This window comes from Sminthopsis crassicaudata, chromosome 2 (assembly GCF_048593235.1).
Source record: "Sminthopsis crassicaudata isolate SCR6 chromosome 2, ASM4859323v1, whole genome shotgun sequence".
NCBI classification, from domain to species: domain Eukaryota; kingdom Metazoa; phylum Chordata; class Mammalia; order Dasyuromorphia; family Dasyuridae; genus Sminthopsis; species Sminthopsis crassicaudata.
Genome location: NC_133618.1, coordinates 398,827,345 through 398,899,433, shown reverse-complemented (window position 1 = coordinate 398,899,433; position 72,089 = coordinate 398,827,345). Strand labels below are relative to the sequence as shown.

Genomic DNA, 72,089 nt, shown 5'->3' with positions numbered 1-72,089 from the left:
CTAGGTTCCCATAATTCCCAATTTTTCTCCCTAAAGAGAATAATATTTTAAATCTTCCCTTGTACTGATCAATTACTATATTTCACACTTGATCATCTTTACAATATTGTTCTTACTAATATGTACATTGTTCTCCTAGTTATGTTCACTTTATTTTACATCAATCCATGTTTTCCCAGATTTTTCTGAAATCATCCCCTTCATAATTTCTTATAGCACACTATATATATAGATATATATCCCATGTAGAGATTCCAATTTTTTATCACTACAAAAAAGAACTGTTATAAATATTTTTGTATATACAGATCCTTTTCCTTTTCCTTTGATCTCCATGGGCATAAACCTAGGGATAATGCTGGGATCAAAGAGTATTCAAAGTTTTATAAACCTTTGGACATAGTTTCAAATTTCTCTCTAGAAACTCTAGAATTAGTTCACAATTCCACCAACAATGCAGATGTGTTTTCCCAAATCTCTGGCATTTGCCATTTTCCTTTTCTGTTATCTTAGCCAATCAGTCTCAGAATTGTTTTAATTTGTGTATCTCTAATTATTAATAATTTGAAGGATTTTTATATGGTTGTTTATACTTTACTTTTCTTCTTTGAGAATTAACTATTTATATTCTTTGATTTTTTAAAAATTTTTTGGGCTATGGTAATTTTTCTTATATATTTTAATCAATTTTTATATATTTATTGGATAAAACTTTTTCAGAGAAACTTGTTGCAGAGATTTTTTTCCCCAAGTTAACTGTTTTCCTCCTCATTTTAACTACATTTTGTTTGTGAAAAAACTTTTTTTTAATTTTACAAATAAAGTTGTCTATTTTATCTCCTGTGAATCTATCTTCTTTTGACCAATAAAAAGTATCTCCTCTGCTATTTTAAATTTTGTTTATGATATCATCTTTTATGTCTAAGTCTCATATCCATTTGAAACATCACAATATATGGTATAATATGTTCATGTAAAAACCTAATTTCTGCCAGACTACTTTGCAATTTTCCTAGAAGTGAGTGAATAGTGAATCTTTACTATTTATTTACTATATTTACTAATAACTGGAAATCTGGGAGGAGGGAAAGGTATTAGCAAAATTTATGTTATTCATTTGTTCCTAGCTCTTCTGTACCTAATTTATGCCATTGGTCAATTTTTCTATTTTTAAATTAGTACTAAAGAGTTGCAACATTATTGCTTTGTAGTGTAGTTTGAGGTATGGTACTGCCAAGATCCCTTCCTTCAATATATATTTTTTTTTCATTATTACCTTTGAGAGTCTTGATCTTTTATTCTTCCAGATTAATTAATTTTTTTTACCTTTATAAAGTAACTTTTCTGAGAGTTTATTTGAATAAGTAAAATAATTTTAACTATGCCATTTTAACATATTGATCCAGTTCAAACATGAATAATGAATACTAATTAGTTTTCTAAATTAATTATTTTTCTAAAGAATGTTTTGTAGTTGTATTCCTATAATTCCAATGTATGTCTTGGTAGGTAAACACCCAAATATTTCATATGGGAAAAAAGAAGAAAAAAAATCAGCACAACTAATCAATCTATTATGAAAGTCCAAAAATATGTGTAATATGTAAACATGTGGACTTCCTACCTCCACAAAGGGATAGGTTGGAAATGTCCTCTCATATCAATCTTGCAAGTACGGCTTGAATAATTTATCATTGTAATTTATTATTATTACTTTTGTTGTGTGGCTGTTCTTTCCATTTACCTTGTAGTTATTGTGTAAATGTTTTCTTGGCACTGTTTACTTCACTCTGCATCATATAAATCTTTCCATACTTCTCTGTATTCATTACATACATCCTTTTCTCACAGCACAATAATATCCCAATACATTCATACATCATAATTTGTTTAGTTATTTCCCAAATGATAGACATCTACTCTGTTCCAAGTTCTTTGTTTTTACACACACACAAAAACATATCATTCTATTTTGGTGTATATAGGGACTTTTCTTTTTATTAGGGCCTTCTAGGGATATAATCCCAGTAACAGAATCTCTAGTTCAAAGGGTAGAGACATTTTAGTCACTTTATTTGCATAATTCCAAATTCCTTTCTAAAATGGCTGAACATTTTATAGCTTTACCAACAATATTTCTGTCATTTCATAAACCTCCCAACATGGATTATTGCCATTTTTTGTCTTTTCCAATTTTCTGTATGAAGTGGATCCTCAAGATTTTAAAAATTTACATTTCTCTTATTAGTAGCAATTTGGAGCATTCTTTCATGTGGTTGTGAATACTTTGCAATTCTTCCATTGAGAACTATTTGTTCATGTCCTTTAATCACTTGACTACAGAGAATAGCTATCAGAGACAGACAGATATTGTTTGTTTTTTATTCTAAACTTTTATCAGAGAAGTTTGAAACAAGAAAAAATTTTCCCATCTGACTGCTTTCCATCTTATCCTAGACATATTAATATTGTCTGTGCAGAAGCTCTTCATGTGTATATGAAATATACCTATATACATACACACACACACACACACACACACACACACGCAAGATTAGTTTTATCTTTTGCAGTTGACTTTACCTCTTATTTGGTTAGGAATTCATTTCCTACCTATGGCTGTGAAAGGTATAATGATTCTGCCTCTCTTCTAAATTTTTTATAGTATGATCTTCAATATAAAGATTGCATATGCACTTAGATGGACTATGGATAATGGTATAACATACTGGTCTAAACCTAATTCCTGTCAGTTTGCTTTTCAGTTTTCCCAGCAGTTTTTTAATCAAATAAGGATTTTTTTCCTAGGGATTTTGTTTCCCATTTTATCAGATACTGATTGCATCATTTCTGTCTTTCTTGTATAGTTTATTCCATTTAGTTTTTAATAACTGATACTTTATAATATACTATGAGGTTTGTCATTCTCTCACTTCATCCCTCCTTCTTTTCATCATTTCTCTTGATATTCTAGATCTTATGTTTTTTTTTTTCAGATGAATTCTATTATTTTTGTCAAGTTCCAAAAGCTATTCTTTTGGTAATTTTACTTGCATAACACTGAAAGTGTAAATTAATTTTGGTCATATTGTCATTTTTATTATATTGGAACAGCCTATAAAACTGCATACCTTTGCCCCAGCAATGCTATTACTGGAAATCAAAAAGGGGGAGAAAAGGACACACAGGTGCAAAAATGTTTGTGGTGACAAAGAATTGGAAAATGAGTAGATGCCCCTCAATTTTGAGACTGAATAAATTATGATGTATGAAAGTAAAGGTATATTATTATTCTATAAAAAAGATGAACAAGCTGATTTTTAAAAGGCCTGAAAAGATTTACATGAACTGATGCTGAGAGAAACAAGCAGAACCAGGAATGCATTGTACACAGTAAGATTATGTGATGATCAACTATGAAAGACTTGGTTCTTCTCAGTGGTTCAGTGATCCAAAGCAATCCCAATAGATGTTGGACAGAAAATGCCATCTGCATCCAGAAAAAGAACTATGGAGATTGAATATAAATCAACACATGCTATGTTCACTTCTTTTTTCTGTTTTTTTTTTCCCTCTCCCATAGTTTTTCCCTTTTATTCTGATTTTTCTCTCCCAATATGATTCACAAAGAAATGTATATTTAAAAGGTTAATATGTCTAACTAGAAAAAATAAAACAATTTTTAAAAACAAATAATCAATTTAAAAAATATATTGGCACAGCTTATTTATGAACACTAAATATTCATCTAGCTACTTAAGTTATTTCCTTAAAGAGAACTTTGTATTTGAAAGCATGTAAATTTTTTGTGTGCTTTGACAAATCAATATTTTATGTATTTTGTAATTATTTGGAATGGGATTGCCCTACCTATTATTGCTTCTTGCCTTTTGTGATAATTAAATAGAAATATTATTGATTTTTGAGGTTTTATTTTGTAGCCTGTAACTTTGCTGAAGCTATTCATCATCTCAATTTATTTGTCAATTTCCTATTCTCTTGACTAATATTATTAAAAAAAAAAAAAAAAACCTTATTGATGTTTCATTTTAAATGACAGATTTCTCCTTATCTCCTTCTCTCTCAGCTCTTCTCAGAAAGCAAAACCTTTAAAAAGAAGTTTTTAAAAGAATAAAATTCAGCAAAACCAATCAATATATGTTTTTTAAAACTTATATGCAGCCTATATCTTTTAAAATGTGCCTTGGAAAGATTTTATTAAATATTTGGCACCAATATTCATTAGAAATATTGACTTAAAGTCTTTCTGTGCTTTATTTCTCCCTGGTTTAGTATCAAGAAAATATTTGTGTCATAAAATTAGTTCAGTAGCATCTCTTTTTTTTTTTTTTTTTTTTTTTTTTATACTTTTGCAAATAGTGTATGAGAATCGGGATTAATTGTCATAATATTCAATGGATTTCATTTGTAACTCCATCCAAGCCTGGATTTTTTCCTTTGATAATTTACAAATTTAATTTGTTTGATAGTTCAACTTTGAGTTACATAAATTATGAATTCTTTTTTTTTTTCTTTTTTTTTTTTGCTGAGGCAATTGAGGTTAAGTGACTTGCCCAGGCTCACTCAGCTAGAAAGTGCTAAGTATCTGAGGCCACATTTGAACTCAGGTCCTCCTATAAATTATGAATTCTTGCACTATTGTAGGTATATTAAATTTTTGTAAATAATGGTGCCATTTCAGTTATTTATTTTTTAACATATAACTGGTCAAATAGTTTCTGTTTTTTTGGTTATTCTGTTATTCTCTTCCATTTGCATTGAGTACTTTTCTATTTTTATACTGGTAATTTAGATTTCCTCTTTCCTTTTTGAATGAAATTAATTTTTATATTTTATTAGTTTCTAAACAACTTCAAATTTTATTTATCAATTCAATGGTAAATTTGTCTTTAATTTTGTTAATCTCATCCTAGATTTTCAGAATTTCTATTTTCATGTTTAGTTGGGGGGGTTGTCACTTTAGTTTTGTTTTTAAATTATATACTCAATTCATTGATCTCTTTTTTTTCTCTTTTGTGGTTGAAGGTATTTTTAAAATCAGTTTATGTTTTAGGATTGTTTTGCTTGTATTTCAGAAGATTTGATATCTTCTCATTGCTGTTATTTTCTTACATGAAATTCTTCATTGTTTCTGATTTGTTCTTTGATCCATCAAGCCCATGGTCAACTTTTATTAACGTGTCATGCACCTTTATAAATATTCCTTTTATATATACACTCCTTCATATTCCTATTCATTTTAACCAGAGATCTATCATATCTTCCCTAAACTTCTCTTTAAGTTCTTAATCTCTCTCTTCTTTAATTTTTTATTATATTTATCTATCCTAAATATTCATAGGGACTATTTGTGTCCCTATGTGACATGTGACAGAAAGTTCCAGTCTTATACTGGTCTGATAGCCACTGTCAGACACACTAACTTGACTCTAACATAATCCTTTGGTCCTCTCCAATAACAGAACAATCAACCAATTAATTCTGAAAGTGTACCTGGAGGTCTCTAACTGTTATGGGTTGCTACATATTTCTCCCAGTAATTCAATTAATTTTTCCATCAAATACATAGATGAGGATAACTGCTAAATATTGATATTATTTCATTGTCTATAATGCCTTTAAGCATAAAGTAATTCTCCATTTATCCCTTTAACTATGTCTACTTATATCATTGCCTTGTCTCAGATAATACCTGTTTTTTCTAGTTCACCTAAAGCATAATAATTTTTGCTACAGCTCTTCATGTTTAACTGTGAATGTATTTCAAGTATCCTTATGGAAAATGACATTTTAAAATTTTCTTTTTAATCAATTCTACCGTTCTCTGCTGTTTTGTGAATGAAAAACATTTATTTCACCTTATTACGACATCTCTCCCCACTATCTTCTCCTTCACTCTGATCTCAATGCCAAGGCCAACCCTTCTGTTTGCACTATTGATGGCACTTCTATTTTCTCCAGAAAATGAAGTTTTTTGTTCTTGCATTCATTCGCTCCTTGACTGCTCTTCCTCTTAAATTCCTTCCTACTTTTCCTCTTCCCTTCCTGTTTCCTTAACGTATTACTACAATGTCAAACAGAGACCTGTTAAAGACCTTAGCTTACAAAAGCCAATTTCTCCCACTGCATCCAGGGCTATCTCCAGTCCTACTGACTATATCTGACCACTGGACCCAGAAGCTCTGGAGGGGAAACTGAGGCAGGTGACCTTGCCCAGCCCTCCCTCCCTCAAATCCAACTCTCTTGCATGTCATGCATCACTTTCTTGATGTCTCATTTCTCTTCCAGAATGAAGGACAAATAACAAAAACATTACTATACTAAACATTTTGCATTAAACTCTCCTTTATATATTCCACATAAGAGAGAGGCTCGTGGTACTCTTCTCCCCACCCCTTTCTCCATTAATGTATTTTTTTAAAATTTCCTACTTTTCTCTCCCATATCCTTTCCTCAACTGCCAAAGTATCTTCCTAAAACAAGTGCTCCCTTCTCAGTATGTGCCAGGAGCTTAAAATTTTCTGGTTGGCTTTTAAAGCCCTTCCTTCTATATCCTTCCTACCTCCTGAGTTTTTTAAAACTTTACTATCCTCCATATACTCTGCAATCCACTGACAATAGCCTTCCTTCTTCTGTTCCTCTTAAACAAAACTTTATTTTCTGATTCTGTGCCTTTTCATTGGCTGTGCACTGGCCTGGGATGCTCTTCCTCAGCACCTCTGTCTGCCTCCTGACTTTCCTGTCTTCCTACAAGTCTCCACCCAAATTCTGCTTTCTTTAAGAGATCTTTCCTGATCATTCTCAATGTGTATATATATATATATATATATGTATTTATATATATATATATATACATATATATATATATCTTGTATGCACACTGCATATATACTGTATACTATGCTGTCTTCCTCCACTACAATATGATTTCCTTGAAAGCAAAGACCATTTTTTCCTTTCTTTGCATTGCCGGCACTTAGCATAGTACCGTGGCACTAAGCACTTATATTTGCAGACTAATTAATATTCCATTATATTCATGTACCACTTTATTTGGTCATTTTCCAGCTGATGAACTTGTCCTTTGTTTTTTTGCTCTTACAAAAAATGCTACTATAAATATTTCAGGGAATATAAGCCATTTTTTTTTCTTTTGATCTTTTGTCTTTGATCCCCATGGGCCAAATATCTAGCAGTGGGGTGGAATTTTAAACACTCTCTCTCCAAAGAAATCCAACTAGGTCAAAGAAGTCTACTGAATCTTTCTCACTAGGCTTGCTTGGTTGAGTGCACAGAGCATCTGATGTTCTACAATCACATTTAAAACTTAAGAAAAAAAAAAAAAAAACACCCTGTAGCACAGGACTCTGCCTCTGAAGAAGACATCAAAGAACATGCCATAGAATAACCTGGTTGTCCTTTTTGGCATCGGCCTGCAAGTTGAAGGATGCCCCCACATATCCTCATTTTTCTTCATCTTTTTTTCTTTAATGGGTTTGTTACTCAGGAAAAGTCCCTATAGCTCAGGATTCAAAAGATCAACTATCCACATTCAGGAAGGAAAAGGCCTGGTTAGACAACAGCTAGTGTGAAAAAGTCCTGGGACTATTAGTGATTATAAGCACAATATGAGTCAACAATATAGGTATATGACAAAAAAGCTGATACAGAGAAAGTTATAGTATCCAGAACATAGGGGAGATAGGCCCATTGAGTACATCCCAGGTGGAGTGTTGTGTTCAATTTTGGAGTCCACGTTTTAGGAGATGCTGGTGAACTGGAATATGGGATGAGGGGGACTCAGGAACCTGTATTCTTCTCAAAAGTTAAAAGGAATTCTGGATATTTAGATTGAAAAGAAGACTTAGTTTGCATCTCTGATTATGTCTGCCTTCTCCAAAGACCTTTCCAGTGGAATTATATTTTTGTTCTGCTTGGCCTTGGAAAACAGAACTAGTATCAATAATAGAAAGACAGAAAGAACTATATCTGAGCTTAATAGAAGTTTCTTGTTATCAACTGGTTGCCTGTCAATGGAATGGCTGCTTGGTGAAGATCCCCATCACTGCAACATTTCAAGAAGAATGCTGGATGATCCCCTTTTTGTATTATTCATGATAGGGACTGGACTGAATAACCAATAGTCTATAAATCTATAATTCATTAGGTAATAATGATTGAGGAAGTTGTGGTATGTGAATGGACAAGAACATTATTATGCTGTAAGAAATGAGAAATATGATGAATACCAAGAAGCAACTGAAGACATAGGTGCTGATCTATAATGAAGTAAGCAGGGGAAGAAAAACCATATACAACTATGAGGACATATATTGAAAGAATAACGAAATAATTTAAACTGAATGCCATGAAATTACAAAGACCAAGCTCAGTACCAAATAAACAACATGAGGAAGAAGCTCTCTCCTTTCTTTGCAGAGAAGTAGGGAACATGACGCGCGGTTATAAAATGGTACAGAAGATGTAGGACAGTTTGCAAGTATTAGTTCCTGCTAACTTAGTTTTTGAGTTCCCTCTACAAAGTTATTCACTTTCACTGGGAAATCCCTAACAGTGAGAAATCATATTCTCAAACATCACTTGGAAAAAAGAAAAACAAACAACCCAGAGAAATGAATACAAACAATCCCATTTTATTAGCAGTTAGTTCAAGATTGTACATTAGTGATGAAGGTTCTTTTCCAATGAAACCAAAAGGCTGGTATAAGAGCACTAGGAAACAGGAGAGATGGGTTGAGCTTTACCTTGCCCCCCACCCCATCCCTCATAAGATGGGAAGAGATCCTTCTTTCTCTTTCCCTTAACACTGCTCCTCCCTTCCCCCCACATCCCAACTATGGGTTTCCTCTCCCCAGGAAGAGACATGAATTCTATTCAAAGATTGGCAAAAGGGGAGAGGGGGTCTTTAAGATAATAAAAACAAAGAGCTGTATAAACCTTTCTTTGCTTTGTTTGCACTTTCCGTATAACCTTTTTGGTTCCCCCACTTTCCACATACCCCCTTCCCTTCGCACCCCGACTCTTGTAGAGTATATATATATGTGTGTGTGTGTGTCAATGAATCAGAGCCAGAGAGAGAAGGGAGGTGGGGTAGGGAAACTTTCAAGTGAAAAAACATAGCTCATTTCACCCAGACTCTTTAGAGTCATTTGTCTAGAGTTTCCACTGCCTGTTTTTCTTACCCAGAGGGACAGGACATACAGAAATCATGGGTCAGACTCCTCCTTCTTACACACATGAGCAGACCAGACCTTATTCCAGCCAGTATGAACCCAAAGGTGAAAGGACAAAACAACTATTTCCCAGGCTCTCCCTGAGTGCAAGGCAACACAAGTGGGTAGAATTCAAGCTCAACAGGAAATCCCCTAGTTCTTGGACCAAAGGCAAAAAGATTCATTGAGGATGTTTCCTTCTCCCACTTCCATGCCTTCCCCTTCTTCTCCACCTGAAATTTTACCCATCATGAATGCCCTAAGATCCCAAATTCCACCTCTGTGGAGTTTTTCTAAACTGCCCTTGGCCTGGATCACTTTCCCCTCCTCAGTTTAGTTTTACTATGTGGATCATTAATATGACACTTTAAGCAGAAACTGTCATTTTTTAAGTGGTTGTTTTGGTTTTTTAATTTGCTTCCTCTATTAGGCTATGACTTTATTATGGAAGGATGAGGTTTTATGCTTTTTTCCCAAGCTACACCAAGTACATGATTATTCACAGACCAGATGCTTCACAAATGCCCTCCCACTGAGGGGACGGGTGCCCAGACAGATAATATTGGCTAACCCATGTGGTGGCAACAAGACCCTCCATCTTAGAAAGGCAGCCAAAGCTTGGAGTCCAGATTTCTGGCAGTTTGGGAAGAGCTGATTAATATTGCCTCTTGACTTTGCCAACCTAACTCCTAATGTAGAAAGTTATTGATGAAGAAAGAGCCTCCTTCCAAGCTGTCCACTTCCACTTATACAATGGCAGAGGGATAAAAACTATACTCCCTTGACAAGATTGGAGGCTTCTTCAAGATGAATTAAAGCTCTCAAGGTAGGGATGGTTCTCATCTCTGCATCACTTTTTCCCCACGTCAAAATATCTTTCTGCCCGCCCCACCCCAACTCCAATTCTACAATTGTGCGGTTTGACTTTTTTAATCAAGGTTTTACATTTAATTCTACTATAATCTCTCATTATTCTAACCAATTGAGATCTTTTCCATGTTGGTCTTCTGCAATGAAGTATCTCAATTATGGTCAGGGAAGCTTTGATTATTAGTCTTCTCAAGTCCAGGTAATGGTACCAGTCACTAAGAGTTGATATCTCCTTGCCAGGCTGAGTCCTTTCCTTAGGATGCCTTACTTGGGAAGGGGGCTGAGGAAGGGAAGAAGTATCAGGAAATCTATGAAAAGAATATTGGAAATCTCTTTCTCAAGGATTTCTATGAGGATGCTGCTTTATCCCTGTAGGCCTTTTCCACCAGCAGAGGAACTGTTAAGACTGTAATCACAATGACATCACTCCATTAGGTTCAGGTTTCCAGACCTAGAATGGCAGCTCCTAAAGGGATGGAATTCTCCAGCTCTGTTAAAAGGAAGCAGCAGCAATAACCACAGACAGGATCTTTGCCAACCTGTCTTCCTTAGGACTGCCCGGGGTTTTAAGCTCCTGTCTCCCCATCCCAAAAGGGCTTAGTTTAACTACTGCACATTTTGACCTGGCTCCAGCCTGTCCCAACTAAGCCAGCATAACAGGTCTTATATCATAGCCTCCCACCCAAATGTGACGGAATTGCCTTCAACTTCCAGAGCTACAATAGCACTCCCAACAAATTCTCCTCCTCTCCTAGGTCCACACTGCCTGGTGCATTCAGACTCAAATGGAAATTACAATTGTGGGGGTTCTGCTGCCATCTCAAAACCCAGAGCAGCTGGGTTTGGGTAAATCCCACTAGCATGGAATCTAAAAGAAATAGCTCCAACTATTCACAGCCAGTTCTATTTCTGGGTACTTTCTTCCTTTACTTTTGTCCAAACACTTGAGTTCCCCGCCCCACTTCCAGCAGCTCTCTACAATTAGAGAATATCTTCTTGAGTAGCTAGGCTTAGAAATGTACTTTCTGTCTCATCTCCATCTTTGGGACTTTTAACAAAACCAGAACATATTAGAACTGTGGCAGGAGGCTCAGAAACCCAAGACTGGGAAGGGCTTCAGAGGAGAGGCGCAAGACAGAATCCCAAGTCTGGGGTGGCAAAAGCTGATATACAGGGAGTCTGGCCTGAAAGTCTGGCTTTGTAAATATGAAGGGGGAGGAGAGGGAACGGAAAAAGTTAACGTGGAGGGCAGGTGATGATGTCAGACGGAGCTCTCTTACAGCTTTTGCCACAATGAGAAGGAATGAAGCTAGCCCTGGCAGAGGCAGGGCGGGGGTAATGGGACCCTACATCTGAGTCACTTCACAGTTTACAAGGGGTTAGGATCGATGGGCGATACCTGACTCCTGAATCAGTAAATAGCTTAGAGATGCTGCTATCCAAAGTGAGCCTGCAAGAGACCACCACATGGGCTTGCTTCCTGACTCAGAGCAATAGATAACACTGGGACGGGACAATCAGTTTTATCTATAAACTTGCCCCCAAAAACCCAGGGCAACTGGACAAGAAGAAGGCAGTCAGCTCTCTTCCTGTGTGCCAATGGCCCGCCAAAGATTTCCAGCTAGAAGAGATACCAATATGTCCGTTATTGGCAAGACAGGCAATTATCTTTACTAGACCCAAGATTTCTCTATCACCCATTAGTTTTTATAGCATTCTGCCCACTAAGTCAGCAATTGTGGATCCTCGATAAATCCCACTCTAGCACCAAGTTAAGGAAAAGATGGGGTGAGTAGGTCTTTTTTAGAGAATCCCATTAGAAAAAAGGTCAAGAATATTAAGGGAATCAACTAAAAAAATATCAAAATATTTCAAAAAAGTGGGAAAGAAGGGGGCCTAATAGTACCAGATCTCAAACTATACTACAAAGCTGTAATCATTCAAACAATTTGGTATTGGGTGAGAATCCCATTCTATCTTGGACTTTAGAATGGGGTTGGCTCTCAACTCTGGCTCCACAGATCTTCAAGCCAGGATCAGTCCTTGCAACCCAGTTCTACCTTACCCTAATCACCGTATCCTTTTTTCTTTGGCCAACAACTGAGCTGCAAGGACCTGTCACACGGTCAGGTTTCCAGAAAGGAGAAAACTTCACTCTGCAGATGATGCACTTCCAGACTGACTTGGGGGCTTCTGTTTCCTGGCATCTAACATTGTGCCGTGAGGGGAAGGGCAAAGGGAAGGCTCACCAGGAGCCCTTCATTAGTGTTTTCCCAAACATCCAATATACTCCTACTCCAACCTGTCTCCTCCTCTGATCAGAGTGACTGGGATCCAGGCACAGAAGCGATTCTGTGTCAGGGTCCCACGAATTCTGACTAAGACTCACCCAAAAGTGCAGGGAAGGGGTCAGCTGCAGCCACCCACAGACAGGGTCCTACAGTGGTCCAAACTCAACACAGGGAACACCAGGAAAAACCACTAAGGAAACACCGAGGCCCCCAGAAGTTGCATTACTCTTTCATGAAGAACTCTCACCTCGTCTCATTTCCCTCATTCTTTTCCAGTCAGCCCAGAGCCAAATCATAATAAACATCAGTTCTGAGTTTACTTACTGACTGCTACTGTGCATGGGCAGGCTCAAAGTGAGAGCATAATGACCTTGTTAGAATGACTTCTTTCAAGTGTGGTTTTCCAGCCCTCATAGCTTAACTGAACAAGATACCTGGCTGAGGCAATTCTGCCACTTTTGCCCAGTGCTACACTCCCACCCTTTCCTGGCCCTGCCTCTCTTACTTGGCAAGGTAACACACCCTATGTCTTTAACAGAAAACTAGACAGCACTATCCTGCCTTATCTTGGCCCTCTGGAACTGTATGCTTGCACTAGTATACTGCCATTTCTCTCTCTTTTTTTTAACGTCATTTTTAAAAAATCACTTATCCACTTAGAACTTATTGTGGTATGTGATGCTGGCTGCCAGTCTCTATTTTTGCCAAACTTTTCCAGTTTCCCCAGAAGTTTTGTAAAAAGAATTCTGCCTCAAGTATTTCATATTTTTAAGTTTTTTTTCCCCTTCAACTCATTTTTGTTGCTGTCTCTCTTTGAAGAACTGGATTGTACAAAGGACCACTTTCATCATTCTGTCTGCTCACTCTGTATGTTTCCCAGAGGAAGTACATGTGCATTGTTTTTTGCTTCCTGGCTCCTCTCCATCCTCGACAGAGACCTGGATTTAAGTTATGACTCATTGGTTTTCTTTCTTCATATGCTACCATAAATCCCCAGACACGAGACTTCTCAAACTACCCTTCTCCGGGCAGAACTTGATCCTACTCGCAGGCTTCCTACTGTTATTTGCGCCTTCCAGGTGACCATGAATTTGACCTCCTGTTGTAATGGGAGGGCCCTCAGACTCACCTAGGAGTCTGATCCAGGAAAGGTATACGGAGGGAGGGACAGTACCAACTGTATCAATAAGCCAAGTGACTAGGGCCCCCACACCAAAAACATGGGCTGTGGTGGGTCCCAGAAGTATGGTGCCCGTGCTGGGAGCCTCAGGTCTCCTCAGGCTTACAGCACTTTCCCATTTCCCCACAGGCTCCACTTCTTCACAGCTGGGCCCAGATGATAAGGGATGCTGCACTAGAAACATAAGCCACGATAAGCCGAGGAGCCTGTGGCTGCCCTCAGATGCCGTTAGACAGGTTACCCAGTGGCACCTCCCCCTTCCCCATCCACCTATCCTTTCACATTGGTCCCTTGGTGGCTCTTCCAATCTTCTAGATGACCAATAAATGGGTTCCTGCCAGGGCTGTGTGACCTCTAACACCGACATACCCAAAAGAATAGGGAAGAACTAACGGGCTGACAAGAACACGGGGGATTCCAGATCTCCTGATAATCATCCTCACTCAAACCCTTCTGTGTTTTGTTTTTCTGTGGCTAAGATCTCAGGCAACTTAGCACACACACAAGGCCTCCCCAGGTGTGACAGGGATCCAAGTCAGGAACGCCAGATCCCTGAAAACCCACAGTCCTGGTGCAGAAGCCTGGCTCCTCTGTTCCTCTTCCTAATATATATATATAGCTGTGCCCTGGCGGGATGACAGCCTAGTGTGACAACGCCAGCCTGGAGGGTCTGTGCCTCCCTGATTTTATCTGCTGCCTGCAGGAGATAAAAATCAGGCAGCCTCAGGTGAGACAGAGAAAGCGCCACCCTCCCTTAGCGACCAGACGCCCCGCCACCGTCCTGATGGGAGCAGCGGGCCGGACTCAAACAAACCCGACGAAAGAAAGGGGGAGAGAGACAGACAGAAAAAGGGAGGGAGGGAGACAAGAGACAGGCGGGAAGGAGGGAGAGACAGAGAGATACAGACGGAGATAGTTTATATAAAATAACACAGTGTAGCCCCAGTAATCGGGGTACAAACTCTGGCACCAAGAAACAAAAAACCAAAATATTAAAATACTTCAGCTTTTAGTATTGAGAGGTTTTAAAAGGTTCTCCGGGAAGCCTCGGCCTGCTCACAGCAGGAACAGAGGCAGAGGTACCGGCTGCAGGCACCACCTTCACTGCCCATAGCCTTTGCTTGGGGCTGGAGGGAGATTTTATGTACACTGGAATGGGTTCTGGTAGCTGGACCCTGGGGTCGCCTCAGTCTTTTACCACAGAAAACACCACGTAATCATATCTGAGGAGGGGAAAGAGGTGGGGGAGAGGTTAGGGTAAGTATTCTGGGACAACTCCAGGACCTGGTCCTGCGAGTCAGGATGTTAGGATGGGGGTTAAAAAAATCCCCTGGAAAGATCCCCCGGGGACTGAGTAGATACTGCAGGTACCGAAGACATGTTAAGGACAGAGAAGGGAAGGTATTGATCAGATGGGCTCCAGGACTCTCTGGAGGCCATCAGACTGAAGTCCAGCCTGGTAACCAGCTCCGAGTACCAGACCCGCGTCTCTGAAGGGCCTTTTCCGAAATGGACAGGGGTGTATCCTGGACCCCCGTCCTCTCTAGCAAAAGGCCCTTCCTGCCCCACTCTACCCCCCTCACTGTCCAGCGATTAATACTGAGGGAGTGCCCTGCCTGGGGGAAGGGGAGTGCCCGGGGCACAGCCAGGAGTAGTACAGAGCCCCTCTCACGAGGCAGGGGCTTCTCTCTAAGTGGAAGCGACCTTACACCTAGGGAAGCTTCGAGCAGGTCTCAGGAAGTGCTGGGGGCCACATGCCTGGTTGGAGGCCCGGGCTGCGGGAGGCTCTGGAGCTCTCTTCGGCTGCACCGGGCGCTTCTTCTTCCCGATTCCAGGTCAGGCCTTGGTGGGGTACTGCTCAGAAGTGCTTGGCAGTTCTGGGCTATGTTCCACACCCCGGGTGGCTCAGTGTGAGGCTGGGGGCTCCCTGGCCATCATGAATGCTCACTCTGGTCATGAGGATGGCAGCAGCTACCTAGTGTTCTGGAGGTCCTCCCGCAGCCAAGTGGGCAAGGTCTGGCCCATCTTATAAAGCAGCTTAGAAAGTTCGATGTTATGGTCCCGGTAATAGTCTCTTAAGAAGGCTCGTGACTGTAACAAGAAAGGGAAACCAAAGGTCAGTGGTCTGCTCCGAACTCAGCCCATTCCCTCCAGTATAACATGACCCAGTCTCAACCTTAAAAACGCATTATTTCGTTCAAAGGGTAACTGTTTTCCTGCGGGACAGCTAGGGAGTACAGTGGAGAGAGCAGGAGTTCTCAAACTGTTTCCACTCATGACCCCTTTTTGCCTGAGAAATTTTCAGACAACCCTGAGTATGTAGGTATATAAAACGGGTGTACAAATCAAATATTTACTGATAATGAATCATAATTTCACAACCCCCACATTCGGTTATATTGCAACCCACCGTGGAAGAAGCTTGAGATAAAGCGCCATGTCTGAAGTCAGGAAGATCTGAGTGATGTGGCTGACGGCACCCTAGGCATATTACTTAACTAACATAAACTCCTATTTGCCCAAGTTCTCATCTATAAAATGGTGCTACCCAGGAGAAGCAAACAGCGGACCACTCCAGGATCTTTGCCAAGTGAACCCCATGAACAGTGCACAAGGTCACAGAGAGTCAGACACAACTAAACAACAACAATCCCTAACTAGATTCTTTTGGACCACTGGGCCTGTGACTTCATTGCTATACTATGTAACTCCTAATAAGGAAACTCTCAAAGCTGATGAGTATCTGTCCTACAATTTATAGTCTGAGAGACTAGCTGGAGCCACTGAGAGCTTAAGTGATTTGCACTCCATCACAAAGTGAAATCGGTGTAAAAGGCAGCACCTGAAGCCAGGTGTTTTTTACTCCAAGATCAGCTCTCTATTCATTGTCTATCTCAAATAAATTTTGTGATGAAGAAAGTCATCTGAACCCAAAGAGAGGACTGTGGGGACTGAGAGTGGATCACATTTTTTTTATTGTGGTTTGTTTGCATTTTATTTTTTTATTTTTTTCCTTTTTTTTCTGATTTTTCTGGAGCACCATGATAATTGGGAAAATCTATATAGAAGAATAGGACATGTTTAACATATTGGATCACTTGCCATCTAGGGGAGGAGATGGGAGGAAGGGAAGGAAAAAATTTTTGGAATCAAAAAATTCTGCAAAGGTGAATGTTGAAAATTATCTATGCATATGTTTTGAAAATAAGCTTTAATTTAAAAAAATTTTTTTAAAGAACTTATAGTCGGGGCAGCTAGGTGGCGCAGTGGATAGAGCACCAGCCTTGAATTCAGGAGGACCAGAGTTCAAGTCTGGTCTCAGACACTTAACCGTCCTAGCTGAGTGACCCTGGGCAAGTCACTTAACCCCAGCCTCAGGGGGGGGAAAAAGAAAAAAAAGAACTTATAATCTAGTAGAATGACTATGAAAAAAATAAGATAATATCAAATGATGACAATGATAAAGATGATAGGTGGTGCTTCAGGGTCTACAAAATACTTTACATACATTTTCTGAACTCTGGCCATGTTGCTCCCCATCCTCTTCTGCCCTGGAAACCTGTGCTAGACATGAGTTTATACTTTATCTAGTCTTACACCAGGTCTCCATCACCAACTAGTTCCAGAAACCATGTCTAATTTCATGCCCCCTTATTTTTACTTCTGCCCTCTTTTTATGTATTTTCTTTCCCTATTAAAATGCAAGTTCTTGCTTATTTTTATCTGTATCCCCAAAACTTAATGCAGTGCCTGGCCCATAGTAAGCACTTAATATGTGTTTATTACAAGATAATATTGTTGGACAGGTGCAGGATAAAGTCTTCTATGTGAAATCCAAGTAGAAGACAATGGTCTTCTACTTGAAGTAATGAGTAATGACTCATGGTGAGGAGAGGGAAGAGTTGATGAGATAGGAAGCAAGAAATTGGATTTCAGCAGATGAGTAAGAATGCTAAAGGCAAAGGGGGAAAGGGAGGACATCTGAGGCATGAAGAACAGCATAACAGAAAGCCCAGAGATAGGAGAGCACAGGGTATGTTGGGGGTATAAACTGGTATAGTCTTTTTTTTTCCCCCTGAGGCTGGGGTAAGTGACTTGCCCAGGGTCACACAGCTAGGAAGTGTTAAGTGTCTGAGATCAGATTTGAACTCGGGTCCTCCTGACTTCAAGGCTGGTGCTCTATCCACTGCGCCACCTAGCTGCCCCTATAATCTTTCTTTCTGTACTAGTATTTCTGGAAAAATATGACCTCCAAGAAATTCCAATAAAATTCAAGAAACTTTTTGTTTCAGAAAACTTGAGGTACTTCCCTAAAAGTCCCTATGATCCGAATTAACCTAGCTATACCCTCCCACCCTTCACATCAGGCAATTTGGGACAAGAAGCAGCTCCAGCTACTCACATCCAAATCCATTTCTGGGTACTTCCTGCCTTTGCTTTTGCCCAAGCACTTGGTTTTCCCTCCTTCAAGCAGTTGACACCAGAATCCTTTCTTTGCATCATACCTGTATAGAGAAGAGAATAAATTAACGCCACTCAACATGTCTCCCCAATGGAATAGACATTTTCTTATACAGAATACAGTTCAAACCCAGTCGCTTAGAGATCGGCAAAGTACTTAAAACTATAGAGACAGGATCAGTGTGTGATGTTACAGGATAAGTACTGGACTTGGAAATAAAAACGCCAGGGGTCAAGTTCTGGGTCTGAGATGTACTAGTTATGAATCTTAGGCAAAGTATTCCCCTTCTCTGGGTTTTGGTTTCCACATGTATCAACTGGGAATAGTTTACTACTAACCCGTAGGGTTGTAAGGAAATCCTCTATTAACTTTGAAAGGCTCCAGAAATGTGAGGAGCTATTATCATCGCCTTAGGAGAGAAGATAATAGTATACCTGGAAGACTTAGGAATTATAACATATGGGTCAAAGCTGCAGAGAAAGAATGAGCAACAAATGTGCACCAAAACAATGATTACTAAAAGGGGAAAACAGGAACATTTAAACCAAAAATGGAAGAAAAACTGACAAGTTTTAGGTTGACCATATCCCAGCTACAAAGGTGGATTTTTCTTTTTTAAAAACTGATGGGATACTTGCAGAGATGGGGTGACTATGGATGTAGAACACTGCATGTACCACCAGACTTTATCAATTGGTTAGTTTTATTAAACTGCTTTTCCCACCCTCACCCCTATCTCTTTTTAATTTTTTTTTAAGATAGCACTCTGCATTGGGAAAAAGGAAATAATATTGAGAAATAAAAGTGATATAAAAACAAATGGTACTTTTTCTCAAAAGAAGCTGAAGAGACCTTGGATCAAAGAACATCAGAGCTGAAAGAACCTTAGGAATCACATCCCTTTGCCCTCTCATTTTACACATGCAGAATCCAAAGCCCAGAGAGAAGTAACTAACAGTCCCAAAGCGAATCAGTGGTACAACTAAAATCCAAATTCTCTCGCTCCGACTACTGGGATTTCTCCAAGGTGCTTTACTACATTCAACAATTCACATAAAGAAGAGAGATGACCCCTAGAAAATATAAAACCAGATGTGATGCGAGTCTCCTATTCACAGGTTCCCGCAGAAGAGCTTCCCTTGTATATGGTATGAGATGTTGGTTTATACCTAGTTTCTGCCAGACCGATTTCAATTTATCTTAGCAATTTTTGCCAAATAGTGAGCTTTTACTCTGTTAGCCAGGATCTTTGGGTTTATCCATCACTAGGGCATTATGTTTACTTGTTTCTGAATGTTGATGTTCCTGCCATGGAAACAGCTATACATCATGGCACACAAGGGACACTGCCTATCCTGAAAAGGCCAGTGGGATCCAGTTACTCCGGCTCCAGAGCTTGGGGATGTGCTTCTGACATCAAAGCACAGCATACGGGGAAGACAGGTCAGAAAGGTCCTTGGGCTTTGGGGTTAGGACAACACTCACACCAGAGTTTTATGGTAATCAATAATGTTGGTCACCCCAAGGAACTTCTGCACAGTGTCCATCACTTTGGCTGGTTCGGTCCGGAGCAGTTTGCCATCCAACACCAGGATCTGAAAGAGTAGTAAGGGGAATCTTACATGGCCCGTCTCATCCCCGCTCCCTCCCTACCCCATAATCTGCCAGTGTGACCAATTGTGGCAGTGAAAAGGGTACTGGATGCAAATCCTGAAAATGAGACAGGGCCAACTAACTTTCCCCCAATGGACTCTTCTTCAAGCAGGCCATTCTGGCTAATGTAGAAATATGCTTTGCATGATTTCATATGAATAATGGGTATTACATTTCCTGCCTTCTCAATTAGTTGGAGGAGAGGGCAGAAAGGGGGAAAGAATTTGGAACTAAAAATAATATTTTTTAAATTAAAAAACCAAAATAAAATGAAACAACTAGGGCCTTTCCCAACTTCACAGAAGAAGGAGACCAAGATAAGAGAGGATCTCCATGGAATCATGTAATTGGAGTTTTAGCTGAGGGAACTGAAAATAAATATTTGGTGTAAGAAAAGGCTTATGAGGAACATAAAAGCTATTTTTAAAAATTTGGAGGGCTGGGCAGCCAGTTGGCACAGTGGATAGAGCACCAGGCCTGAAGTCAGGAGGACCAGAGTTCAAATCTAGTCTCAGACACTTAACAATTTCTAGCTGTGTGACCCTGGGCAAGTCACTTAACCCCAAATATCTGGGGGAGGGCTATCATGTAAAAAAGGGGCTAAGCTATATTTTGCTTATTTCCAAAGGGGCAAGACTCGACAACTCGGAAAGAAATTACAAAAATTCTATTAAAGGTCATTGGCCCATATCAAATGAGGCACAGTGGATAAAGCACAAAGCCTGGAGTCAGGAAGACCTGAAATACTAGCTTTGTGACCCTGGACAAGTCATTTAAGCTCTTTGTTTCAGTTTCTTTGTCTGTAAACAGAAACAATAATAACACCTATCTCCCAGGGTTGTTAAGAAGAAAATGACTTTGTAAAGTGTCCTGTAAACTTTAAAAAGCACTAGCTATTATTTAGATCTGAAAGAGCCTTTGGAAGCCATCAAGTCCAACCCCCTCATTTTACAGATGGAGAAACTTAAGGTTTATTGACTGGCTATTAAATATCTGAAGCAAGATCTCATCCCAAGTATTCCTGATTCCAAGGCTAGTACATTTTCTCCTAGGCCTGGGGATTACAGATAAGGTACAAATTGGATTAGATTTCCTTTTCAACTCTGAAGCAAAATGATTCTCTAATTCTAGGCTAATGAGAAGGTCAAGATGGCTGTGTGTCCTGCAGGAAGTTTTAGGAAGGCAGACACAGGTGAATTCATACCTTTGCTTGTTCAGGATAAGAAACATTTTTCAGCCAGGAGTCCAGTCCCTTAGAGAGGAACAACCAACGTCACACAATGAGCTGGCAGCTTCTTGTATTTATATGTACAGCTATGAGACATTTGATGGAAGCTGATACCCTAACAGGGTACTAGAGGCACCCCGATTGCTGACTAACAACCTTCTTTGAGGGAAATACACTCATATAAATGAAAATGTTGGCACAAATACATTATGGGAACGTGATACAGGGGTTGGGGAAACCAAAAGGAAGAAAATCAGGGTAATAAGTGAAGGGGACAAGCATTTATTAAGTACCTACTATGTGTAGGATGCAGAACATAGTACTAGGTACCATGCTAAGAAGTTTACAACTGTTATGTTATTTGATCCTCACAGCAATCTTAGCAGGTAGGTGTTTTTATGATCCCTGTTTTATAGTAAAATCTTCAATTAAGGTCACACAGCTAGGGAGTAGGCTGGATTTGAATTCTGATATTCCTGACTTCAGATCCAGCCCACTATACTATGCTAACCAGCTTTCTTTATTGGAGAAATAAGCATTTCAAAAAGAGGCAAAAGCTCAGTAGAGCTGGCCATACTGGCAAAATAGTGAAGTTTACTTTTCCTTCCCCCTCTCCTGTGATTTATTCTGTGCTTCCCAGTATCTCCTGTAGATCCCATTCTATAAAGCTCTTGTCCCTAATAATCTCAGCTGATGACTAAGGGCAACTTCTTAGCAAGTAATTCCTCCTGGATGTATACTGCAGAGCAACTGGCTCATTGTGGGCACTGGGATACTGGGCTATCAATCAAGAAACAATTATTAAGTGCCTATTATGGCACTGAGACATAAAAGACAGCACCTGCCGTCAAGAAGCTTACAATCTAACAGGGGAAACAACATGCAAATATACATAAAATAAGGTATACACAGGAATGATAAAACAAAAATTAAAAGAGGAAAGGCTTCCTCTTAAAGGTGAGATTTTAGTTGGGAATTAAAGGTAGCCATTGTATTGCATCTGTGTGGAGGGGGTCCCATACTAGACCTGGATTTTAGGTAAATCACTTTAGTGGCTGAATGAAGAACGCCTGGAGAGAGGAAAGAGTGGAGGCAGAAAGGCCATCAGCGCTTTACTGCAGGAATAAGGGGTGTCACTAAAGGGCCGGCAGTGTCAGAAGGGGACAGATTCAAAAGAAGTTGCAAAAGTAGAATCGGCAGGTCTTGGCCACAGGACGGGAGGGGGGTGCAGTCCAGAACAACTTTGTGAGTTTGGAGGATGGTATTGCCTTTCCTCTACAGGCATAGGGAGGGGGAAGGTTTAGGAGGAAAGACAATGGATCCTATGTTGGATACATTAAATTTCAAATGCCTATTGGGAAAGTCAAAGGAAAAAATAATAATGCTCAAATACCTACAAAATCAGCCCCTCTTCCCTGTGATCTGGGGCTCCCCTTTTAATAAGAAATCAAAAAGCCTTCAAGATAAGAACCTCCATTGGTGGAGACACAGTGACCCATAAAGGGGAAGCATTGTCAATTGTGTCCTGATATCTCTATCTGAATCACTTCTCCTATGTAGGACCAGCCCTGAGTCCCCCACCTGGGGACCTGGGGGAGGGAGGTGGGTACCTGGTTGGCGTGGTAAGCGCTAAGCCAGTGCTCGATGTGGGTGGCGTACCAGCCAGGAACAAGGCAGCGGTTCTGAAGCGCCCGCAGCTTCGGGGAGGCATTAGACCCTGCCGTGATCACTTCATGGAAGGTGTACTTCAGGGCGACCGGGTCATCGTGGGCTCGCTGATGCTGTTGGGGAGCAAGAGCTTGGTGAGCAACGCCCCTCCTCCCCCCCCAGAACCTCAGCACCCCCACCAGCTGCGCCCCAAACGAGGCGAGCGCTTCTTCCTTCTGGGGAGCGGAAGCACAGAAGGTGAAGAGGAGGCAGGAAGTTCTCCTTCCCACTCCAAACCCAGGCAAGCAGCAGCCATGGGAAGTACCACCGGCCCCATCCACAGCTCACCCCTAGGGAAGCTCCGTCAGGCCCACCAGCCAAAGAGCTGGCACCCGGCGCTCGCTCACCTGATACCAAGAGTAGGCTCTGTCCGCCGGGTCGATGAGAATGGTGAGGACTTTGGCCTTGGGCAACAAGGCCGCTGCCCGCTGGGGAGCCACCTCAGAGTCGAAGTAGTTGGCGCTTTTCTCAAAGTAGAAGTCCGAGGTGGTGTTGGAGGGGATGGGGAAGAACTCCATGTACCTGTCCAGGGCCCAGAGAGAGAGTAAGCAGGACCAGAAGGGCTGCGTCCCAACGGCAGCACCGTGAGGGCAGCATGGTGAGGGCACCGGTGGCCACGGGGCTTTCCTGAGAGCGGGCTGGGCCATGTTCTCCCACGCCGGGGGCTTGGTGGCCTTCCCTGCCCCCACTTCCCAGCCATTCCTTTCTGGGGAAGGTTGGAGTAGGGGGATTTTAAGAATTTTATATGTTCAAGCTATCTCACCACTGATCTGCAGAATGGGGTTAAGAAGTCAGGGGGACATTACCAACCCTTCTGGTCCATTAGCAACTGGGAGGCAGATAATGATAAAGAACTTAAGAAATCTCCCTCAAGGGTGGGGGGAAGGAGGGGAAAAGCTGGAACAGAAGGTTTTGCAAGGGTCAGTGTTGAAAAATTACCCATGCATATGTTTTGTGAATAAAAAGCTTTAATAAAATTTAAAAAACAAAGAAATGTCCCTCAATAAGGCCTGGCTGGAGCCACACAAAAGACCCGAGGTCATCTCTCAGTTGTAACACTGACTGATAACTGACTTCTCTTGTCACGCAGGTTTCCCTTCCTCTCCTTGCCCCACAGATACTAACCAAATAAAACACTTGGAAGACGTCAGAAATAAGCACTTGGGGAAAGAATGTTTGCTTAATTAGGACACTGGCTCGAGAAGGAGTTTCAAGCATCATGGCTCCTTTAGCTGTTATGGTTCCAGCTCCTAGGTCCGGACACTGCCACCTTGGCCTTTGGGGGACAGGGCTCCCAGTCTCTGCGCAGTTTGCCTGAACTCTGTCCCCTCTTCTTCTACAACAGGAACTCCATCAGAGTGTAAACAGCTTCCAGATGCTTCCTGACCCCAACGCAGCACTTCCGATCCCACATCCCAAGCTAGCCAACGAGGATGGAAAGCCCCACTCACCAGTCTATGCCTTTGTGGTAGTTCTGGCCATTGAAAAACTGAATCTCCTCAAAGGTCTCTGGGCTTGGGTAGTTACTGCTCAGGTCTGGGTGCATTCCCAGGAACAGATACAGGGCTGTAGTGCCTGCAGGAGAGGAGAGGAGCGGGATCCTGGGACCTCAGAAACAGCCTACCAAAGGGAGAGGACTAGGGGGTACAGGACCAAGGTTCTTGTTCCCTCTCTGCCATTAACGAGCTGTATGGTATGGACCAAATCACATCTCTCTAGATCTCAGTTTCCTCATACTTGCAAATAGTAGTCTAGAATATGGGTCTTTTGGGGGTTTTTGTATCATGGACCCCTTTGGGAACCTGGTGAAGATTATGAATGCCTTCTCAAAATAATGCTTTTAATGCCTAAATTTTTTTTAAAAATTGGATAATTATATTGTAAAACAATTAGTTTCCTTTGTAATCCTTCATATTTTATTTTAGGATATGTAGGATTATATAGTATTGCAAAGGAAACCAATTATTTTGCAATATTATCCAAGAAAAAATTTTAAAGCAAAAAACAAGATCACAAACTCCAGGGTAAATACACCACAACTAAATAAATGCTGTCTAGTTTCATACTATATGTCTATATACTTGTTCTCATGGCTACATGGAGGTCTGAATCATGCTGAAAGGAAAGCTCCCGAGCTTGAGAAGAAACAGCACACTGAGAACACCTCCAGGGTATTAGCCTGAGAAGGCACCAAATATCCCCAAAAGTTCTGTCCCAGAGCAGAGTTCCTTCCTTTCACCACCAAGAAACAGGGGTTAGGAGACGTCCCAGTAATTATCTAGTCTCAAAAAGCTTCAGTGGTTCCAGCTGTCTCCCAAGTAAAACTCAATTATCTTCCCTTGGTATTCAAGTGTCTCAGGAATCTGGCACATTATATTTTCCATTCTGGCTTCAAATGACTCACCTCCCCCAACTCTACAGCCCAGAGAAAATGTCCCCCGAACAAGCCAATTGATTTCCTGCTTCAGGGGTTAGGCTCACACATAGCCTCAGACTGGAGGGATTTCCTTTTCCCACCTAAGGCTAGAAGGACTAGGAATTTAAAAACCCACCAATGGCCAGGCTGCATCAATAATTGACACGGGACATTTTCTTTTTTTAATCCATAAAGAAAATAAGAAATAGGATGATAAAAATTTTCATTTCAAAATAAAAATGCTTGTCTCAATTAACACGCCTGGTTGGCTGGTTCTTCTAGTTAAAGCTCAATTCAAATACCACTTTCTCCAGAATGCCTTTCCTGGACTTTCTGCTTGGTAAAAATCTTTCTTGGGTCTCCCACAGCTCTTGGCCTGTTCTTGTCTGAGGCACCTGCCATGTAATATTGCAGTTATATTTATCTAAGTTTCTTTTTCTTCTCTACGATGGCAATCTCCACAAGGACAGGCATCCAGCTTGGTGCTCTGCTCACAGTAGCTTGAAGTGCACCAGGTTGGGCAGTACATGGAGATTTATTCCTCAAACTGAGATTTGGATAATTCCTACATCCTACTATGGTCGTCCCAAGGAGATGGGGAGCATCAGGGCAACCAGCACAGCCAGGTGTCAGGGGCACAGAGGGAAGCATACCTGTTTTTTGGGGTCCAATGATTAAGAGTTTGGGGAACCGGTCACACGTTTTTTCCTTTGACCAGATGTCTTTGTGCCGCTTGTCTTCACAAGGATCCTTAAAAGCAAGGAGACAAATAACATGGAGTGGGACAAAACTCAGTCTTTTGTTCTGCCTGCCCTACCCTATGGTTCCTATAGACCACAGCTTCTTAAACTTTTTCCACTCAAGACTCCTTTTCGTCTGAGAAATTTTTATGTAACTCTGGGTATATAAACTAGATATACAAATCAAATATTTACTGATAACAAATCATAATTTCATTATCCCCCACCTTCAGGGGGGTCAAAACCCAGTTTAAAAACCTTTGCTCTACATCAAGGGTTTTTAAACCTTTTTGCGTATCATGGAGTTTGATGAAGTTCATAAAATACATTAGTATGTTTTCTTTTTAAAATTTTTTTCAATAGTATTTTATTTTTCTAAGTATATGTAAGGATAGTTTTCAACATTGATTTGTAAAATTTTGTATTCCAAATTTTTCTCCCTTCCTCCCTTGCTTTGGCCCTCCCCAAGACAGCAAGCCATCTGAAATAGTTAAGTAATGGAAACCAATTATATTGAGAGTTTTATATTACATAAAACACTCAAAATAATAAATAGATTAAATCTATATATTCTAATGAAGTCTATGGGTCCCTTTTCAGAATGTTTTTTAAAAGGATGTATGAGGGGCAGTATGAGGTGGAGCAGTGGAGAGAGCACCAGCCCTGAAGTCAGACACTTAACACTTCCTAGCTGTGTGACCCTGGGCAAGTCACTTAACCCCAACTGCCTCAGGAGAAAAAATGATGGATGATATATTAATGTTTTATATATATTTACCTATATATGTTATATGTAACTTTCAATTTAATTGGTTTCCACTATCTTTTATTTTATGCCTTTAAAAACATTAATATATCATACATCATTTTTATACACATGTTTTTTAAGTTCACAGATCCCAGTTTAAGAACCCCTATGCTAAACCTTGAGCAGTTAATTTGTTTCACTCCTCTCATACTCTGGTTGTCAATGACTTTTTCTCCTCCCTTTGCCCCCAATACCCAATTGTGAGTACCAGGAAACTGAAAACTATCTGGCTCACCTTGGTATCTTGTATAAAACCCAGCACACTGATCTTTAAAACTACTCATTCAGTGAATGTACATTCTGGCTTTGGCAATGGTAAATGAGCCTAAGACTTCCAGCACCATCTGGGGATAGTGGGGAGGAAGGGATGGATGCCCCTTGTCCTCCCTGTAACTCTCCCACTAGTAGTCCCTGCTCTGGGACCCTAAGCTTCACTTCCCACCTGCCACAGAGGGTCCTTCTCCTCAGAAAAGATCTGAAAGTATCGTTGAGCCAGCTGGACTGGTGGCAGCGTTTGCAGCTTCAGGTTGGTCCAAGAGTGAAGGAAGCGCACCAAGTGTTTGAAGGTGTACAATCCCAGGCGATCATTGCCATAGTTGGACAAGTGGGTCATGAAAATGCTGATCTAGGAAGGGGAAAGAAAGGGACGTTTCTCAGCAAGAGGGGCAGGAACCAGCAGGAACTCCCCCACAGAGCAGAGGGTACTAAAGACAAACAACCGACGAGCTGGGTGACATTGAGGGAGTCATCTCCCCATTAATTCTAAAATCAGGATGCCGGATTAGATTAGCATTTCCCAACTAAGAATGGCACAGAACATTCTTGGAGCCAGGCCTAGAGGCTCACCCCCTAATCCTTGCTTCTCAGAAGGCTAAGGCTGATATTCTCTTGGGCTGGGGAGTTCTGAAGCACTAAGTGAGGCATTCTCAATCAATCCAGCACTGGTGCAAGAGGAGGGCTTCCAGGCTGACTGAGGGCAAATCAGGCCAGATTGGAAAAGAAGCAGGTTTAAGTTCCTGTGCCAATCAGAGTGTGATGGTGTCTGGCATTTCCAGCCTGGGCAACATATGGAGGTCCAATTTTTTCTAATTAAAAATAACCACTTTGGGGCTTCAAATATATTTATGTAATTCTTAATGTGCTGACCAGGAAAGGGCTGGTAAAAGGAAATATTTCTAGTACAAAAGAAGGGAGAAGTCAACCAAATGTGGGACAAAATAAAGCAACAATTTTTTAACACTAAATTTTACTACATATTATTTTGGTATTAAATAAGTTCATATTTAATATTTTACATGGAGAAATAGTAAAAATAACACCAATGATCTCAAAATCCATTCCAGCTCTGACATTCTAGGTTCTAACGGCATGAAAGATTTTTAAATTCTATACTCTTAAGATTCCCTCTATAGGGAATACATAGGAAGTCTATAACTAAAGAACATGGTTCTTAGAGATGTTGGCATTGAGCTCTAACTTTTACTGGTCCGTCAGAGTGTACTCATTAAACAATTACCATGTACCAGAAAAGGCAAAGCTAATCCCACGAGTAAGACTGCTGGACAGGGACTATAGAATTATTTCTTAAAGCAAAAAATATTATGAATGGACAGACAAATACATATGTATATACTATACATATACACAGTTACATATATATATTTACATATACACATATACATATACATGTCCTAATCAGTACCTATGTACTTACATGCATATATATATATAAATATATGTAATGTGTATGAATACACACACATACATACACTACCATGAGAGAAGAGTCCAAAACAGTAAATTTCAATCAAATGTTAAAATGAGTAAATAGCTGGACAAATTAAATGGAAAAAAAAAAAATCAGTGTGAAATGTGTATCTGTGTGTGTGAGCACTCTTGCACGTTAGATACATTTTATATATATATAGTATATTATAGGCACAATATACAATATATATTGTATAGTAATACAAGTTATAGTATTTTATAAGGCAAGGCAAGGTAGTGACTCTCCACCCTTTTCTAATTCACAGCACCGTACTCATCCCACTCTGGACCCCCGGGGCCCACTCTGGGCCCACAGACAGAACTGAGGCTCCCATCAGGAAGGAGGAGGCTGACACTCACGGGATTGAGCAGCACAGTGAGGAAGAGCTCTCCCCCATTGATGATTTTGTCCAGTTCGCTGGAGCCTCCGGGATACTCATTGTAGAATATGGTGTGGGTGAAGAGGCCACAGGTCTGTCGGGGGAGGACCTAAGTGAGGAAAGGAGAGGAGAAAAGGAACTGACATCTTGTTAGCAGGGACAGGTCTTGAGACACAGTTCAACTAGATGCCCTCCATTCCAGACTGGCCCAGGGAGTGTTCTCCATAGCGGAGGGTAACCCTATGGAGACAACCCCTTTCCTAGGAGAATGGGTGGGGTGGGTCTCCTATTGAATTGGGCAGGAACTATGAAATTATTCTTGAAAGCAAGAAAAAAAAAATTGCATTGTTTTATAAACAGACAAATATGCACATACACACACTATCCCTACAAACTGGCAGTGCCCAGGAACAAGGGGGCAGAAGCAGGTGCCACAGCACAATCCTCTCCAGGAAAGGCCCCAAGAAGTCTGGATAACCCTGTCTATGCCCCACTAAAGAGGTTCATTATCACTGACGGTCTAGACCTGAGTTCTAGGACACTGGTGAAGAACAGATGCTGCCGGCTCTAGATTATCACCTATGAAAGTCCCGTTCTTTCCCTGGGAGCATCTGATCCTTCTAGCAGCGGAAGGAAGTCACCTACCATGATGCCGTTGTGGATGAAGCCACGGCGGTAACGGGCAGGCTTCAGGTGGGGGTACTCCTCGGTGCTGGTCACCTGGATGTCCCACACCTGCTTCCAGGCCTCGTACAGCTGCATGTGGACTGGGTACACGCCAGAGTGATGGGGAGCCACGGCGTAGCCCATGTCGGTGGGGATCCCATGCTCCTAAAGACAGAAACAGTTCGAGGCAGGGTGGTGAGCACACGTCCCCTCCCCGAGACTGAGGCTCTTACCAAGCACAATGAAGGTGACAGGTTTCTCCCCCAGAGTGAGAAGACAGAATATAGCCATAAGCTCACACTACTAGAGCTAAAAGAAACACCAAAAGCCGTCTAGTCCATTCTTTTTTATTTTACAGATGAGGAAACTGAGGAACAGGGAAGGTAAGAGCCCTGTCCCAGGTCACACAAGTAGTAAACATCTGAAGCAGAATTTGAACCCAAGACCTCTGGCTCTAGAATCACAGGTCCTTCTGATGTACCTCTCCTAAAGAATGTTTCTGAATGCCTTCTGAAGTTTTTTCCAAGTCTTAGAAAACCAGTTTAGTGTAAAACCCAAAGCAAACACAACTTCCTTCAAATCCCACCTCTGATTTCACATCTGGATTGAGGTCAGCTCCTAATCTCAAGAGCCTCATACAGGTCTCCCCTCATACCAGGCCTCAAGTCCCCTTCCACATCTGCTCCTTCAATTACCTCCTCCCAAAAGGTTCCAATCAAACCCCAGATCAAATTTCTCACTGTGAGCTTCCAAATTCCTCGACTGGCTATATTCAAATGGCCACCTCGTCCTAGTTCAGGGAATCCCATCCAAAAATCTATCCTTGATATTCTATTTTCCAATCCATGGGTACCCTCCCTTACCCACCTAACTGATTATGATGCCATTTAAAATATCTTATGCATCTCATCATTGATGGCTGGCAAAGTACCAAACCTCTGTCTTATTTTTATATTTACATTTTTACACACACACAGAGAGTTTAGCAGAGACCAATGCTGAGGACCTCTGTCCCAGGCTCCCACTGGAGATCTTCTGCCATCCTTATTCTCTCCGGCCCAAAGTCCGAGTGCTCTAGGTCTGGCTCTGAGCTAGAGTTTCTAGGGAACCCCATTCCTGGAGTTCTAAGCCACCATTGTTTTTTCCTCCTTGTCTAACACTAATCTCAAACAGCTTCCAAAGGAGACTGAAAAGGTTTCTGGCTGCAGCATTCGGCAATAGTGAAACCCAGGGGATTACTTTAAATTGGTCATCTAAAACTGGAAGCAGGGTGAGAACAGAAGAGTCTGTTTCAATGGGTGGCTAATGAGGCAGAAGAGCAAAGGGCCTAAGCAGGGGAGGGGGAAGGACGGCACAATTACCAATCCTCTGCCACCTCAGCCCAGGCTCCCTTGGGCCTGACACAGTCAGCCTCAAGGCTCTCAGTCCAACTGGTCCCCGGCGGGGAGAGGTGTGTGACTCTGGACATGACTCACGTCCTGCCACTTAAGTGTCTGGTAGGTGTGGGACAGATAGACATGAAAAATTAAAATGCCTCTCCCCAGGCTATTCTTTCTTCTCTGATTATACATAACTCACTGGTGGGCAAAAAGCATAATGAAACTCTTTTGGACATTCTGCATCTAAGCAGTTATAATTGTATACTTAATTTGTATGAATAGTCTATTAAATCTAAGACAAACCTATTTTCTCTTTCTCCCTCGTAGGAAAATAAGTTTACCTCTTTTTCAAGCCCCACCTCCCCCACATTCCTCTCTCCTTTAGACCTCATCCAGCTATCCATGCCTTTTAATATCTGGTCGTATGCTCTCTTGAACTCATCTCTCACCATTAAATCTTCCCTCTTCGGCTAAACTATAAAGAAAGTCGGTCCCCAGCAAGGCTGGGTTTGTGCCCCGAGGTGGGGTCCGGAGGAGCAGGGTGAGGGCCCGGGAGCTGGAGGAGGGGGGAATCGGGACGCCCCCCAGCCCAGAGAAGGGGGCTTACTCACGACAGCGAACTTCTTGTTGAGGGCCATCTGCTCAGCCAGCACAGACTGGTTGTGGAAGAGGTGGGGCTGCATGTGACTCCACATGTGTGGGAACCACCAGAACTCCTTCACATAGGACAAGAGCAGGTCGTCGCCATCATCCTCAGCATCTGTACCTGGTGAGGTCATGTCATGTCATGTCCCAGCCGGACTGGCCTTGGGGGAAGAGGGTTAGCTAACAAGAGCCCAGCAAAGTCAGCCTCAAGGTCAAGCTCAGACCATGGGAACACAGAAAGGGACAGAGTTGCAGAACCCCACAAATAAGGGAAAAGGCTAAGTAAGATCTGGCACGCTATGGTTATTATCAGTGAATGAAGATATAATTTTAAAAGATAAATTTGTTATTTAAAGCAGAATTAAAGCTTCAGAGCTGAAGGGGATCTCAAAGGCTCAAATATAGACAGATATAGGTGAAAATCCTGGGCAAGTAAATCCCTTAACCTCACTTTGCCTCAGTTTTCTCATCTATAAAATGGGGATGGTAACAGTGCCTACTTCCCAGGGTTGTTGTGAGCCTTAAATAAGAATCCAGGTCCTCTGACTCCAAAGTAAATTGTACCTACTATGTACCTTTCCATTGTACCTACTATGTCACTGCTAATAGAGGTGGGATTAGAAGGGCTTATGGAACAGAATCTATTTCTAATAACCCATGCTAATTCAAAGGCTAGGAAAGAGCCAAGACAATGCCAAACCAAAGAAAACTCCCACATCATCCCTATTTGAACTGAGAATGTGATCTAAGATTTCTTCTCTCCCCTTCTCCTCCAACACCTTCCTCAAGAGGTTCTAGCTACTCTTGAAACTGCAAATAGGATTGTCTGCTTTCCCTGTCCCTCCCGCACATGCTCACACATATAAATATCCCAACTGAGAGCAGGGGACCAGAAAAAGCTCCTGACACCTGCTGGAAAAGCAGAGACCCCCTGTGGCTGCCATGCCCAGGAGGGCTGCTGCCAAGGTAACAGCACCACCACATACAGACCCAGCTGAGGCACAAAAACATCCCCCCTGGTCCTGCCCAGAGACACGCAGAGTGAGAACCACCAACCCCTGCTTCCTGAGATTAAAAATAAGTGCAGCGCAACACCTTTCCCCACCACCTGGCGATGGCAGACACATCCTGGAGCAAGATACGGGAAGTACATTCGCTTTAAGGACCAAAAGAACGAGCCTCTTCCCAAGGGAGCCATTGTAAAGTCAACTGAGTACTGAGTGGGGTGGGGGAAGCGCTGCAAGCCAACCGTGAGACATGACAAACAAACAAAAAGGCTCACATCACCTCAGGAGGCATTAAAAGAACCATTAGTGTATATTTTACAAGACAAGGAAGACAATCGATCGATTGTTACACTGCTCTTTGCTTTTGATCAAACCACAACTGGAATGTTGGATTCTGAAGCAGGCATCCTATGCTAACACTGACAGCCTGAAATGTATCCAGGATGGGGACCCGCGTGGAGAGAGTGCTGGAAAATACATCAAAAAAGGATGGAATGGGCTTGTTTGGCATGGGGGGAACATGGTCACTATTGCCAAATGTTCAAACAGTTCTCTTAGAGGGCTTATATTTAATCCGAATTACCCACAGAGGACAGAACTAGGAATAATTAGAGAGCAGCAGGTCAACAGAATCACAGAATTTCAAGCTAGAAGGGACCTCAGCAACTAGCATCCTTACCTAGGAAAAATCCCCACCAGACCAGACCAGCATCTACTTGAAAACCTCCAAAGACAGAAAATCCCTTCCCTCATGAAGTAGCCCAGTCTGCTTTTGGACAGCTCTAATTGTTAAAAAGTGTTCTCCTGTCTTCAAGCTCCTATTTGGCTGCTCCTGGTTCCAGCCTCTGGGATCAAAGGGAACAATTCTAATTCCTTTCTTCTATGTGACATGAGGGAACTCTTTAATATCTGAAGACATCCTTCAAGTCCTCTCCACTCTTCCCCATTCTGGGTGTCCTTCTCTACACATTCTCTAATTCAACATATGAGAAGACTTTTCTAACCATTAGAAGCCATCCCACATTGGTACCATCATACTGCCTTGTGAGAAAGTTGAGTGGTCTGCCCATCTTGCAAGGATTCTAGCATAAGCTAGATGACCCTAAAAACGATAAGGAAGATATTCCTAAAAAAATGAATATTAAAAATTGCTTTTACATGTAATTAAGAAAAAATATTATTCAAAAAAAATAAAGAGAATATTCTGATACTGAAAAGACTGGATTAAAATGACGAAGGGTCCCTCTCCATCCTATTAGTCTATGACTCTAAGATTCTTTTTTGTTATGATAGTCTATCTCTCTCCCTCCTATGTGTCTCTCTCTCTCCCTTCAGGTACCCCAATCTCAGACCTCTTCTTTCTCTCCCTCATCCCCAAGTAAATCAGTCACTTCCTCATGACTCAGGAGGATGCTCATGGCTCTTAAAAATGATGACTCCACCAACAATTTTCTTCTGAAAGGAGTGATTCCTGTCATCTCAAGATCACCTTTCTCCCTGGCCCTTTCTGTAATCTGCTGCCACTAAATTATTCCTAGCATGCATCATCATCATGTCCTGAAATATGCCCCTACTCCCAAGTTCCCCAGTAAAGTGCATCCAATCACCTCTCAGTAGTCTATTCTATGCATTTATCACAACTTTCTACCCCAAAAGTCAGCAAAATAGGCATTGATGAGGTCAAATACATGCCCCAGGAACACTTCTAGATATGTGTCACAGCCCAAGTGTCAATGATTATGTCATTATCTGTATTTCTTGCCCTCTTTCAGCCAAATAATCCACAATCAGCCAAAAAAAATTCCTACTCAAATACCTGTTTTGGAGTTCTATAATTTAATCAAAAGAAGAAACTTTCTACTAATACAGAGCAGCAACTGTTTTACATTTTATATTCAAGAGTTGACAGGAGGACTAAGAAGTCAAGTGACTTCTGGTTTCAAAACCAGTACTTATGTGAAGCCAGACTTGAATCCAGACCTGTCTGACTTCAAGACCTGCCTCTTTTTCTTTTTCTTTTTTTAATTTCATTATTTTAAAAACATTTTTTGAGTAAGATTTTATTTTTTTTCCCAATCACATGTAAAAACAATTTTTGGCATTCATTTTAAATTTTGAATTCAAAATTCTCTCCCTCTCTTTCCTCTCCCTATTTGATATGTTATACATGTAGAATCATTTTGCCCTCTTTTTCTATTATATTTTTTGTTTGGTTCTAGATCTGGAATTTTATTCATATAAGAAATCTCCCATGAAAAAACACTCTATCAAAATAGATTAGCACTGTTTCTGTACCTGGGGGTTACCTGGGATACTGAGTTTAATGATATCCCAAGTCACATTGTATGTGTCGGGACAGGGCTTGACTGACTTCACTGAAGTTTTCCTGACTTCCTCTAGTCATTTACTAAGTGTCACTGACTCAATTCCTTCTCCTTAGATGCTTTCCACCTAACAGGTCAGTCTTGGGGAAAGAAAGGAAGGTTTATCCCCACTTTCAAATCTGTCTTTGGTAGGGAGTTGGGGAGGAACAATAAGTATGGAATGTTGTATATCAGGGTTTCTTGGCCACTTGGTTAGTTTTACAGAACTTTTTTCTCCTTTATTATTCTGTGCTCATATTGCTATTTATAATAATAGTATTACTCTTTATTATAGAGGAAGGATAGAGTGGGAAATCTAAGTATTATAAAAAGATACAACACAAATCTGTTATTTGTTTTTTTTCTAAGGGAGATTTAAAGTGACCTAAGAAGCAGTTCTTCCTAACATGCACACACGCCCACTGGAAAGCAGTTAACAAGACCAATGCTTCCTCAATTTAAGCAAACACAGTAATTACAATCCAAAGACATCCAAAAAGGAGACAACAATGTAGAGAGAGCCAAGCCACAAAAGTGTACCTTTCTGCTGCCCACATGGCTTGATGTGCAAAAGCCTGAATAAACAGATCTTTGGAAAGGAAAATCAGGTACCGTTTGCTCTCTCAAAAAACCATGAGGAAGCCAACAGGGTTCCTAACAGAACTCTTGCACAGCAGAAGCACAAAGAGTCTCTCTATGTAGAATCCCAGAATAGGAGCTTACAATGCTAGAGCTAAAAGGGACCTCAAAAGTCAGTGAGTCTCCCACCTTCATTTTAGAGATGGGGAAACTGAATCTAGGGGGTGGAAGTGAGTTACACAAGACCACAGAATGAGTTAGGACTAGGCTCAAGTGGGGTCCTGGTCAAGTATTGCTGCTTCTCCAGCTCAGATTTCCCTCCTGAAGAGAATCTGCTCAATTTTTACCTCAATTCCAGACCCATTCCAAAAGGCTGTGTCATCCACACTGGGTCCTGCTCAGCAGCAACAGGGGCGTTTGGAAGTCCACAACTTCCACGACTCACAGAATGCAGATTCTCAGGGTGGGCACGAGCTCAGCTCAAGAAGACAACAGAAGGCTCTGAGCTGAGCATATCTCAGAAGAGTACAAGAGATACCTCCCCCCATCCCTCCTGAGCTTTTGTTTGGGGGAGTCAGAGATGCTGCCAAAATCAGGGGATGACAGCTGCCTCCTCAGCATCCTGGACATCTCCCCTAGCATGCTGAGTCAAAATTAGTCTCGGATGTGAAGTGCTGGACAGGTCTGAACCACTAGCACACCTGTTTCCAACCACTCGGGATGGAAGCCGAAGGCATAGGTGAGAGAGGTTCTCACAGGCCAGGTCATAGTTCTAGCACACTTACTTACCTGTGTGGAAGAATTTCCCTGAGTACCCCAGGTTGAAGGTGAAGTTTGGGATGTGTGCGCGCAGTTTATTCTGAGTGTCAAAAAGGGCCTAGAAAACAGAGAAGAAGGAAAGGATGAAAGAGCTAATCCTGCCCCCTCACCCAGCTGCTCACAGGGCTTACTCCCACCCCCTCCTGCTTCCAGGCACTGTCTTCCTTCTGTTCTTTCCATAGCCCAGACGGATCACTCCAACCGAAACTCTATTACTCCTTCCATTTTTCAACGGTGGGGAAAATGAGGGCCTCAAAAGGGAATGGACAATGCACAGAAAGTCTGTGACAGGAGGGTGAAAACCAATTCTCCTCACCCAGCCCATACTGAATGATATCTGGAGGAGGAACCAAAAACCTCCATTCTTCACAAGAGAGAACAGGTTTCAGGTACAGCAGGAAGGATAGCTGGGTGTACTTCCTAGCAATGTGATGGAGATATTGTGACATTTCACTGAGTCACAGAATTTAAAGATCCCTTTGAGATTCTCCAGTACAAATCCAACTCCTCCCTCCCTGCCTGTTTTGGATCAGAGTAAGCCTGAGGCTCCCTGAGAAGAAGTTATTTTTCTTAGGTCACAGAACCAGCACTAGAACCGGAGTCCTGACTCCAAACCCAATATTTTTTCCAATACATAATGCATCTAGAGGGTCCTTCTGGCCCTTCAGTACACAAACAGTGGCTTAGTGCGGGCCCCTCAGTAACAAATGTCCCGGGGGCCCTCTCTCACAGGTTAATGTGCTGGCTCCTCCTCTCATCCCTACCTTCACGTCCTCCACCTTCATCCGGGTGCCCTCCTTGCCCACAAAAATGTCATCGATGTCCACCAGGATGTAGCGGTCCAGGGGCAAGGAAAGTCGCTTGCCAGTGAGGAAAGCGACGGCGTCCACAAAGACCAGCTTGTGCAGCCAGAAATTGAGGTTGTTGCCAAAGAGCACCCGCTGGATGCCGTCATGCAGTCCCAGGTCCTGCACCACCGTGGTGTGCAAGGCGGCCCCCACGCTCAGGTGGGGGATGGACTCGGCCGACTTGGTCTTGGCCAGCAGCACCGGCTCGTAGGTGGAGTGGTTGGACTGGAAGACAGTCCAGTCGTCCCCAGGCAGGAGGCCCTTCTCCACCTCGCTGGGCCGGGTCACATACAGCAGCGGGGACTTGGGGTTGATGCTGCAATCCTTCAGGCCCAGGTTCGAATGGAGGAAGAGAGGGAAACCTTTGAGCTGAGCGCTCAGCAGACTGTTCTCATTGGCCTATTGGGAAGGAAGGAATAGTAAGGGATGTGAGATTATGGTGACTGGCTTATGTGCCTCAAGTAGAACCAGAAGTCTGGCAGCCCCCCGGCAAGATGGACACCAGCCCCTTCTGTACTCTGTCCATCCCCATTTTATAAAGGAGTAAACTGAGACTGTGAGACAGTGAGAAACTGACTTGTCTGTCCTTGAAGAATAAGGAAACTGCAGAGTCAGGCTGGGGTCTCCTAACACTTAACTCAGAACTTTTCTGATGTTTACAGCCCTCATAATAAAAGAGCTGTGAAAGATGAGCAGGAACGTGGGCAGGAGGAATACTGAGATATGATGTCCATTATTAAGATCGAGCTAGTCTAGGTTTAGAAAAAGTTGCACAGCTAAGCATGTTTTTAAATATGTTTTGAACAATTGCCCCTGAGAAATCATAGCATGGGACACACAAGCCAAGTACTGATGATATTCCAGTGGAGAACTCTCCTGGCCACAGACAAACCTGAGTTTCGGCTTTCCCTATCCCAGGAACTCCCAGCATTTGCATTTTATTGAATAGGTCATTTCCGGGTTATTAGTTTTGCTATCTCTTTCCTGGTAAGGTCTCAACCCCAGTCCCATTTTCAGAGGGCAGTCTCTGATTAAACTGATTGCAGAGGATAGTTCAGAGTCCAGGAAGGACAAAAGTCAGACAACGTAGTAGAGAGTTGAACTTCACTACATTTTACTGCTCTAAATTATTAGCTCGTGAATATCTCTGACCAGTGATCATTCAGCTTCTGCACAAACATTTCCACTGATAGAGTTACTTATCTCTCCTTCCAACTCTCTCCACCCCAAAATAAACCCCTAAGACTGTCTTGATGGTCAAAGTGTGTTACATGTTTCCTTCTCTCTGTTATATTCTTTATCTACGACCATTTTGTCCCTCCTATGGTAACTGCTACTCCCCACTCCCCTAGGATTCCCACATTTCTTTTCTGCATTACCTTACAGCCAGATAACCCTATTGCTCACTGGTGTTTCCTTGGACAGACTGGGCATCCCAAAACAATTAAGTTTTTTTTGTTTGTTTCTGTTTCTTCCACCCCAGAATGCTCTCTGTCCTCATTTCTACCCTAGCTTCACTTAGATTCCTAACTAAAATCCACCTTTTCCTGATTTCCCCTTAATTCTAGTGCCTTCCCTCTGTTGATTTTCTCCCATTTGTCCAATACAGAGCTTGGATGTACACAGTTGTTTGCCTCTTGTCTCCCTTATCAGACCAGACTCTTTGGAAACACCGACTTTGTATGCTCTGTGCTCAGCGCCTGGCACATAGTAGGTGCTTAATAATGTTTACTTATGACTACATCAAGACTTCTGAGATACTTCTCTCTCCCATGCTGACCCACTAACAGAATCACTAGAACTTGAGTTCAAGGAAGAGCAATGAACTTTCTTTTCATACAATAATAACAATTATAAACATTTCTATAGTATTTTCATGCATGTAAAATGTATATCTTAACACATTTGCTAACCCAGACAAGGTACTTTGTTTTCAACAGCTGCTACTAGTCTAGTAAAAATGTTTCTTTCCCTAATGCCTGGCCCCTTGTTGGTCCTCAACAAAACTCATGTTCAAAAGAAAAGAGCAATGGATCTAGAATGACAGGAACAAGATTCCCCTGTGTGACCATAAGCAGGTCACTAGACCTTACTGAGCCTCAGTTTGTTCATTAGTAAAATGAGTGGGTCAAGCACTTACTAAAGAGCTAAACAAACAAACCAACAAAAGCCTTTCCCCCCCCTCCCCCCAGAGCTTTAAAGTGCTCAGGCTGACTTTCTATAAGGTTTGTATTAATCCTAAAACTTGCTGATTCAATCATTTGCTGAACCTGGAAAAAGCCATTAGAGGCATCCAGCAATAAATCCTATGATCCTAAGTAGGGCTTAGGCTCCAGAGGTTGGGTCACTGTGGCTTCCTACTTAATGCCCCATCATTTGTGTCCAAAGATAGCACTCTGACTCCACCCTCGATGGATGGATGCTTTGAACTGTATCTCTAGCAGAGGGCACTCCTTATCTCTAGTAATTTATGGCAGGTATTTGTTAGACAGCTGCTTAAGGTAAAAGCCTCTCCTCCATCTCCACCCCTTCCCTAAGTGTCCAGGACTGAGATAAAGGGCAAAAACAGAAAAATGCTAATTGGCTCAGCAGCCACCACACTGGTCCCAGGCACTCCCCGCCTTGCACCCAGTGTCCTTGCTGCGTCCCTAGCCAGCCCAAGCCTTTCCCCTGGCCCTCACAGGGCCCTTACCTTGAAGAAGCCGATGATCCCGACGCCGTACTCCACGCAATACTTATCCAGCAGCTCCCGGTTCCAGGCGTCCAGGTTGACGTACTTGAGGATGTTCTCATAGATGATGAGTGCAAAGCGGCCCCTGTCTTTGTCCGTGAGCGTGGGCATGTCCCCCTTCCCAGGGGCGATCTCTGTCCGGTACTTGAATCGGCTGGACTCCAGAATGGCCACAATCTCCTGGCCCAGCTGGGAGTACAGGCTCTCCACAAACACCAGCACAAGGGGATCAGTTCGTGATGAGGAGGATACCTTCAGGGTCTTGAGGGGGAGCAGGCGTGATGGAGTGATCTGGGGCTCCTCGTTACAGTCAGGCCCAGTGACCTCACCTGAGGGCTCCAGGTTCCTCTTCCAGCCATACAGGTAATAGGCAGAGACAAAAACGCTGAGCACACAGAAGGCAAACAGCAGGAGCAGCACGGCCTGAGGGGACGCCTGCCTGCAAAGCCTCCTTCGGCGCAGGGGGATGGTCATCCTGGCTTCTCAGTGTTGCTTGGCAACCACTTCCCCCACCCCACCCCCCGCCCCCCCAACTCTTTTCACAGGAAGAAAAAGGATTCAATCCAAAGCAATAAATTAAAAATAATTAATAACAGAAGCTGTTTGTGCACAGGGATGAGTAGGGACTGAGAATGTCTTTTCTTCCCACCAGGGAGGGTGGTCCATGGACTGGGCTGTTCTCCTTCCTCCTCGCCCTGTTTATGTCACCATGGCAAATCTGCTCCTAGTCCGGGGGCAGAGCAGAATTGGCCCAGGGGCGTCAGGGCCTCCCAGGGAAGCTGGGGTAGGGGTCCAGGGACACCCTGATGCAGGGAAGGGCTTTCATGCTGTCCAGGTGGGCCTGATGGGGCTCTGGAGGCCAGCTCTGGAAGGGGAAAAAGTAATCAAGTTAGTTGGAACCCAGGCAGCCGAGGAGCAGGTAGGCATGGGTCAGAGAGGAAGAAAAAGGGTCACAGTTCACATGGCATTTTATAGTTTCCAAAGAAAAGCACAAGGAAGCAATATATATGCTATTACACCCATCTTACATGAGTCAAAGGAAAAAGTGAGTTGCCCACGATCATACAGATGGCTGGAGGAAAAAGTATGACTGGAAACCAGATATTCTCATTCTAGGTCCAGTGAACAAGGAATATTCTCTGGAGGAATTGTTGACATCTAATACAGTTCTGAGACTCTATCCTAGAATACATGCCTGCATCAAGATCAAAAGGTTGCATTTTGGCAAAGGGAACATGTCCACTTTGTAAGGTACAAGGGAGGGGAAAGATGGAAAGTCGGTTTTAGAATTAGGAAGCTTTGTTGTTGTTTAGTCTCTTCTGACTCTTCATGATCCCTTTTGGTGTTTTCTTCGCAAAGATACTGGAATAGTTTTCCATTTCCTTCTCCAGTGCATTTCGGACAGGTGAGGAAACTGAGGCAACAGGGTCACACATTAAGTGTCTGAGGAACTTAGGAAGACTCATCTTTCTAACCTCAGGTCTGGCACTCTATCCATGGTGCCTCATAACTGCCCATCCTGCAGGCAAAGAATAACACTACCTTCCCTTTCTTCTCTACACGTCTCATGCTCAGGGTTTCCCTATTGAAGAAGCAGAGCCCCCAATGTCTTTCAACTTAATGAATGAGTGAAAGTGCCCTCACTATTTAGCTGGGTAAATCCAGCCCAATCATATAGCAACCCTACTGAGAAGTTGTTCACTAAAGCTGCCTGCCTCTCCTTATTCCAACCCTAAACATCTCAATCCATCAGTCCCTAAAAGCACAGTTTAGCTATGTCACTGAGACCTTCCCTAATTAAAGAAAGTATAGGAAAATTAAAGACTCAAGGGCCTGGGATTGACATCCAGACCTATTCAGAAGACAAGTCTTTTGTAGAGTAATACTAATATCTCACCCTACAGCTCAATCTTCATTAAGGCCCTGCCCTCCCCAGATTCTGCATAGGGATAGACGGCATTTTTGTGTCTTTAGTTTTGTTTTAATTGGGAAGACTAAATCTAATTTCTAAATGGGCATAAAATCACTTTGGAATAACTTTGGGCTCCACCAGAGACCAACTTTCCTTAAAGGACTGAATCTTTCTGGGGCTTCATCAACAAGCATACTTCCAAACTTAAAGAGACTATAAAAAGAATGTTATACTACATTATATGATATGAGCTATCAGAAGGAACTCCCATTCCCCTCCAGGTAATTTCCAACTCAGGGAAAGGGAGTGGGATTCATGATATTCAAAGCAGGGAAAGACTAAATGGTTGAATTTCAAATAGAGAAGGAAATTGCCGTCCAGAAAGGTCACACAGCTTAAGTAAAAGAGACAAAATTCAGAAGGTAGGCTATCTGAAACTCCTACATCACATTGCCTCCCTTATGCTAGGCTATTGTTTTTGTTGTTTGTCCTTTGTTCTAGAAGAGGACCAAGACATCAGAAAGGTGATGTCTTCATGTGCAAGTGAACTGGATTTAATCAAGGGTGAGGTATTCAAAGTCACCAGCCTCACTTTCTCCTCCAGAGCCATCTGGGTCCAGATGACTGGAGTAGCGCTGGATGAAATGGGAGACCTGGGTTTTTTTAAGCTAAGATCTTTAACAGGATTGTTTGACTGAGGCAACACCCTTTCAGTGATTAAAGTTAAGAAAGAATTGATATGGTATATGAAGGTTATGGAATATTATTGCTCTGTAAGAAATGACCAGCAGGAGGAATACAGAGAGGCTTGGAGAGACTTGCATGAACTGATGCTGAGTGAAATGAATAGAACCAGAAGATCGCTGAACACTTCAATGCTGTATGAAGAGGTATTCTGATGGAAGTGGAAATCTTCAACATAAAGAAGATCCAACTCACTTCCAGCTGATCAATGATGGACAGAAATAACTACACCCAGAGAAGGAACACTGGGAAGTGAATGTAGTGTTAGCACTACTGTCTATCTACCCAGGTTACTTATACCTTCGGGAACCCAATTCTTAACGTGCAACAAGAAAATTGGATTTACACACATATATTGTATTTAGGTTATACTGTAACACATGTAAAATGCATGGGATTGCCTGTCATCTAGGACTCCAAGCTTCTTATCAACCTTCTCTACAAATGGAGTCAGAGGGACCGTCTGCCACGACACTGGGCAGATACAAAATGGAACATAATTGCAACTCATATTTCTATAATGTTTTAAGTATTATGAAGCACATTTTCCCCACAGTAATCTATCAACAAATATTAAGTGCTTACTGAGAATAGGTGGATTGCACCTGAGAGTCCTGGATTGGTAAAGTCTAAATTTAAATCCTGCCTCGGAAAATGCCTGCACACACGCAGAGATAGAGAGAAAAAGAGAGAGACAGAGACAGAGAAAGACAGAGAGAGAGAAAGTGTACTTTGGTGAGAATTAAATAAGATAACAAAGTTAACTTTGTATACCTTAAAGTACTATGAACATGTAAGTGTTATTACTATGGGCCAAGTAAGGTGCAATTATTACTATGTGTCAAGCCTGAGGAAAATCAAAGATACAACTGAAACAACTTATATTCAAACGAAATCAGCCTAAGGGTGATTTATCCTTAATGAATGGGAGGGAGGGGTTGGAAGGGAGAGTTTAAATGACTTTTACTTGGCCCATATTGTGATGTCAGAGCTCAGGGTTTAAACCCAAGCATCTCTAAACCCCGGTCTCACCTCTTCCTATTTCCTCTGAGCTGGAGGTGAAGAGGGAATGAGAAGGCTAAAGCATTTACTCTTGCTATATGTACTGGGAGGCTACTTTCCAAGCTTCCATAACTCAAGAGGTAGTAATTTTTCTGAATGGACGTGGTCAAACCTTACATTCCCAATAAGTAACTGACCACAAGCTTTGTATACAGTCTGACAGCCAGCCAAGGTCACCTGCCATCAGGGCTAATTAGACCTCTTCCTCAACAGCACCAGACCCGCTACTGAAGCTCTCTGGGTCAACTCCTGAGACATGTTCCTTTCCCTCCTGGAAATTTAATCCCAAGAACCCTGGTTATCCATCCCAGTCACTGAAAGAAGATCTAGAAGTCTCTACAAGAGCTGAGGGGGGAAGGGCTATAGAAAAGGAAGTATAGCCCTCTATACCAGTGCCTAGTTTTCAGTAGGTGCTTAATAAATGCCTATTGATTGACTGATTAATTAGCACTAGAGATGGGGCTAGACACCAGGTCTCAAGATTTCCAATTCATATCTTTCCACTAACACTAAATAACCCCACAACCCTTCCTCAGCAAAGAAGATTAATGTCATCCACCTTCTCAGAATAAAATTAATTGATTACTTTTCCTGTCTAATCCTGTCAGTTCTTTCCAGGTTAATTGCATGTGGGAGGGAGAGGCAGGGCTGCCAATGATAGAAATGCCAAGTTTTCCCTTACTCATCAGGAGGGAGAATAAGGGAAAAGCATTTTAGCAAAGCCAAGCCTGGAATGGGGATAGAGGATAGGGGAACATGCTTGTTTTGTAAACAAAACCTTGACCACCCAGGAAGGTAGGATTCTTTCCAGCCCCAGCCTCCCTCCCCCTCACACACACACAAATCCCACACTAAATGGCTTGCTCCCAATAGAGGGCTGGGCAGGGTGCCCGCCTTGCACACACCCACCTACCAAAGGCACTGTGGTATAGGGGGCTAAATCACTAACTAGAAAGTCAGCGCCTTTTCATCCCACCGGGGCCACTTGCCTCCTTGAGGCAGCTGGGCTTATAAGGGTTTCACCCTTAAGTGCCTCAGTCTACCCCAAAGGTAGTCCAGGCTGGGCTATATAAGTAGAGAGTAGCTATCCATGAGCCTCAAGGACATTTCTCAGTGTGAAATACCAACCACAACAACCACCAAAGCAAAGCAGGGAAAGGACAGAATGGGTAAAGTAAGCCTGATTGTTCTACTCTCTGCCCCTAGACCCTAATCTACCCGGCAAGGTGCTGGTAATGAATAAGATGCTCCAGTGTCCATGGAGACACTATGGCAACCTTAAAAATTCGGAAAGTAGCCTCGGAACCAGGACAATCAGAATACTTCTCCCTAAGCCAAAAAACAAAAAACAAACAATCCACAACAACCAATCTCTCCTTGCAATGTTCTCAGAAACTCTTTGTTTTATGGGAAAAGAGGAAAGGGAGAGCAAAAGTGATGAGGTCAGAGAATCTAGGACGAGTATCAATAACCTGAGGATCCTCCACCATGCCGGGAGCAGTAGACAATCCCCACACATATCATATCTCTCCTCTCTTTCTCTCTCTCTTTTTCCTCTCTCAGGCACACATACATACACACACCCCAGCTGAGATAGGAAGTCCCTCCATACTCGACCTTGACCAAGTCAAGGAGTGATCAGAGCAAGGAGAAAAGGGAAAATGAAGCAAACATTTCCTGGAAACTGAAATTACTCATCCTAAACTGGACTCCAAGGGAGAGAAGAAAACTCAAAGCTAAGAGGGCTCTGTCAGACAATGAAGGGAAGGGCGGGAGACCGGGTCCTCAGAAGGAAGGCTTTCAAGTGGGGAGTGCTACTTACTGCGCCTCCTCCTTCCACCAGTAATCTTTGAGCCCCATGTGGAAAATGAGGAAGTTTTAACTAGATAATACTCATGTCCTTTCCAATCCCAAATCCAAGACCTGTCACTCACTGCCACAGACCTCAGAAGATCCACACAGAAGGTCCCACATGAATCTTCCTGGCCCACTGACCATTTCAAACTCAAATTTCATTCTCTTAGAAAAACCAGGAAGGAAACAGGTTTCCTCCACTTTCAAGCACAGGGTCCACTTCCTAGGGCACCAAGCTAAAAGGTTTCCCACGAAGGTATCACAGAAGATCTATCTGGCTACAAACTGAGAAACGATAACTAAGGTTTTAGTGTCAATGCCTGGAGATGCAACGCAAGGAGACAGCCACTGGAGCAGAGAGATTACACATTAAGCTTTAATTATCATCACAGCCAGCAGCATGAGGAAGAAAAACACAAACACAAGCACACATACCCCACCAGAGCCTAGGCTTCCAGGGTGCTAGGGACACAGTCTGCCTCACACAATCTCTCCTCCACCCCCCAAGGAACCAGAATCACAGAATGTTAGACCTTAAAGATTATTCAGTCAACCTCAATACTTCCAGATACTTCACAACTAAGGGGATTACGCTCTCCAGCAGAGACTACAGCCCATTTAGAGCCTCATCCTTTCTCTGACTCTTGTCCTTACCCTTCTGTAAATCTTCCACAAAGAGAACCCATCAATGTAATAACAAGCTTTTCCTGGTTCTTTTAATAAGCTGTGGATGTAGCTCTGGCTTTGTTATTCCTTGCTTTTGTTGCATGACCGGTTCATCCACTTCTGGGTTATAAACACCCTTAATGATATATATGCAACCAACATGGTTACACTGAAAGAGGGCAACAGGAAAATCTAACCATCACTGATACTTCTTGAGGCAAGTCACTCAACTACCTCAGGCCTCAGTTTCCTCAATTATAAAATGGATTAGACAGCTTCTGAAGCTCCTTCCTGCTCTGACTTTTATGATCTTTTGCACAGATAAGTCTTTGCCCAGAGTCCATCTCATTCAGAATGAACTCTAAGCATATGTTCTAAACTTTACCTTCAATCAGGAGTCAAGAAATTCATTCACGCTAGAGATAAAATTATGTCCAACAGACCCTGTTGCTTCAATAATTAGGGGGGGAGAATGAGAAGGGGGAGCTGAGGAGGAATAAAAATTGCTTCCAGTCCTACAAGCACTTCATATCCCCTAAAATAACTTCTGCTAACTGTAACAAGAGGATCTCTGGGACCCCAAATATCATAAAAGACGTAAGCAACACTGGATTTTTAACAGTTCTGTGATTTCCCCAGAGCCAAAGACTCAGAAACATATTCAAAGAACATTAAGCTGAAATCTGCCACATCTTGGTGCTTTCTGCTGCCTCAAACTGGGCTCACACCCTGCACTGATCCTCTTCTGTGTCCCAGGGGCCTGGAAACAACCCACTCCCCCAACTGTGGTATACCTAACACACAGTAAGCACGATATAAGTGTTAGCTATTGTTAGCATTCTTTTTATTTTCCTCTAGTAAAGGAAGAAAGAAAAAAAATGCTTGATAAATTAAAAAAAAAAGATTCAGTCTTATGAGTCAATTAATGATGAGCCATCAAGAAGGCTCAAAGACTCTCAGAGTTGAAGGGAACAAGAGAACATAAAGTCATTTGATATCAGAGTTAAGATTTGAACTCAGATTCCCTGACTCCAGTCAAGGTCTCTTGTCCATCATACTCGCTCTGCAACATCCCCAAAGAGTAGCTGTCTAGCTTTTAGGGTTAAAGCACTCTAATGACAAGGATCTCACTTCTTCCTAAGACAGTTCATTCCAAATTTGGGCAGCTCTCACAAATTTTCCCCTATATTGAGCTGAAAAGCACCCGTACATTTCTACCCATTTCTTATAAGTTCTGTTTTCTAGGATCAAAGGAAACAAATCTCATCCTTCTTCCATCCAAAACTATCAAATGGCTAAAAACCATTTTCCCCAGTCCTCTTTTCCAGGATAAACATCTTCCTTAATCCTATCGCATGGTAAGTTACTTCACTCATGATTTGACCTCTTTTATACATGTTTTTCCTCACTTGTAGCTCCTAGAACTGACCAAGTGTGATAGCAAGCTCTGACCTGCTCCCCAAAACTGGTGTGACCTAGAGTCTGACCAAGAAAGAACACAGCAAGATGTTAACTGCTTCTGGACCTTAGACAACTATTTATACAGCCTAAAGGCTTGGGAATTCTGGCTATTAAGTTGAGCTTGCAGAACATGAAAACCCACAAATCTTCATCACAGGAGCTGCTCTCTAGACACCTATTTCCCAAACTTATATTAAATAGTTGATTTTTTGAACCCAATTTATATTTGTTCCCATCACATTTCATCAAATAAGAGGAATACTATCAAATCATATACAATAAAATTTGGCCTCTTGTTTTGGCCAAGATATCACAATTCTCTATTCAATATATTGCTATCTCTTTATATCACTGTGTCACTTACAGATTTATGCCATTATGATTTCCTCAAAGATATTGATAGAAGCAAAGCTAGACTTAGGTCCCAAAAGCTGTTCTGCTAGATTGACATTGATCCATTAATCACAAATCACTAGTTATTTTTAACAAGTTCTCAGTCTACCTAATGGTATAAACATCTATCTACAACTCTGCATTTTGGCTTAGGATATCATGCGAACTTTCATCAAATGCCTTGTTAAATTCAAATTTGGCATGTCTACAATATAACCTCATACCTGGACAATTGTCTTGGAATTTCATTAAGATGCTGAGAAAAGGGTGCTGAGAAGTCACTGCTCAGTTCATCCTTCCTCCCAGGCTAGGAGCAGGATTGTTGTATCTTGATTCCATTCCTCAGAATTCCACCTGTTGGCTTTACCTCCTGCTCACGTTTTTATCTTCAACCTCAGCAGGTGACTCCTGCAAACAGATGAAGCAGAAAAAAAAATCAAGGAGAAACCTTGGTTATCATATCCATTATCTTGTATAGAGAAGACCAAAGATCAATGTGGGCAAGTGACTTACTATAAATCACGTAGGATCCAATGGCAGAATGAGACTAGAACCCAGGTTCCCTGACTCTCAGTATACAGGCTGGTTTGTCAGATACTTAGGCTTCCAGGAGAGAGAAAAGAACCCCTTTATAAATCAGGGGAACTCCCAGGGAAGGAAAGGCTGGGAGACAGTCATGTGTTAGCAAAACAGGCTTCTTGCCTGCTGCTTGGTGTGTGTTGTGGGGGGAGTTTTTTCCAGAGGGACTGATAAACATCTTTGTCCCTCACACAGGCTGCAGATACTTTTGCATTGTTCCAACAAAAACCAGCAGGACAAGGAAAGGCCTGTTAAACCATGAGATTAAACAAATCGAGTAGCAGAATAGCTAGGGTCCAATTTCCATCACCAAGGCCAGCTAACAAGTTATCTAAGGCAACTGCCAAAGAGGCTTAGAGGCAGAGTTGGGGGAGTCTCTACTGCCTGAGACAGAATGAAATAGAAAAATCTTCTTCTACTCACTGCCAGGTCGGGATCAGCTGGTTACATAACCCCGGCTTCGGTGACAAAGCTATTTGCAAAGCAGTACCAGGAAGGGACTGCACTCAGGCCCTTAAAAATTATGTGGCTCCCTTTCCTATCACATCCAAGATTCACCAAAAATCAACAGAGCTACAAAGATCTGTAAGATATGAAATGTCAGCGTTTCACAGTATCTTAGAACATAGACTATCTAACTCAAAGGACAGCCAGAGAACACAGGCTGTCAGAGCACAAGTGGAATCACAGAGAACATCTAGTTCAACCTCCTTGTTGTACTGGAAAAGAAACTGAGGTCCAGAGGAAAGAAGTGACTTGCTTGGAATCACAGAGCTATTTGATAGCAGAATCAAGACTCAAAATCCTGCCCAGAGCAGGATTAGTCCTTTCTATACTAGTCCTGAGGCTTCTTTCTCCTCAAGTGTGATAGCAAGCCCTGACCTGCTCTCCAAAACTGGTGTGAAAATTCAGAAATATCCAAAGGCCTCCAGTTTCCCAAACTACAACTTGGGGAAGGGTATGGGAAAGAGAAAAGACAATTAAACAATATTTAAGTGACTTTGGAAAGCGTAAAGGTGGGGCACTTAGTGGATAGGGCTCTGGTCCTGGAGTCAGGAAAATCACCTTCCTGAGTTCAAATCTGGCCTCAGACACTTACTAGCTGTGTGATCCTGCACAAGTCACTTCACTCTGTTTGCCTCAGTTTCCTCAACCGTAAAACGAACTGGAGAAGGAAATGAAAAAATACTTCAATATCTTTGCCCAGAAAACAATAAATGTGATCACAAAGTGTCAGACAACAAAAACAACTAAACAACAACAAGCAGAAATTCGAATAGCTTTCATCTTATTTGTGCACACTGATTTATGATTTAGTATTGGTTTATTCTCTTCAGATTCTTCTAGACTGGGAATGGGGGAGGGCAAAGACACCTAGAGAATAATGGAATTCATGACAACAGACAATAGCCCTGTTGCTCCAGCTCTCCCAGTCTACTGGATGTGACTCAGAGCTCCCAGCTGCCCTGGAAATGACAGGCAATGTATCTGAAGCCTCAGCATCTGGGGTCAGGAAAGTAAAGGACTCCCACAAGGACAAGCAAATACATTTCTAGCCCTCCCCCTTCCCCATGAACTGCTCTCACATGAGTTTAAAAAAACATCACTGGAACCAACCTTGCATGATAACCAACCCTATGTGGGGGGCCACAGTGGCTGGAAATTTCCATCTTGCAATATCTCTGACCTCTGTCCCCCTTTTTTCTATTCCCTCATATTTCCCCTAAATCAAAGTCCAATCCCTGGACTACTGCAACTGGTCTCACAGACTCCAAGCTTTCACCCCCTACCTTTTCCCAAACTATCCTGCCCAAGTGTCAGATAAATCTTATTGAACTAGAGTCTCCATCACATTGTTCCTCGACTAAAACATCTTTAATGTTTAATTCTCTGGCTTACTGAATCAAGTCCAAACTCCTTCCCATGGTATCCATGCCTTCTATCCTATCTTTCCAGCCTTATTTCATAGTATTCCCTAGCATTGGCCTCCATAAATGTCTTTGACATTTGGTTCACAGAAGTCCCTCAACCTGGAATGCATTCTACTCCTACATCTACCCATTCTTCACCAGCTCAAATGTCACCTCCACTCCAGGAAGCTTTCCTCCACTCTTCCAGTCAGAGACAGTCTTCCAGTTTCACAAAGAATTGTGTAATTCAGAGGTACTTATTCTGCTCTGTTTACCACTGGAATTACTTAAGTTCATGGAATTTCCCCTTCAAGGTGTAAAGACTATGAGAGCAGGGATCATCTCACTCATTTTTTAATCTCCCTAGTGCAGCAGAGTAAACACTGGAAAAGGTATTGACTCTGAAGTCAGAGAGGTTCAGATCTTGCCTCTGACACTTATTACTTACATGCTTTGGGCAAAACACTGAATCTCTCTGGGTCTCAGTTTCCTCATCTGTAAAATGAGAGATTTTAGCCTCTGAACCTCTTTCATGTTCCAGAACATAACATGGATGCCCTTATGCACTTTAAGAAATGGCTGCTGAATTTAATGGAACACCACAAAACACTCTGGGCTATCTTCTACAGTCTGTACTGTGATGAATACCAAGAATAAAGAATGAAACTGAAACTTTCCCTCCCTCAAAGCTTTTACATCCTATCAGGGTAGACAACATGTAAATAACTCTATATACAAAATAAATAGAATTTGAAGGAGAAGGTGGTGGGGGTATCGGGGAAGAACTCGAATAGAAGACTGATTGATAATACAGTGGACAGAGTGCTCAACTCTATTGTGGATTCTATTGTGTCAGAGAGGAGGACCTGAGTTCAAATGCTGCCTCAGACAATTAACAAGCAATATGACTCTTGGTAAATTATATATAACTTTGCTCAGTATCAGTCTCCCCCTTTATAAAACAGTGAGCATAATAGCACCTTCCTCGAAGGACTGTTGTAGGGATCAATTGAGATAACCTATAGTAAGTGCTTTCTAAAATTTAAAGTACTATATAAATGCTAGCAATTATAGTAATTATTTTTAGAAGGTGGTACCTGAGTTGAATCATGGCAGGTAGATTTCATTCTCAACAAAATCAAAGAATGGCTAAACAAATTATGGCTCATGAATGTAAATGGAACATTACTAGGCTTTAAGAAATGATGTGTGTGATGAATACAGAGAAACATGGGATCTGTATCAACTGCTGTGGACAGAAGGCAACAAAGCAAAAAAAAAACAATAAACACGGTAACTATAATGTAAGTGGGAAGAAGAATGACACACCAATAAATCAAAAGTAAATGTAACAAAATTATAAAGACCAAGCAAGATGCTAACAAAGAAATGAGAAGATACCCTCCAACCTACCCTTTCTTGGAAATAGGAAGTGCACAGATGTAACTCATTTGTACATGTTTTCAAATTATTTTATTTTATTGATTGATTTTTTAAAATTATGCTAATTCTTTCTCTCTAAAATACACTTTTTTTAAAATATGGGATGGCTTTCTGGGAGGTACAGGAAGAGGAATATTTGAGATAATGATGATGATGTAAGAAATAAAAGATATCAACAAAAACTTAGTTAAAAAAAATAAGGCACTAGGTAAGGAACCATGGTATTCCCTAACACTGAATGTTTAGGTAATAGGATAAGGCTAAGACACAGAGTTCATAATCTTAACTTGACACCTCCAGGAGCATTCTAAGTAGAAACAGAGAAGGGAGTTGAAAAAAGATCTGGAGAGCCCAGCATTTAAAATGCTTTCTCTCTAGCCACCTGGAGAATTTTCACCCAAAAGATTTCTATCTCCTAAGCCTGCCTGTCACTGAATTCTCTCCTCTTCTCTTGTTCTCTATCTTCCCAATCTTTCCTATTTTTAAAAATGAGTTTTTACTGATGTATTTTGTTTAAAAAAAAAAAAAAACACACTAAATTTTCTTTAATAATCTCCCCCTCATCCCCTTGTGACAGAGTCATCCCATAACAAAGAGTATTTTTAATACAAACTGGAGGAGGGGAATCTGTATGATTGATCATAACATCAAAAGAATCTCAAAATAAATTCAATGCACCCTCCACCTCTACAAAAAGGTAGGGGCACATATTATCATCTCGTCTTCTGAGCCAGGCTTGTTCTTCATCATTTCTTTCAAGCCTTTTCTAATATCCTCTCCACTCAATTTTAAAATAAGTTACCAGGGCTATAAATACAAATGGAAAATAACACCTGCCCACAAGAAGCTTATGTTCCACTGGGGGAGGAAGGGAGGGTGTCTGTGATACAACATGGAAACAAGTAAATACAAAGAAAGTATAGATAAAATAATAAGTTAATTTCAAGAGAGTTTTAATAATGGTGTGGGGGGGAATGCAAAGAAGTCTTGTGTAGGAGATAGCACACTATTTATTGTAAGATTCAGAATCTTTAAAATGCTTCCCTATATAGTTCCTCTCATGTGCATCTTGCTGAACTAATTTAATGGAAAAAGGGGTTAAAACAACAACAACACTGGAATGGGAATTGGGATATTGGGCATTCTTTTTCTAAATCTCCCCTTGGGTAACCTTAGGTAACAACCTTGGGTAAATCACTTCTTAAATCACATCTCTCTGGGCCTCAATTTCCCCATTTGGAAAATGGCAGGGTTTGGATTTAGATGAACTCTAAGGTCCAATCCAATTCTAACATGCTCTGTTCTACAGATTTCTGTAAAAGTAGGCAGCTTTCCCCAGCCTTGTATTAATTCCCCTCCCAACGGCTGCAGAGTGATTGAGCAAAGAAAAACTGAACTCAGTGGGAAATGGGGGGAGGTCCTGGCTCAGGACAGCTGTTCAGTGAGTATAGCCCTACAGGGGCACAGGAGATCATGCCCTATAGTTCTAGGGAAATTACATAAACATCCTTCAAAGAAACAGAAGCCAAGTCCAAGAGTCTGTTTCCCTTCTTCCCCACCCTCTCTCTCCTTCCTTCTCCCTCCCCCCCACTATCAGGTCCCTTTAATAGTTCCTCCTCCCCACTCCCCTATTGTTTCCAGAATCCGCAGAAAGCTCGGAAAATACATTATTTCCTTCAGCACCGGGCTCCTTCTCAGTCTTTCCTCCCTTCTTATCTGGCTGGTAGCCACTTAGGCTCCTCCTTTCCCTAATACAATGAAGTGCAGCACCCCAGGAGCCAGACCCACACCCCATCCTTGTCAGTCCTTGTTAGAGTATTATAGTGGACCACTCCTCAAAATTAAAGAGTCAAGTCCTACCAAAAGCCGTCTCATGCTTATATCCACATGAACCCACTTCACAAAACCTTGCAATCTCTCTCTCTCTCTCTCTCTCTCTCTCTCTCTCTCTCTCCCTGTGTTTCTCTTCTCTCTCTCAGTCTGTCTCTATCTCCCTGTCTCCTATCTGTCTCTTTATCTCTGTCTCTCTCTTCTCAGAGACCAGTGGCATAGAATAGGGAAAGATTCAGAATTCATTTTGTGCAAATCACTCCTTCAGTCTCCCCATCTCAAAAATTACATTAGATGATTTTCTCTGTTCCAAACTGGCACACATGTCTCCTTTCTCACCTGCCACTCAAATTATGTTCATTGTGGACTCTATATTGTTGCTCCAAAGCATTTTCTCAATGTAGAGTACCTACTTCATTCATCAACTTTCTTCCGGATCACAGGAATGGGAAATGGACCTGTGATGTTAACCCCATGCCTGCCCAGGGTAATCTAGCACATATGTGTCGAAGACTTGATCCAAACCTTCCTGACTCCCAGGCCTGCAAATCCAAGCTCAGCCTAAGCCCTCCCACCTCCAAGAAGCCTTCTCCAAGCCCAGTGCTCATTCATTCCCTTCTCTGAGCTTCTTCTATGGCACTTATGGTCTGTACCATTTATTTCAGAACGTTCACAGCATATACTGTCCTACTTTATCACTTTAGACTTATCTCCACCATACTAACAGAATATCAAATTTCATGTCTTATCATTGCTCTGTGTATTTGAGAATACTTAGTACAGTACTAGGTATCTAGGAAACAAATTCTTTCCCCCCTATTTTCCAAAATGTTTTTTTCTCAAATTACATGTGAAAATGATTTTTAACATCTGTTTTTTAAAACTATTGAGGTCCAGATTCTCACCCTCCCCTTCCTTGGCCCCCTCAACAAGAAGGCAACCAATCTGATATAGGTTACATTCAAAGCCCTCAAATTCTTAATAAACTTTGTACATAACACAGGAAGTCTTAAAGTCTCAGAGCACAGAACATTAGAGTCTTATTATTAGAGCATAGAACATTATGAACCTTAGAAATCCTATTCCAACTCCCCTTATTTTAGAGACACAAAGAAGATAATCGAAGAACTAGAAAAATCTTTAGGGGGGGCAGGGCCGGCCCTGAAGTCAGGCCCTGTGTTCAAATCCTGCCTCAGATAATACTTCTTAGTTGTATGACTCTGGGCAAGGCACTTAACCCCAATTACCTTTGGGGGAAAGGTCTTCAGAGATTCATCTAATCCAGTCCCTTCATTTTAAAATGAAAAATCTAAAGTAAGAGTATTCAAGTGACTGGTCAAAGGTCATACAGTCATTATTTACCAGCAAGGTTGGCACTGGATCCCAGGAGATTCCAAGTCCCATGACTTCCAGCCAAGGGCTTTTTTTTTCTTCCTTCATGACTCATTTCTGTGAAGCTGGCAAAAGCTATGACTGTATCTGGGCAGATATTACTTAAAGGATGGTATATCAGCTACTCCTACTCTACCCTTATAAAAAGGCTAGAATTTGTTTTTCCCCCCTACCCTTATTACTTACCCCACCCAACCATCCCAGACACCAACTCAGGGCAGATTCTTCCCTTACCCATCAAATCAAATCAAATCAAACCCAGTAAAGTTTTATTTAGTACTTACTATGTGCCCAGGGTACTGTGGAGAAAACTAATAATCCAAACAAGATCTCTGGCCTAGGATTGGGTTAAAAAGCTACAGCTGGGTAAAGAAACCACAGGATCACACAGGGCTTAGCACTGTGCCTGGAACACAGTAGATACTGAATCAAGGTTTATTGCCTTAATCATTTATTTCAAAATAGAAAGACAAGGAAAGTTCAAGACAACAATGGATGCCATCAGATGGGCCACAACTGATGATCCAGCAGAAGACAGTCTGTTAGTCTGTGTTGGAAAACCTGGTAACCCTGAACAATATACTAACCAACATGATTCCAGAGGACCAGTGATGAAGAATGTGAGAGGGGTGACAGATTCAGGGTTCAGAATAAGGCACACATTTTTGGACAGTGCCAGTATGAATTTTTTTCTTTTTTCTTTACAATAGGAGCGATTGATAAGAAAACAAAAGCTTATTGATAGAAAGAATGTAAAAAAGAATATAAAGGAGATAGCCTAGGTACCATTCTTGTCACAGAAAAAGGAAGATCACATTAGGCTGGAGAAGTCAAGAAATAATCCAAAGACAGAGTGGAAACTCAAGGGGATGGATTTCAGTCTGCAGGCTTGTATGGCAAACTGTTCTCAGAAGCCTGGCACCCTCACAGTTCTGTGACAAACAAGCAATGGGGCTAAGAGTGCTTTTAGAGATCACCAAGTCTAGACAAACTCTCATTTTAAAAGAAAAAAAAAATAACCTGGTTGGAGGGGAGTAGGGAGAGGAGCAGCACTTGCCAAAGTTGAGAGTATGTCAGTTGGAGAAAAAGTCTCAAACTCAGGTCTCCTTCCCCTTCCTGGTACCTACTCATCTCCCACCTTGTCCTCTTTTCCTTCAAATGCCTTAAGGAGCCAGACAGAGTCACTGAGATATGCTTTGTGCTCTTTGAGGACCCCAGCATGTTGAGAGGGAGTGTTCTGCTCCTTTCTGAGGATAAAGCACAAGGGCCTCTCGATAGGGCCGAGCAGATGCTGGGACCTGGAAATCTGGCAGGAAGGGACTGGGAAATGGCCAGCTGTGGGCCTCGCCATGAGAAGCTGCTTCAGGTGGCTTCTGGCTTGATTTTCTGGGTGTACACAAGCTAAGGCCCCTCGGGCCCAATGGCACAAGGTCCAGAAGAAGCAGGTTAAGCAGGTGAGGAGCTGGTACTGCTGGGTCAAAAACACCACACCTGAAACCCACATGGGCTTGGAGGAAAAACCCAGCTAAGTCACCAAGCAGGCTCTCTCACTTTTCACTTGGGCTCCTCCCAAAGTGAGATACACCCGGAGCAGGGCTGCACCACCTGACTTGGAAGTGGCAAGTGGCAAGTTCTGAACGGGTCCCATGACTGGGCAAGCCCATGTTCCCACAGAAAAGAAGGGGTGACATGCTTCTTATTAAAAAGCCACGTGTCCAGGACCCAAGAAAAGGATATAAGGCCCAAGATAACAGAAGCAAAAGGGGAATTGTAAATGGGGAGGGTCTCTGTTTAGAGGTAGCTTTCAGTGCCATAAAAAGAACATTAGCATGTATGGGACTACCTGCCATCTAGGGGAGGGGAGGGAGGGAAGGAGGGAAAAGTTGGAACAGAAGGTTTTGCAAGGGTCAATGTGGAAAAATTACCCATGCATATGTTTTGTAAATAAAAAGCTTTAATTAAAAACAAAAACAAAACATTAGACCAGGAGTCAGGAGACCTGAGTTCCTGGCTCCCTCTTAAACCAGAAGTGGAACAAGTCATTTCCCTCCTCCTGACTTCAGTCTCCTCTACCAGAAAATTAAGGGATGATCTCAAAGGTACCGACATCAGTTTCTGGTGTCTATGGAGAGTGCTACCAAATTGAACATCATTTCCCAAAGATCTCCCAACCAAGAGATTCTTCTCCATTCTCTTTTCTTCTAAGAAAACTAGCCTCAGGGGCAAAACACTTGAAATCTAGTGCAGATTCGCTCATATATTTGCTATGTAATTTCCAGCAAATCATTTAATATTTCTGGGCCTCTCTACAAAAAGGAACTAGACCTCCTGATTTAATATTACTGTGTATGCTATTCCCTTCTTTCAAAACCTTTAACACCGCCCTACTGCCAACAGAATAATATTTTCTACCCTGGCATTCAATGCTCTCCACAGTCAGGTTTCAATTTATTTCCATCTACTACTAAGTGTTTATCAAGCCTCTCCTTCATCTAAACAAATCCAGTCTGTGTTTTCCCAAAAAGCCACATTCGTCCCCATCTGTAAAATGTCCTTTTTCATTTCTCCTTTCCATGTTCCCAAGACCCAGATTAGATCTTATTTCAATACAACAAATATTTTATTAAATGCCTATTATATGCTATGTATTATATTGGACAATGAGGACATAAAGATGAAAAACTCTTATCTTGAAAGAAGCTTATAATATTACAAGTATGAATAAGAGAAATACTCAGCTCTAATATATAAAAGAAGAGCAGAGATTCAAACACAGTACTATGATATGTTTAAGTGAGTCATTGCTTATAGTTGGGGATTATCAGAGGAGCATCATGGAGGAGACAGCACTAGCCATGCACTTTAAAAGATGGAAAAGATTTCAATAGATACAAATATAAAGAAGGGCAGCTAGATGCAACAGCAGAGTGCTGACCTTGGAGTAAGGAAGACTTATCTACTATATGTGTGACCTTGGGCCAGTCACTTAACCCTGTTTGCTTCAGTTTCCTTCTCTGTAAAATGAGCTGGAGAAAGAAATAGCAAACTCTCCAGCATTTTTGTCAAGAAAATCACAAATGTCATAAAGGGTTGGACACCACTGAAAAATGCCTGAAAAATATGAAGAAAGTCCACGTATAAACAATGAAATATAGACAGGGCAACTGGGATGGCCTTGGCTCTTTTCAATAATGTAGTGATTCAAGACAGTCCCAACAGACTTGAGCTGGAAGCTGCCATCTATACCCAGAAAAAGAACTATGGAGACTGAATGTGGATCAAAGCATAGTATTTATTTATTTATTCCCTTGTTGTTTGTTTGTTTGCTTGTTTGTTTTTCTCCTTTTGGTTTAGTTTTTCTTGCAAGCATGACAAACATGGAAGTATATTTGGAAGAGCTGCACATGTTTAATCTTGAGGAGGGAAGAGTTGAGGGAGGGAAGAAGAAAAAATTGGGAACACAAAGTTTTGCAAAGGGGAATGTTGAAAACTACCTTTGTATGTATTTGGAAAAAAAAAATACTATTTAAAAAAAGAATATAGATAGGAAAGAGCTTCATGAGAATCAAGCAAAGGAGACAGTCCCACTTTGGCTGGAATGTAGAATATACAAAAAGAAGTCATAGGTAATAGGGTTACTTAAAGAGGCTGAAGTCAAGTGAAGAGGCCCTCACACAGATAAATAAGGAATTCTGATTCTGTGAGCAGCAACACTTATTAAAATTTCTGAGTAGGAGAATGGACACAGGTTAGGAAGATCACAGGCTTTAGAAGTTGGACAAAACAAACCTCATTTTACAAGTTAGGAAACTGAAGCCCATAAAGGTAAAGTGAAAAAAATAAAGATTTTTAAAAAAATTCAAGCAAAAAAAAGTTGTGTATACATTTTGACCAACTCAGAGCTAAACAGAGCCTGAGAACAAAGAAGACGGAAAGGACCTTTTACAGATGAGTAGACAGCCCCAGAAAGAGGAAGTGAGCTGCCTAAGGTCACACCATGAATTAATGGCACAATTAAGACTAAAAGCCATGTCTCCTAACTCTCAAGGCAACACTTCTTCCATAACGCCTTCTATTTCCCAATTCAATTCCTAGGGAGCACATAAAGGAATTTAACAAATAACTTTCAGATGATCTGCCAGGAGGGCGAAACCTAAGGGGGGAGAAACAGGGCCTACAGATCAACAAATGAACATTGCATTGTCAGATGAAGAGCACAGTGGTGATATAGTAGAGAGATTCAGAATCTGAAAACTTGGACAGACATCTCTAACAGTATGAAGACTGGGAGATTCTCTCTTTAATCTCTCTCGCTTCATCTATAAAATGGGAAGAATACAATTTACACAACTTATCCCAAAATACTTGAAGAAATTATTTGTAAACTAAAACTTATATAAATGTGAACTATTGTTGTAAATACATTACAAGGCTTTTAGCAAACAAAGGTCTTTACAACCCACATGTTTGTAAAAATGTTCTGCCCAATTTGACTGCAAGATACTTAATCAGTAGTGTCAAACTGAAAAAGGAGGGAGGCCAATAATGACTTAGAAAACCATGAATTAACATTATTTGTGTTGTATTTTTATTTTGTCAAACATTTCCCAATTCGATTTCTTCTGGTTCCAGCAGCATTCCAGAATTTTGGACCCTGCAAAATAAAATCCAACCAATGCAAAAAAAGAGTTTAACCAACTATACTCCAAACAGAGAGGATGAGAAACCCATATTTCCCTGCTCATGCAATGCTGGCATGAGGAGCCTATCAAGGACACAGGGTCATAGATTTAGAATTTTAAGGGATCTGAGAAGACTCAGGTATCCCTGGATGTCCTTTTCCATCCTTATGAACTGAAACTTAGAACTAGGAGAAGCCTTCAGGGTCATCTGACCTAAACCCCTCATTTTACAGATGAAGAAATTGAGACTCAAGAAAGTTACACTACTAAGATCATGCAAGTAGTATTGAGAGAATCAGAGTTTGAATCCAGGTTTTCTGTTTAAGTGTGTCATTAAGTTTCTGATTCCAAAGAAGCAGGTAAGTGACTTAGTACTAGGTCTCAAGGTCAGAAAGACCCGAGTTCAAATTCACTTAGATATTCACTAGTCAATTAACCTCTTTGTGCCTTATGGTAAATCATTCCAATATCTTTGCCAAGGAAACTCCACATGGGCTCATCAAGAGTCAGCGACTAATTTCTGATTCCAAATCCAGACCAAAGTTTATAACTTGAACTGCTACATGTAGACTAATAAGCTGTACCCCATGGGTAAACAGGAAAGAGACATGTGATTGGATGGCATTTGGGAAAGTTTGATGGCAAGATCCTTGATGTCTCAAATGGGGAAGGAGGAAAGGAGTAAGCATTTATGTAATACCTATTACATGCCATACACTACACTAGGCACTTTTCCAAATATTTTTTCATTTGATAGTCACAACAAAATAAGTGATATTATATTTCCCATTTTATAGATGAGGAAACTAAGGCAAACAAAGATTTAAGTCACTCGCTCAAAGTCAAAAAACTAATGGGTATTTAAAAGCACTTTTGAACTCCGGTCTTCCTGACTCCAGGCCCAGCACTCTCTCTACTGCAATATCAGCTATCTCAAATGTATCTTTTTCATGCATTATTATCTGGGTCTCATTTTGTTTATCTGTAAAGTGAAGGAAAGTTCTAGGTTTTATTTCATTTAAAAAAAAAAAAGTGTAAAGGGAGGAATCTAATGCAGGAGACAGAGGAGACTAGGGAACCAGAACTTATTAAGCATTTGCTATGTGCCAAGCACCAGGCTAAGTGCTTGACAAATATTATCTCATTTGATCTTATTACTCCTGAGACGCTGCCTCTTGAAAGCCACACCTGACATGCTAGACATCTCACACTTATTCTTGCTTTGCTTTTTCTTTGGCATCTAGGAACATACCAAAAGGTATTTTGACCACAGACCAAGCAATCTGCAAGGAATTATTCTACTTGCCAGAACATAATAACTAACAATAATAGCCAGCATTTACATAGCACTTCCAGGTCCTGAAAGTATGCTACATATGGCAACTCATTTGTTCTTCAACACAATCCCAGGTGCTATTATTACCTTTATTTTACTGATGAGGAACCTGAGGCAGAGAGCGGTAAACGTCTCAAGTCCAGAGTTCTGTCCATAGGGCCACCTAGGACATGTGCAGCCTACAACAAAATTTCTAACAATTCAATCCAATTAACAATTAGTGAGCACCACCATGCACCGGTCACCTTGCTAAGAGCTGGAAATACAACCAGTAAAAAGCCAATCCCTGTCCTCAGGGAGGTTACAATCTGAAGAAGGAGAAACTCACAAAAGGAGGCAGAGGGGAGAGGGTGTGGGTGGGGCACTGGAAGGGTCCTGGGAAATGAGCATCTGGTTCCAGCAGAAACCAGAAAGAGAAGCAGATGCTGAGTGGAGGGAGCTGAAGTCCAGTTTCTGCACTATATAAAAGAAGGCATTAGGAGGAGTTTAGTACTCCACCCTCCAGCCCTCCAATCAGAGGGGAGAGGAGGCAGAGAGAGCTGGTGTCAATCAAGGCTTAAATTAGCAGCATAGTGGTGAGTTTAAAACTGGTGAACTTATTCCTTCATCTTCAGCACCCTTCATCTTCAACCTTTTAAATGCTAAGCAACCTTAAGAAGGAAAATTTTGCCTCAAAGAGCAGCCAGACTTCAACTCTTACATGGGTTTTCAATTGAGGTGGAAAACTCATACCCTAGGTCCATATCCAGCTCATAACCATACATACTCCAATGGGTAGAGCCCTGTGTGACCCTGGACAAGTCTGCCTCAGTTTCTTCAATTATAAAATAAAGATAATAATAGCACCAATTTGTGTCAAGAAGATCAAGTGAGATGATTTTTGCACAGCACTCAGCCTGGCATATAGTAGGTATTTAATAAATGTTTGTTAAAAGTTTTAAAGCTAGAAAGACCAGATTCATTTAATCCATTGTATAGTCCATGCAACTAAAACCCAAATACAGAATCTTGTTCTGATTTACCCAAGGTCGGTACTGTCACATAGACCAAGAGCTCACATTGGCCTTGACAAGGTTTCTTAAGCAGCCTCCTTCAGAGGAGAGAGATGTTTGAGGTTGCTGGAATTTGTCTCTGAGCTACAAGTGTCTGATATATTTTCTTGGCTAAGCAGTTTCTCTACTTAACCGTCTCTTTTATCAGCAGTAAAATGGGTGTAACAATTACAGACCAAGAGTCAGGTAATATCCCTCTTCCAGCTCCCTTCTAATCTGAAGATAGGAAGATAGGTGTCCTCAGAAAAAGTTGACCTGGAGAACCCTTGTTTACAAAATCATTAGCTATCCAAGGATCTTGATCACTGAAGATGCACCTTGACTTAATCTTACTATATCCTAACATTTCTGCAAATGTTTGTTTTGTTAACTGCGCTGATAATCAAAGTATTCAAATAATTCCCTTATCCTCTTTTCCCAAGATCCAAGAATATACTGAAGCTAACCAAAGCTCCTATAATGGAAGGGAGGTAGGAAAGGATACCTGGCTATTTCTCCACAGAGGAGACACCACAATGAATTTTGGACAACACGACCCTGTTTTCAAAATGCAAAGACAAGTTCCAGTCACCGAAACAAGTCATTTAAATTCTCAGAGTCTCAGTTTCCCTCACTGTAATCTTTCCACAGATATAGATTACATATTTCCCTCCATTCCCCATCCCCATCTCCTCAGCCCTTAGTAGAGCTATCTTCATGAGTTAATGTGGACCAAAGACATCCATTAGTTGATGATGGTCAACTTATCAGTGAAGATCCTATGCAAACTTAATTCAGATGATAAAATCAGGCCTATCTAGCTTGGTGGAATTTCACTGGCTGAGCTTGAGAACTCAATGTCACCTCTGGGACAAAATAAAACAAGAAGATAAGGTTTGTGAGGAGGTTCCTCATGGTAAATGGAAAGAACATGTATTTGACATAAGATATATGTAAGGACAAAAAGTAAAATGCCCCCTTCCCCCACCCCCCAAAAAAGGAACAATTGTTACTAACACTTTCAAAGGGAACTGTTATTCTGGAACTAATTGAGGTTCAGCCCAATTCTAACCTGGGGGTTATAAAGATTTTTAAATGACACAGTCTCTGTCATCAAGGATCTTACAATCCAATTGCAGAAGAATATAACATGTACAGACAAAAGTGTAATGCAAAGCAAGGCATAATAGTTAAAAGGAAAAATTCTGGAAAAGCACTGAAGGAAATTCTGAGGAGAGAGAAAACACTTTGAGATAACAGAATCTAGGAAGAGTTCAAAAAGGAGTAGACATTTAAATTGAGCCTGCAGGGAAGAGACAGATCCTCAGAGTTAAGGAAGTACCTTCCAGGTATGGAGAATGACCAGCATTATTGTACAGAGGAGTAGATTGCATATCAAGTTCAAAGAGCAGCTAGTAGTCCAGTTAGGCTAAAATGATGTGTGTAATGGAGAGCAACATGAAATCAGGCTGGAAAGGAAGGCTGAAACCAGATAGTGGAAGACCTGAAATATCAACCTAAGGAGTCTACATTTTATCCTAAGGGCAACAGGATGCCACTGAGAGTTCAAGCAAGAAATGATTAGATCAGATCTATACATTAGAAAGATTTTTATCATTTGTATAAAAGATGGATTGCAGACAGTTAGGTGGAAAGTTAATACAATAGTTTAAGAAAGAGTTGATGAGGGCTTAACCAAAGGTGGCAAAAAAGGACAAATTCAAGAGATTTGGAGAAGGAAACAATCTAAAGGACTTGGCAACTGATTTGGCCTGAGGGATGAGGAAGGGTCAAAGAAATAGCAGCTTTTCCAGCTTCCACTAATGGAAAATGGTGGTGCCGTCAAAATAAATCTCAATGTTAGAAGTTAGGGCAGGATTAGGAGGGAATGATGAAGCTGAGATTGTTGTGCCAAGCAGAGCATCCAGGTGGTGATACCCAGAAAGCAGCTGGAGATGGGGACTCAAGGCAAAAGGGAGATTAAGGCCCTTGGATAATACAAATTAGGAGTCATGTGCATAGAGATGATAATTTAAATCCATGGGATCTGATGAGATCACTACAGGAGAAAACATGGAGGGATTGTAGGACAGAGCTTTAGGAGTACTCACACTTAGGAGACAAGAAGAGGACTGCTCATAAAGGAGTAATCAGACTGCAGAAGAAAAGCAGTCTCACAAAAGTCTGAGAAAGAGATAGGCAGAAGGAGATGGTGAACGGTGTCAAACGTTGTTAAGTTTAACATTCATCCTTGTGGGCAGAGACTAAGTTTGATTTCATCTCTTTACCCCCAGCAAGTAGCATAAGGCTTTACACTTAGTGGGCGCTTAATATATGCTTATGGAATTGAACTAAATTCATTCCAAGTAGTCTCCTTAACCCCATGCCGAAGAGCAAATAGTCCAGCTCCTGGACCCCTAGTTAAGGGTCACTGAAGCCTAATAGGGTGTTCAATGAGGCCTGGACCTTTTTTCCTTTACCGACCTTCATTTCCAAAAAACAAAACAAAACAAAACAAAACCCAGTTCTTATAAAAGGGGAATACATTTTCCAAGTGTTTTGAAGGGAGGAGGAGATTGGGGAGCAGAACGCACACTGTCTTCCCAAGAGGAAAAGGCCATTGGGGGGAAAACCGGTTGGGCCGCATTGCCATAGGAGCCCATTCCCTTTCCACGAAGCTGGGACACACAAGACAAAAGTTTTCCCTGTTCTGGAGAGGAGGATAAGGGGGGTTGGAGGGGGGATGGAGAGGGGGTAAGGGGAGGGAGGCCGGAGGGGGGTGGGGAAAAATTCCTCGCAAGTGACATTATCTGTGACCTCCAGCTGCTGCTGCCCCGGCCCAGCACCTCGCTCCCCCTTCCCCCGGGAGCTCCGTTCCTGGGGGGGCCCCTCCTCTTTGTCTCCAGCCCCACACCCCCTCCCCCTTTCCCCGCCCGAGGCTCGGCGCTCCCTCTCGGGGCCCGGTATTTGGGCCCCTCCCGGTTGGGTCACACCGGAGCCCAGGGCTCCCGGCCGGCGGAGTCTGCTCGTGCTCCGGTTGCGCGGCCTGCATGGTTCTCCAGCCCAACGGAAAGAGTGAAGGAGGGATCCCCCGGGCCCCCCGACCCGGGCCCCCCGGCTCAGGCTCGCGTCTTACCTGCTGCTCTTGCGAGCTCCGGGCGCCCCTGGGAGAGGACGCAGACAGCTGCAGCCGCTGCTTCCCCGTGTCCCTGAGCCGCGTCCTCAGAAGCTGGGGGCCGTGCACACCCCAGCTGGAGCCGCCGCTACGACCGCCCGAGCCCTGGGCCGGGCCCCGCTGCAACCACCGGCCCCAGGCCCCCCGCCCCCGCCGCGGGTAACCCTTCCCCGACAGCGCAGCGCCAGCGCCGCCACCACTGCCTCCTCCAGCCCGCCCTCCTTCCTTCCTTCCTCTTTCCCGGTGCCCAGCCCCCGGTCCCTAAGCAGGGCACCCCCAGGCTGGGCTGGGAAGTTTTCCCGGGAAGCGAAAGGCTGGGCTCCAATCGTGAGGGTCCCGGGCTGCTGGTCCCCGGGGGCTAGCTCCTCGGGGTTCTTACACACAATAGGGCGCACGCGGAGCGCAGGGGAGACTCTCCCCGCCTTCCCTCAGAAAAGCTCCCCTACCTAACTAAGAACGCGCCCCGCTTCTGGCGTTCGGAGATGGATCCGGTAGGTCTCCCGAGGTTTCAGCCCGATTCTGCAGGGAGTCTCCGACCCCGGGGCCCAGCAGGATTCCGGAATCTCCTACTGGATTTTCTGACTCCAAAGGCGGATTCTTAGCTGTTTTGTGGTGCTGTGCGAACACGTGATGCTCGGGTCTGCCTTTGACCCCTGTCTGGGGGCGGATTTGGGGAGGGGAGGGGAGTAAAGGGGTGGGGAGGATGGGAGGGAAAGGGGGAGGGGGGTGCTTGTCAGATGTGGGACCAGGGCGATGGCCGGGGCCAAGGACAGGCTGGGGCCGGAGTAAGTGCTGACCCCGGGAAAAGCCAACCTGAGTTTTTAGTAAACTAACAAGTTATTTCGGGTCAAAGAAAGCTTATCACCGGAAGACCGTTCTGGAAAAGCCAGAAAGAGGATCCACAAGGAATGAAGTCGAACAAAGACCATTAGTACAAGTATTGGAGGGAAGGTTTTTAAATGGAGTGGGAGCCACAAATAGAATGGAAGAAAAGGGGAAAGTTAGAGCTGAAGGGAAAGGTGCAAGAGAAAGGGTAAATTAGCATATAAAGACCAAGTAAAAAGCCTGGAGGGAAAGAAAGGGAAGGTTTTCAGGAGAAGCACCCTTTGGACTAGCCCAAAGGTTGGAAAAGCAGAGTGAGTAGCAGCTAACCCCAGACGCAGAGGGAGAGCAAGAAAGCAACATCTCTTAAAAATAAATGCACAACATTCCCGGCTTCTGGAATCCGCTCTAGACCCTATCAGATGCATGTGTAATTCCAGGCACCTCTCTCTGGTCTGGAGATATTACTTCAAAATATAAGTGGGAATAAGAAATAAATACTAAACATGCCCAGTTCTTTCAATCAGTTTTCCAGTGAAATAATTGGGAGCTAATACATGACATTCAGTTTCTTGAACTTTCACCCTTCTGTGATTGAATGGATGATCATACTCTTTCAGAGAATGTAAGAGCCTAATACCATACAGCACACAATAAACTTTCAATTAGTGTGGAGTGTAATTGAAAGACCATCTGACAAGGATTGTACAGGAGATCCACATATCAGGAAAGGGCTGGAATCTATGATTTCCAAAGTTTCTACCACTTCCGGTATTCGAAATTTCATTTTATTGTTCCAGTCTGTTGAGATCATTTCTGTGTTCATTATCCTTCCCAGTTTTGAGTTGTCACTGGACAACTGAATTTGAATTCTGGATCTGCTGCCCATTAGATTAGAAGGTCCTTGAGGGCAGGGAAATTGTTTTGCCTCTTTTTGTATCTCACTTAACACAGAGACTGGCACATAGTAGGTGTTTAATAAATGCTTATTAAATTGAATTTACTACTTGTATGATCTTGGACAAGTCACTTAATTTCTCTGTCTCAGCTCTTTCAACTGGTATATGGGAAGAGTTGGATTAAATAATGTATCTGTAAGGTCCCTTCTAAATTTAAATCTAGGGTCCTATTATCTGAAAATCTGATAAGCATATCATTTCTCCAACCCCTGGTTAAAAAAAAAAAAAAAAAAAAAAAAAAAAAAAAAAAATTGAATAGGTCACCACAGAATCCTATAGCTCCCAGTTGAAACCTCTCTTTACATTTCCAGCAATTAATTAACACTTTTAGGAGGGAGGGAGAGTCATTAAGCTATCTACAAACCCATCTAACTATGTAATCATTCAGTTCATATGCTTCTATCTTATCTGCAAGGATACTTTAAAATGAAAAAGAAAGAGGAAGAAGAATGCCAGTGTATGTATATCCACCATGCTCAAGCAGCAACAATGTAGAAAAGATAGAAGGCAAGGCATCCAGAAATTCACCAAAAAAAAAAAAAAAAAAAAAAAAATCCGATAAAGAAGCCAAAAGAAAAATATCCGAGGGTACTGAAAGTACTGAGGAACATGATTGCTAAGCTGTCAGTAATTTTTTTAAAAAATTCTGAAGAACAGGAAGGAAACTACAAAATTGAAGAAGGCCAAATATCTCAATTAAAAAAGAAGATAATGGAGTGTTCAAATTGGAGGCTCATCAATTTGACTGATTCCAAACTAAATACTAGAACATGTTATTAAAAGAATATTTTCAGAATATCTATTTTTAATGCTCAAAAATGTTATAAAATGACATGACATGACATCCAAGATGTCATGCAAGACTTTTTTTAAAAGCAAGATTACTTGACTGTCCAGTGTACACTTAAAAAAATGTCTCTAAAAGAATGACTTTAAAAAAAAAAAAAAAAAAAAAAGACAGACACCAAGACTTTTCTCTTCCAAGTTGCTAAATCCTATGACTTTTTTTTCAATCCTCATTCTCCTTGACTCTCTTTGATCTTTGACACTGTTTATTACCCTCTCCTCCCTGATACTCTCTTCTCTGTAGATTTTCAGGACACTACTCTCTCCTGATTCTATTTATTTAACTGCTCCTTCTAAATCTTCTTTGCTGGATCTTTCTCTAGATGATACTTTCTAATTACAGTTTCCCTTAGGATTCTGCCCTGGGCCCTCTTCTCTTCTCCCTCTACACTATTTCACTTGGTGATCTTATCTCCATGACTTTAATCACCATTTCTCTACAGATGATTCTTAAATTGGTGTATCCTGCCCCAAGCACTGGCCTCCAGTGTCACATCTCCAACTACCTTTCAGACATCTTAAATGGATGCCCAGTAGACATCTAAAACAGAACTTATCTGTCTAAACCTTGCCTGACTCTCCTACCTTCCCTATTAATGTAAAGGGCACCCCTGGCATCCCACTCTCTCAGGCACCCAATCTAGGAGTCATCCTTTATTCCTCCTAAACTCCCAATCCTCCATTTCTAATCTGTTGCCAAGGCCTGTTGATTTCACCTTAATATCAATCCTTTTCTCTGACACTGGGACCAGTCTGGTGTAAGCTTTCATCACCATTTGCCTTCACTATTGCAACAACTCTGCTGGAGGATCTGCCTGCCTCAAGTCACTCCTTATTTCAATACATCCTCCATTCAGTCACTAAAATGAAATTCCTAAAGTGCACTCTGACCACGTCACCCCGTAGTCAATACACTTCAAGGACTCCCTATTGTCTCTCTTCAACAAATACAAAATGATCTGCTTGGAATTCAAAGCCTTTTGCCATCTGTTCCTCTCTCACCTTTCCAGACTAACAGACTTTATACTAAGGTATAAATCTTACCTCTTGCCATTCATAAGGTAAAGATGAGTTATTTGAATCCCCAAAGCAAAAGGAATCCAGTTAGTATTATTACTTAATACAGTAATGCCTCATTAATTCAGACCCTACTCATTAGCTGATTAGAATGATGCAGGGACTAAAGTTTGTCTTTATGCTATTATAAGTTTAGGAGAAAAAGACTAGCTAGGAACTAGGAGTTCAAATGAGGTTAGGGAAATATTTAACTTAAGAGACAAACTATTTAAAGGGATTCTGACTCTATTAATCAGAAAATGACCAATAAATTCTTAAAGTAGGCACCAAATTATAGAATGTCAGTATTGGAAGGGACCTCAAAGGGCCATCTGGTCCAATTTATACCTTAAGGATTCCCTCTACAACATATCCAGCAAGTGACTTTGCTTGAAGATCTCTGTAAGTCATCCATTAAAATGTAAACTTCTTGAAGGAAGAGACTAGCTTGTCTTTGTGTCCTCAGTTCCTGACAAAAAAGTACATACTTGATGTTTCTTTGAAATGAATCAATTTGAGCCCATGTTTCCTGAGGCCTTACCCACTTTGGGATAGCTCTAATAGTTAGGAAGTTTGCCTCTAATCCACAATCCTTCCTCCTAATTCTGCCTTTTGGAGATGAGCTTAGGAAATCTAATTCCTATCTTCCAGATGACAATCTTCAAATACTTGGTAAAAGGTATCATTTCCCCTCCAAGTTTTCTCTTCCCCCATGTTGTATTTGAGAAACTGACATTTTTGAATTCAATTTAAGACCTCACTTCTACCTATTTCATCTTCTCTTGGTACTTTATGGCATGATCTTAAGACCCTTTAGTCATTTGGTTATCTTTCTCACAAAGATCTTCAGGTTGTCGTTATTTTTCTGAATAGAACACTTCAGATATGGTCTGACTGCTATATAGTAGGAGCATCTCCTCTCTAGTCATTGGGCCTCCTCCAATGAAGTCTAAGATTGTTTTGGTTTTGTGAGCTGCCATATTAGATTGTTGATCTATACTGACCCCACTTATAGGTCTTTTTCAGACCAACTGTTCTCTAGTCATGTTTCTCACATGTTGTACTGATAAAATAAACCTACATACATGCATATTTTATCTTAATTTAACCCAACTCAATTGAAATTAAATGATGGATAATTACTGGTCCTGGAGTCAGGAAGACTGGAGTTAAAATGTGACCTCATTCTAAACTATTTATGATTGAGACCTAAATGAGACCTCTGTCTCCTTCAGTTTTCTCCACTGTAAAATGGGAATCATTTAACATCTATCTCACAGGATTGTTGAGAGGATCAAATGCTATATCTTTAAAAAGTGCTTAGCACAAGATGAATGGAAAAGATAATGATAAATGCTGGAGGAGATGTGGAAAACTGGGACACTAATGTATTGTTGGTAGAGTTGTGAACTGATCCAACCATTCTGGAGAGCAATTTGGAACTATGTTCAAAGGGCAATCAAACTGGGCATACCCTATGAATCACCAGTGCCATTGCTAGGTCTGTATCCCAAAGAAATCAAAAAGGAGGGAAAAGGACCCACATGTGCACAAATGTTTCTAGCAGCTAAATGGCTAAATAAGTTATAGTATATGAAAGTAATAGAATATTATTGTTTTAAAAAAGCTGATTTTAGAAAGAGTTGGAAAGATTTGCATGAATTGTTGCTTAGCAAAACAAGCAGAACCAGGAATATATTACATAGTAACAGCAAGATTCACTTTTTTCTTCTGTTTCTTTCTCTTGTGGTTTTTCCCTTTTGTTCTGATTTTTCTTTCCCAACATGATTCATAAGGAAATGTGTTTTTAAAAGAGAAAGAAAGAAAAAGAAAAAAGAATGTACAAGTATAACCATAAAATTTTTTTAAATAAATAAATGAAAGTGCTTAGCACAGTGCTGATATATATATATATGCTAAGTGCTTGATAAATGCTTATTTCCTTCTTTTATTCTAGCCTATCCAGATCACTTTGGATCCTACCTCTGTCATCTTATTTTAAACTATACTTCCTGGTTTTTTGTCATTTTCTATTTGGATAAACGTGCCATTTAAGAAATTTGTACAAATCAGGGGAGAAAAAAGTTAAACAGCACGTAGTACAGAAATAGCCGATCTGACAATCAACAACAAAAAACTTTATTAAGAGCTCACTGTATGCCAGACTCTATACTAAACTAAAAAAAAGTTCTAAGAAGCATATCCTCAGGGAGCTTACAATCTAACAGAGATTAAACAAACAAATATATAACAACAAGTTATATATAGGATAAATAGGAAATAATTAACAAAGAGAAATCACCATAATTAAGAGAAATTGAGGAAAGCTTCTTGCAGAAGACAATATTTTATTTGAAACTTAAAGGAAGCTAGGATACAGCAGATAGAGATAAAGAAGGAAAACATTCCATGCAAGGCGGATTGTCAGAGAAAATGCTGGGAGCCAAAAGATGGAGTGTCTCATTCATGGGAATTGCCCTGGAGGTAGTACTATTATTATCTCCATTTTACAGATGAGCAAACTGAGGCAAACAAAAGTGAAGTGGTTTATTCAGTCACACAACGGCTGTTGCAGCCAAATTTGAACTCAGGTATTTCTGACTCTAAGCTGGATGTTCTGTATGCTGTGGCAGTGGATTCAGAAAAGGATTTATGAGTTCTTCAATACAGAGATTCTTGATACCTTTTGTTTTCACGTCACATTCATTATTGAGGGGGAAAGAAAATTTCCCATTGCACAAAGAAAAACAGTTATTATTATCTGATAATAATAATAATAACATTCATGTTATCTCATTTGATCTTCACAAGTTGAGTACTATTATTATCTCCAATTTACAGATAAGGAGACTGGATCTAGGAGCCCAGGGCACATAATTAGGGAACTCGAGGCAGCTAAAGTTGTATCTAAGACAAGATTTGAACTCGTCTTCTTGACTACAATTCAGTACTACTTCTACTGCACCACCTAAATGCAATGAATACATTTGATCTACTACTCATGACCTTAGCCTCAAAGGGCCAAGAAGATAAAACATATAGCATGCAATATTTTGACCTAGATCTTCCTGTCCCTTTTGCAACCTGGCAAATAGTAAGCACTTAATAAATACATATTGACTTAAGACAGAGCTATGCTTTAT

The 72,089-nt window shown here is 41.6% G+C and overlaps 1 protein-coding gene across 2 annotated transcripts; it reads right to left on the bottom strand.

Moving 5' to 3' along the window:
• Positions 1-14,587: 14,587 nt before the first annotated feature.
• NDST1 (N-deacetylase and N-sulfotransferase 1) lies at positions 14,588-65,884 on the bottom strand. Of its 2 annotated transcripts, none has more exons than XM_074291798.1 (17): positions 65,710-65,884; positions 48,110-48,293; positions 39,755-40,658; positions 36,979-37,461; positions 36,185-36,272; positions 31,413-31,567; positions 29,402-29,587; positions 28,737-28,865; positions 27,052-27,234; positions 25,715-25,811; positions 24,097-24,220; positions 22,993-23,167; positions 22,549-22,719; positions 19,543-19,652; positions 17,998-18,100; positions 15,571-15,686; positions 14,588-14,818 (listed from the first exon to the last, which is right to left on the bottom strand). In XM_074291798.1, the coding sequence occupies exons 3-17, from the start codon at positions 40,265-40,267 to the stop codon at positions 14,782-14,784; spliced, it is 2,670 nt and encodes an 889-aa protein (XP_074147899.1). In that variant the 5' UTR covers positions 40,268-40,658; positions 48,110-48,293; positions 65,710-65,884; the 3' UTR covers positions 14,588-14,781. The 2 variants fall into 2 exon arrangements, with proteins under 2 accessions (XP_074147899.1, XP_074147898.1); XM_074291797.1 differs by lacking the exon at positions 14,588-14,818 and adding an exon at positions 20,915-20,962 and having other exon boundaries at positions 15,437-15,686.
• Positions 65,885-72,089: the final 6,205 nt, after the last annotated feature.

Excerpts from the sequence above, each read along its gene's own strand:
- NDST1 (XM_074291797.1), bottom strand. The coding sequence starts at position 40,267 with ATGACCATCCCCCTGCGCCGAAGGAGGCTTTGCAGGCAGGCGTCCCCT. Across the intron at positions 28,866-29,401 it reads TCATCCACAACGGCATCATG|GTCCTCCCCCGACAGACCTG; the intron begins GTAGGTGACTTC and ends TTCCTCACTTAG. Across the intron at positions 19,653-20,914 it reads CTTATCCTGAACAAGCAAAG|ATCCTGGTGTTGGATGGCAA; the intron begins GTATGAATTCAC and ends CTACTCTTTCAG.